The sequence below is a fragment of the Pinus tabuliformis genome, chromosome Q (assembly GCF_031772625.1).
Source record: "Pinus tabuliformis cultivar Carrire ecotype Pingquan chromosome Q, CPIR1, whole genome shotgun sequence".
In the NCBI taxonomy this organism is placed as follows: domain Eukaryota; kingdom Viridiplantae; phylum Streptophyta; class Pinopsida; order Pinales; family Pinaceae; genus Pinus; species Pinus tabuliformis.
In genome coordinates this window covers 1,266,330,329-1,266,402,417 of record NC_142296.1, presented here as the reverse complement: position 1 = coordinate 1,266,402,417, position 72,089 = coordinate 1,266,330,329, and the positions used below count along the sequence as shown (strand labels likewise).

The following is a 72,089-nucleotide window of genomic DNA, read 5'->3' as shown; positions in this document are numbered from 1 at the left end:
ATTCAGTCTAAAAAGATTAAAATAAATCATTACGATGATTGTGTTTTTGCATGGTAACCCATAAATTATAATAAATGGAAAGAAGAAGAGGATTCAAGGAAGGAAGAAAAGAAGGCATGAGAGGAAATGTAAGAAAATAGTAGCAAAACATGAGAGACTTGGAAGAAGAATCTAATTTGAAGATTGAAGGCTTTTTCTAATCCAAAATCATTTATAATTTTTCAATGACTAAAAATGCATTAAACACTAATTGAGTAATAAAATTATCTTTTTAACTATTTCTTAACCATAGTAAAACCCCCTAATGAATGCTAGTTATTCATTTAAGGTTCTAAGGTAAACATTGTTGTCCATGGTGTATTTACTTATATTTGATTATGTTTATTAGACTAGTAGCTACATGTATAGTGTTTTCAATCTTGTTAATTTACTTTGTGATTAAATTATAACATTAATCATGATCCTCATGACCATTGAATTCCTTACCAAAGTTGATGGTATAAATCATTGCTTATCCAACAACAATTTGAGTTATTTATTTTTGCATGTTGATTGGTTCCAAGAATCTTAACATTAGCTTTCTTGCTTGGTGGATTAAGTAATAGTTTTAACATATAGCTCAATTTCACCTTCAAATAAACTTTTGGTGTGAATTCTTGTTACATAGACCTATAAGACCAATGTCATCTGATAGATCATTGGTCATTTATTCATTCTCTTTGAACCTATGATGAAAATGCATATTTGTTAACTTGCAACCACCCCTATAAATCATTATATTTTTATATTGGGAAATAAATGTAACGTAGAGTTAAACCATTGGTTAGGTACTATGTAATTCCAAGGTAGAAACCTCAAGTTCTATTTCATCCTCTCTCTAGGAAGTTGGCATTGGGATCGGCATCTCATAATAGGTGAATCAATAGTGGACCAAAATAGGTTCAATTCATTGATTCATTCATTCCATTTAGAACATAACAATCTAAACTTTATTCATGATCTTGGTTGTATTGGAAAAAATCCCTTGTTTACTTTAAGTAGTAGTTTGTTCTAGATTGGCATATTGTCAAGAAATGTACTATATGATCTTAACATCAATAGAGTATTTTCAAATTACAATGTTGTTTTTGTAATGTATCTATGTTGATGAGATAGATGAGCCATAGGTATGCCATTTGCATATCACCAATGCTCTTTCTCCAATCAATTAAATTTGTTATACTAATTATTTGTAAACCACCTTGGATATTCCAATGGTCGACTTCCAAAAATAGAGTTGGTTATGACCCCAAAGAGGGTCTATATTTGATTAAATCAATATGGTATGACCACAAGAGGGGTTGCGGTATATAATGGGCTAAATGTACGTGTAACATGTAAATATATATAATAAGGTTGGCCTACTAAAGAAGGGGACACATGGTGATTTGGATGTATGATTGTTATGAGCTATAGGATATTAGCATTCTATATTTTTCTTTGTGTATTTTAGCCTATTTGTTCTTTGATTCAGGTTTTTTTTATGTGCTATTATCGGCGAGAAACTCTATTCTTGCTGTGGACCTACTCAATGCACTCTCCTCCATTGGAATAAAAAAAATGGATTATAATGTCTCTTTCTCTGTGTTTCTAGCTTAGAATTGCAGGGGCAATGGACTATGTACAACTTAGAGAAACTAGAAGCTCAAAATAGTGTGTTGAGGCTTTAGAAAGACATGGAAATTTATTTGAAGAATTGCAAGGAAAAATAGGGGAACAAGGCTCAATTTCAAGCTCTCATGTGGAGATTCATATGGGGATTATGCTAACGTAGACAAAGCATTTCTCAACCCTTGGATCTAAGCTCACTAGATTGCATCAAATAATAGTATATCTTTTCAAGCAGCATTATAATGGACCTAGTACTCCTACTCCTTCCTTAGCCATAAAGCATGGATCCCTTGGAGAAAAATTGTTATCTTATCAAGCCACTGTGAATATAGCTCCAACAAATGAAACTAACACCTCAAGATGAAGTTCGTTAGTGATTTTCTACCTTAGTTTTTTCAGTTATAATTTTAAAGCAGTTAAGCTATTAGGTATCTTTCATGGAGTATATGGTTATTAGTTTGAAAGGATTATGTTGTATTGTAGGAAATTATAGGCTTATGTTTTTTGTAAGAGAGCATCTCCTCTTTTGTTGTGTAAACAAAGGATTATAAATTTTTTTATTGTACTCTTCAATGAGAAATTTATTTAAGCATTTATCTAAACTAAAACCCCCATATATAATTTTATTCTTAAGAAAGGTATAGCAACGAGTGGCAAATTAATTGTATTCATGAATTTTTATTGTACTCTTCAATGAGAGATTTATTTAAGCATTTATCTAAACTAAAGCCCCCATATATAATTTTATTCTTAAGAAAGGTATAGCAATGAGTGGCAAATTAATTGTATTCATGAATTTCAAATATTCAAGTAATCAATAATGAATATTATTAATTAAATAAAAAACTATTCTTGGCATGCATTACATCAATATAGTAGATACCACACACTTTCCATTAATCTGGTAATGTTTGAGATGTATTAATATTGTATACCAAACTTTGGTCGTATAAATATATTAGATTTTGTTTAGTTCAATATTAATCTTGATTTATAAAAATGGTGTTAAACTAAAAAAACTAAACAAAATAATAGGTATAATCCATTTCATTTAAAATCTCTACAGGTTCGTTAATTTAGAGAATTATAATTTAAATGAACTAAATTTAACAAAATCCAGCTATAAAATACATTTTTTTTATATACTAATAAGTAAAAATACTAAACTACAAGAAAAATAAAAACACATATAAAGACATTTGTTTGTTTTGTTACCATGTATGAAGTGAAACATCCTCTAAATTACTTTTGTTTGTTTTGTTACCATGTATGAAGTGAAACATCCTCTAAATTACTTGGATATTAATGATAATAAAAACACATATGAAGAGATTTGTTTCGTTACCATGTATGAAGTGAAACATCCTCGAGATGACTTGGACATTAATATCATTAATGAATGTGGAGAGAATTTCACTTCAAAAAAGTTTACTTCGCTCTGAAACTTAATAAATTTGAAATTATGATGCATTGAAATTGATTGATTTTGATTCAATATGCTAATTTCATCGAATTTATATAAATTTATAATCTCATCTTCAATTTATATTTATATAAATTTATAACCTCACGATGATGACGATGACGACAAAACAACCCACGACACAAAGAGAAACTCACACTCAATCTTTTAAAGGAAGAAAGAGTGAGATTTACGAAAGGAAATCTCAAAACCCTACCGTCCACAACTAGGCATCTCACCGCGTTGCTTCGGTCATTCAATTCCATAATCACGACCATGGGCGATGGCCGCCCACCGCCTCTGCAAGCGTACCACCGCAGAATGTACACATAGAAACCACGTAGGCCCTTTCTTGGACTTTGCCCACTTCATCAGAAGCCGGTGACCGCCCACCGTTCAATCCTAAAATTCAGGCCCAGCCTCTGCAAGCGTACCACCGCAGAATGTACGCATAGAAACCACGTAGGCCCTTTCTTGGACTTTGCCCACTTCATCCGAAGCCGGTGACCGCCCACCGTTCAATCCTAAAATTCAGGCACAGCTGGTACAGACACCTTTCTGGTACCCTTTCGCCTATCCTCGTCATGAGCAGCGGATTAGGATTATCTTCCTCTGAGATCTCCTCGAAGGAGAACAACAAATAATAAATATATAGTGTGCTATTAGTAATTTAATAAAATTTATACATAAATAAAAAAATCCATTTAGTAAATATAGCCAGCCAAGTGTATACGTGAGAAACACGTTTTCACTATTATAGTGAATAGAGAAATGCTTTTAAGAAAAAACAGAGGAATCATCCTTGGATTAACATAGGGAATCATCATGGGATTATATAGTGTTGTATAACTTATATGCTTGAGATTGTTTAAGAACCATTTTAAAAATGGTATCAAAGAGTTTTAGATATTTATTTATATTACGGGTTCTTTGGTTGGAAATTTTAATATTTATTTATGTTAGGGATGTTTTAAATATTTATTTATATTATGGCTCATGTAGTATGTCAATATTTTTGGTTAAGAAATTTTATGTCAATATTTTTGGTTAGGGATGTTTTATGTTAATTTTTTACTTGAAATTTTTAAAATTATTTTAAATATTTATTAAAAATTATTGATTATTTATTTATTTATTTTATTATATTGAATAGTTAATTTGTAAAGGTAATATAGGTGAAGTTAAAAATCAAATTTAATATTCATATTATAACACTAAAAATATGTCTAATAAACCATAAATTAAATATACCACAACTCTAAAAAAGTGAGAGAATTGTCTTTTTTTAATTTTATCACATAAAAATAAGAAATAAATTTTATCACATATAAATATTAAATATTTTAAATATATTAACTCTTTCATTTAATGACTAAATCTATAAAGTATCTTATATTAAAATATATGAAAAACTCATCATAAATATTTAATAATAATATTTTAAAATTTAAAATTTTATTTTGGATAAAATGTTTTAAATATTTCATAATCAAAACAATTAAATTAATGTTTTATTAGAGTCTTTTCGGGTGTATATCTATGGCTTTGCGATGGTCTAGGTACTCGATTAATTCTTATGGTATAATCCTGGTTGTTTTCTTCAAACTTTTTTCAACTGTTATGTTAACGGACTCTGGGTTCTGGAGGTTGTTTCTCTCTTTGGGTTAGATGGTAAGGATGACATGCATTGGAAGAGAAGGAACGAAGCCCCTCGGATTTTGTATTGGAAATCACCATTTTGTGTTTCTCCCTTGGTAGGTTTGCGGGGAAATAGTCCCACCTGGAAGAGGGAAGCTTCTAGGCTCGGGCTACCACCTGTGCAAGCAATTCGCCCTACCCCTGTATCCACTACAAACTACAAGTACACGGAGATGGCCCGGACTGCGACTACAAATGGTCGTGGTAGGAAAACCAGGGGGACAACAAAAGTAGAGTGGCCCAACTCCTCTGGGGTCAAATTGAGGGGACACAAACCAGTTGCCAACATCATAAATGATGCGTCCACAGCATACCATGAAGGAACGAGTGAGGAAATCTGGCAGTTAATTGAGGAATGGGAAGCAGACTTGAATCAATAAGTTGGTTCGAAGGAAATTGAGGTGGAGGATTGATGGGCTACAGTGTCGGACCCAGGAAACACTCGTATTCGTGTTACTTAGTTCAAAATAGCCCCTATACCTGTACTAGTCCATGATAATATCTAGGGAAATTCCTTAGAGCATGTCTCCGTGAGTATGGAAACAATGTTGCAGGACTTTCCTAGCTATAAACAGGATTTTCAGAAGCTCCAGTTTAAGATGAAAAAATAAGATGGCCGCCTTCGTCAAATTGAAGATCACCTCCCTTACATTCTCTCGTGCAGACAGAGCTTCCCTACTCCAATGCTAAGGACCCAACTCTGGTGGAGTCTGCGTCTAGGGAGAAGAGTAGTCTGCTTTTGTTTTCTTTTGTATTGAGGAAGATTTTAATTTTCAGAATGTTTCTCCTTTTGTTTATAGGCCAGGCAAAGACATACAAACTTATCTAGCTTGGTTACAAAGACTAATTTTTTTTTGTTATTAGATAGCATATCACTAGCTTGGTTAGGAAGACTAATTATTTTTTCTTATTGGATAGCATATCACGTTGTTAGGTGGCTAACAGACTTGATTTCTCTCAAAGAAAATTAAGACCACCTAACTATTTATTATGTAAATGTAACTTTATTTTATATTAATGAAAATAACAACACCTACCAAACTTACAAAACAAAAAAACAAAAATAAAATTACGACATTATAATTTATACTTACTTTATAATAAGATGTTAAGATATTATATATTATAATTTAATTTAATATTATTATTTGAAATAATTGATGTCTGTTATTTTAATACGATGTTACGGATGGAAGTGCATTTTATCAATTTGGAATAATTGAAGTTTGTTATTTTAATAGGATGTTACCAATGGAAGAGTATTTTATCGTTAATGCAAAGTGATGCTAAAAAGTTTATCATTGTAATATGTGGTACAACTTAGGATTTAGCAGTTTGGGATAGAGTTTTTAATATATAGTTGTCAATTATATTAACATGATATCACAATGGAGGGAAAAGTAAAATTAGTATTTTTTTTAATTCAATTTTTTTCGATGGATAGTGTATGAGAGTAATTTTTTATTTTATTGTTAAGTTTTTATCCAAGAGTGAAATCATAATCTATTGTGTTTTTTTCACATCTGTTTTGTTTTTTTCATTGATTTCAACTTTCTAAATGTCAGTAAGTATCTCAAGTTTATTGTTTGTTAAGTTTAAATATATTTATTATTTTTTAACTATGAAATAGGTTAAATATATTTAAATATTATTTTTAGTAGCATCATAAAAATATTTTTAAAAGTTAAGAAATAATAATTTTTTTTTTATTATGACTTGGATTTAAAAATATATATATTACAAATTCTTTACTGAGTATTTAATTATTTTAGAAAATTTTGTTGAATAGTCTAAAACGTGTTTAGTCTAAAAAGATTAAAATAAATCATTATGATAATTGTCTTTCTATGGTAACCCATAAATTATAGTAAATGGAGAGAAGAAGAGGATTTGAGGAAGGAAGGAAAGAAGGCATGAAAGGAAATGTAAGAAAAAATAGTAGCAAAACATGGGAGACTTGGAAGAAGAATCTAATTTGAAGATTGTAAGTTCTCTTTAAGCCAAAACCATTTATAATTTTGTCAATGACTAAGAATGCATTAAACCCTAATTGAGAAAGAAAACCATATTTTTAACTATTTCTTAAGCATAGTAAAACCCCCTAATGAATGCTAGTTATTCGTTTAAGCTTCTAAGGTAAACATTGTTGTCCATGGTGCATTTACTTCTATTTGATTATGTTTATTAGACTAGTAGCTACATGTATAGTGTTTTCATTCTTGTTAATGTACTTTGTGATTAAAATATAACATTAATCATGACCATTGAATTCCTTACCCAAGTTGATGGTATAAATCATTGGTTTATCAAACAACAATTTGAATTATTTATTTTGCATGTTGATTGGTTCCAAGAATCTAAAGATTAGCTTGCTTTCTTGGTGGATTAAGTAATAGTTTGAACATATAGCTCAATTTCACCTTCAAATAAACTTTTGATGTGAATTCTTGTTGCATAGACCAATAAGACCATTTCCATTTGCTAGATCATTGGTCATTTCTCATTCTCTTTGAACCTATGATGACAATGCATATTTGTTAACTTACAACCACCCATGTAAATCAATATATCTTTATATTGGGAAATCAATGTAATGCAAAGCTAAACCATTGGTTAGGTACTATGTAATTCCAAGGTAGAAACCTCAAGTTGCATTTCACCCTCTCTCTAGGAAGTTGGCATTAGGATTGGCATCTCATAATAGGTGAATCAATAGTGGACCAAAATAGGTTCGAGTCATTGATTCATTCATTCCATTTAGAACATAACAATCTAAACTTTATTTGTGATCTTGGTTGTATTGGAAAAAATCGCTTGTTTACTTTAAGTAGTAGTTTGTTCTAGATTGGCATATTGTCAAGAAATGTACTATATGATCTTAGCATCAATAGAGTATTTGCAAATCACAATGTTGTTTTTGTAGTGTATCTATGTTGGATAGCCATATGTATTCCATTTACATATCACCAATCCTCTTTCTCCAATCTATTAATTTTTTTATATTAATGATTTATAAACCACCTTGGATATTCCAATGGTCAACTTCCAAAAATAGAGTTTGTTATAACCTCAAAGAGGGTCTATATTTGCTTAAATCTATATGGTATGACCACAAGAGGGGGTGGGGTATATATTGGGTTAAATGTATGTGTAACATGTAAATATATATTGATGACACCTAATCATCAGGATTGGGTGAATGTAATTAATGTAAATAAATAATAAAGAATATGAATAGTCATCGGGAGATGAAGTGAACAGTATCTCCCTCATGTATATAATAAAGACCAACCTGAAGGAATAAAATGAATTGAATTCGTGGAGTTACTACCTGGCTTGACATGGTATCGGAGGTCCCAGGTTCCTAAAATTAGTTGTAACTCCTTGTATTAGTTTTTCTGCCATATTTTCTCTTGGCTCGCTGCCATAACCATTTTTCTGCACCCTCTTCTCTGACCATTTTTATTCATATTCACCATACGCTGCACTGCTTACCTTCTGAAATATCCCAACATCTGGTAATACCTTCTAGACGTTGTCAGAGGCGTTGGAGGATTTGTCAATTGTAGGCATTGGAGGCAGGCAGAGAGAAGCGAGCGAGCGTTGATTCTGGTGGTTTCATGGAGATGAGGTGAGGTTAAGATTTCCCTCTGCTGTATCTATGAATCTTATTGTTATGCTCTGTAGTGTTCTCCAACCAGTCGACTTTTCTTTAAAGAGAAAGACACAGTAGTAGTTGTTGTTTGTGGGATTGAGAAGTTACAAGAGGAAAATATGATGATGAATTAAATTGTTGGATAATGAATAGCTTTGATCTGGGGGGGTGCTACCTCGCGGGTTTCCACGGGGCTGCTCCGACAGTTCTTATTGTTTAACGCTGCCAATATATTTGTTTACACTATGGTATTCGCTACCCATACATTACATACATTTATGCTGTGGTGTCCATTGCTGGTTCCGTTGTCGGTGCCTCACACAGGGCTCTCACTACGCTACCACGCCATATGTCGTCTCTCCCCACTGCGCAGCAGAACCACACTCCAGATTTTTATTCATATTCACTCTGGCCATAAATGCTTCTATCTCCCGCTATACTCTGCGACTGATCCCACTCCACCTCTAATATAATGCTCCACCTCTCGATTTATATATGCAATCCCACTCCCGGTTTATAATACTATGTGGCCCTGAATTATTATATGTGTTTTTAATACTCTGAGTATTAATTGGAATACTGACATAAAAGATATGCTTGCTGGTGAATTTTATGTGAGAATAGCTGAGAGGGAAGCTGTTGGTATTTGCGTTGTACATTGAATGTACACTCTCCCATGTAGCAATGGAGTGATCTTGTTTAATGCTGCCATATATGTGTTGTTTAAACACTGCTATATTCTATACTTTACTGATGTCCAAATGAATGCGAATTGACATTTGAATTTGTTGTCCCATCATATCAGATGTATATTTTTTCCCATTAGGAGTAAAATTTTGCAGCAGAAGTTTTTGTTACAAAATGCATTCAATCATATCCATTATGGGAATAGTTCTTGCTGGCAAGGAGAACTATCCTGAGTGGTCCCAGATGATAAAACACACCCTCATTTTCAATGAGTTGTGGAAAGGAGTGTGCATTAGAGACAGAGACAAATAGCCAGAACAACCTACCTCAGACAAAGAGCTCACCATTTGGGAAAATAAGAACAGCAAAGCCTATGCATTAATTGCAGCATCTATAAGTGAAGAGGTGAGTCGCCATATTACGCCATTTTCAACTGCTTTTGAAGCCTTACAAAAGCTGAAAGAACTCTATGACTCACATTCTGCACTTGAAGTTGTTCAACTCATGATTAAACTCTTCACTCTTGAATTGCAAAATAATGATCCTCTTGCTCTTGCATCCGAAGTAAAGTCTATAATGCATGATATCCAAGCCACTAAAATTGATTTGGATATTCCTCTTATTTCTTTTCTCAAGGCACTTTATCCTAATTACTCCAATTATCTTGAGTCATTGCAAGCAAATGGAAATCTTAAGGACATTACCTTTGACTCTCTTGTGAAAAAATTTGCTGAAAGAGAGAAAGCTTTTGGAAAGTAGACAACCCCTGAATCTTCTGAAGAGGTTGTGTGCCTTGCTTATAAAGAAAAGCATCCTGCTCAAGATTCTTCAAGAGGAAGAGGTGGTTGAAGAGGAAGAGGAAGATATTTCAGGGGCAAGGGGGGTAGACACTCTCAAGGAGAAAAGGCAGATTTTCACTGCATACGCTGCAAAAGAAATGGATCACATGATGCCTCTACATGCAAGTTACCTTGGGACAAAATTGAGCAGCAAAGAAACCAACCCAAAGGTAAAACTAATGATACAGACAAAGGTAAAGCAGCTGAATCCACTCACTATGTTGTGGCACAATGTAATATTGGAGTAAATGAAGATTTATTTAATGCTTCACTTGCTTCTGGAAAAATGATTGGTTGCTTGATTCAGGAGCAACTTGCCACATGACTCATAGAAAAGATTTTTTTGAATAATTTACTGACAATGTTGATGGAGCAGTATACTTTGCAGACCAATAAAAAATCAAGCCATCAGTGCTTGGCACAATCAGGCCTAAATTGTCTAGTCTTCCAGAGTTTCTTTTGCATCATGTTCTATATCTCCCACAGCTGAAGAGAAACTTGTTGTCCTTGGTCCACATCCACCAGCAAGGTCACTCCATTCATATGTTTGATGGCAAGCTTGAGGTGAGAAAAGCATCTGACCACTCACTTGTCATGAGGGGAATAGAAGAAGAAAGACTTCACAAGTTGCAAGGTACCTCTACTTGTGCACAACATTCTCATACAATTCTCATTATGAAGAAGGTACTCTTCCATCAAGTTTATTATGGCATGCTAGATTTGGACATTTGAAATATGACAGCCTCCACTTATTGAATAAAAATGGTGTTGCTGGTTTGCCTACAATTCCTAGGAAATTTAAGCAATGTGATGCTTTCATTCTAGGAAAGCATAGCAAACAGTCTTTTCATGATTCACATTCAAGAGCACATAGAAAACTTGAACTCATTCATTTAGATTTATGTGGTCCAATGCCTGTTCCTTCTGCAAATGGAAATAAATATATGATGACATTTATTGATGACTACACCAGAATGTGTTGGGTTTATTTATTGAAGAACAAATCTGATGCTTTTCAAACATTCAAGCACTTTCATAAATGGATTAAAAATGATGCACAATCTCATATTGGGTCTATTCACACTGATAATGGAAAAGAATACACATTAAATGAATTTGCAAACTTTCTTTGCCAACATGGGATCAAACATCAAACAATTGTACCTTATAGTCCCCAACAAAATGGTGTAGCTGAAAGAATGAATAGGACAATCTTAAATATGGTACGCTCCATGCTCTTCTTCAAAAATGTAAAAATAACGTTTTGGGTTGATGTTGTTCTATGTGCTGCATATATAAAGAATAGATTTCCATCTAATGCTATTAGAAACAAGACTCCATATGAAATGTGGTATGGGAACGTTCCTTCGGTAAAGCATCTCAGGGTCTTTGGTTCCACTTGTTATGCCTTGATACCAAAGGTACATAGAAACAAACTTGGTGCAAGAAGTCGTAAGTGTATCTTCCTGGGGTATTCAAACACCTCCAAAGCATATTGTCTCTATGATGAAGTCAATAAAAAGTTTGTTGTATCTAGAGATGTAATTTTTCTTGAATCATCCAAAACTGACAATGTTGTTGAGCGGCAACTTGATCGCTTGGATAGATTCGCAAATGCAAAATCATTTCAAGAATTTGATAATCAGATTCCACATCTTGAAGGGGGGATGGAATCTTCTTATGAGGAACTCTCTCCCCCACATGAAACTCCAACAACGGATGATGCTTTAAGCGATGTGATTGATAGAATTGGGAGACTCAATCTTGATTCAGTCCCAACTCAATCAATGGAGCAGCCTGGACCATCTGAGAAAGGTCCCCCAAAATGGCTGATAAAGACACTTGAAAGTGTTCATCCTGATGAAGTTTGAAAGACAGGAACTAGAAATTCAAACCGACAAAATGGAGGTGATGTAGATGACTCTAATTCACCTGTTGATATGGATGTTTCTTATGATTGTGAATTGAACTTGTCTACAAAATTTGAACCAACTTCCTTCAAAGAAGTTGCTTCTCATGATGAATGGAAAGAAGTGATGCAAAAGGAGTATGATGCCCTCATAAAGAATGGCACTTGGAAGCTGGTTGATCCTCCATTAGGAACCAAACTAATTGGCTGCAAGTGGGTCTACAAGAACAAGTATAAAGTTGATGGCTCATTTGACAAGCACAAATCCAGGCTTGTGGCAAAATGTTTTGCACAGAAGGAAGGGGTCGATTATGGGGAGACTTTTTCCCCCACAACAAAATGGTCTACCATCCGGACACTCTTTGCGTTAGCAGCTCAGAACAGTTGGAAAGTCCATCAAATGGAGGTAAAAACTGCTTTCTTGAATGGAGATCTAAAAGAGAATGTTTTTATGACCCAGCCTAAAGGATTTCCAGCGAAAGGACATGAACATAAAGTATGCAAACTTGTGAAATCCTTGTATGGCCTCAAACAAGCACCGCGAGCCTGGTATGAAAAACTAACTAAGCATCTTCTGAAACTCAATTTCAAACATTATGATCTTGATGATGCAACTTTATTTGTCAAGAAAGTTGGCAAAAAAGTTATATATATTGTGGTATATGTAAATGATCTTTTGATGACAAGGAACAATGAAAGCTACATTGCATACATAAAGAAGGAATTGGGGCAAAGTTTTGAAATGACTGATTTGGGCTATGTTCATTACTATCTTGGTATTGAAGTAACTCAACATCCAAAGTCCATATTTCTTTCTCAAAAGAAGTACATTGGAGATCTGTTAAAAAGGTTTGGCATGACAAAATGTAGTCCTCTTAGTACTCCAACAGAACAAAACTTAAAGCTCAAATCTATTGAAGGAAAATAATTTGAGGATGCAACAAAGTATAGACAGCTTGTAGGAAGTCTCAACTACCTAACTACTACCAGACCAGACATTTCGTTTATTGTTGGAATCCTCTCTAGGTTTATGCAAAAGCCTTGTGAGGGACATTGGTCTACTACAAAAAGAGTTCTAAGGTGCTTGAAGGGAACTCAAGACTTTGGAATCAAGTATACACGGGTGGACAACTTCAGCTTGATTGGATACTCTGATTCAGACTTCGATGGAGACAAAGAAACTGGGGTATCTACTTCAAGATATGCTATGAGTCTTGGATCAGGATTTGTCTCCTAGAGATCACGTAAACAATCAGTTCCAACAGATTCCACAACAGAAGTAGAATACATGGCAGCAGCTGAGGCAACAAAAGAAATTATGTGGCTCAGGAAAATTCTTGAAGATTTGCAGGTAAAAAAAGTACAATCAACTCCACTCATGATTGACAATACCTCTGCAATAAAGTTGGCCAAGAACCCTAAGTTCCATGATCGAATGAAGCACATCAATACTAAATATCATCTTATTTGACATCATGTTGAGGCCAAAACAATCCATCTCCGTCATTGTTCCACTAATGAGAAAATTGCAGACATCTTCACCAAAGCGCTTGGAAGAGAAAAGCTTGAACGATTCAGAATGATGCTTGGACTCACCAACATCCCTTCAGATTAAGGGGGGAATGTTGACACCTAATCATCAGGATTGGGTGAATGTAATTAATGTAAATAAATAATAAAGAATATGAATAGTCATAGGGAGATGAAGTGAACAGTCTCTCCTTCATGTATATAATAAAGACCAACCTGAAGGAATAAAATGAATTGAATTCGTGTAGTTACTACCTGGCCTGACATATATAATAAAGTTGGATTACTAAAGAAGGGGACACATGGTGATTTGGATGTATGATTGTAATTGGCTACAGTATATTAGCATTCTATATTTTTCTTTGTGTATTTTAGCCTATTTATTTTTTTATTAAGGTATTTTTTTATGTGCTCTTATTGGGGAGAAACTCTATTCTTGTTGTGGGCCTAGTCAATGTGCTCTCCTCCATTAGAATAAAAAAAAAAAAAAAAATTGATTATAGTGTCTCTTTCTTCGAGTTTCTAGCCCAGAATTCGAAGGGAAATGGACTATATACAACTTAGAGAAACTAGAAAGGCTCTGAATAGTATGTTGAGGCTTTAGAAATACATGGAAATTTAATTTAAGAATTGCAAGGGAAAATAGGGGAACAAGGCTCAATTTCAAGCTGTCATGTGGAGATTCATATGGGTATTATGCTAACTTAGACAAAGCCTGTCTCAACCCTTGGATCTAAGCTCACTTGATTGCAACAAATAATAGTATATCTTTTCAAGCAGCATTATAATGGACCTAGTACTCCTACTCCTTCCTTAGCCATAAAGCATGGATCCCTTGGAGAAAAATTGTTATCTTATCAAGCCACTGTGAATATAGCTCCAACAAATGAAGCTAACACCTCAAGGTGAAGTTCATTAGTGATTTTCTACCTTAGTTTTTTCAATTATAATTTTTAAAGCAGTTAAGTTATTAGGTATCTTTCATGGGGTATATGGTTATTAGTTTGAAACGATTATGTAGTATTGTAGGAAATTATAGGCTTATGTTTTTTGTAAGAGAGCATCTCCTTTTTTGTTGTGTAAACAAAGGATTAGAAATTTTTTTATTGTACTCTTCAAAGAGAGATTTATTGAAGCATTTATCTAAACTAAACCCCCCATATATAATTTTATTCTTTAAAAAGGTATAGCAACGAGTGACAAATTAATTGTATTCATGAATTTCAAATATTCGGCTAATCAATAATGAATATTATTAATTAAATAAAAAACTATTTTTGGCATGCATTACATCGGTCTAGTAGATACCATACACTTTCTATTAGTCTTGTAGTGTATGAGATATATTAACATTCTCTACTGAACTTTGGTCATGTATAAATATGTTAGATTTTGTTTGGTTCAATATTGATCTTGATTTATAAAAGTGGTGTTAAACTAAGAAAAAACTAAATAAAATATTAGGTATAATCCATTTCATCTAAAATCTCTACAATTTCATTAATTTAGAAAATTAAAATTTAAATGGACTAAATCTAACAAAATCTAACTATAAAATAATTTTTTTGATATACTAATAATTAAAAATGTTAACATAATTTTTTTTGATATACTGATAATTAAAAATGTTAACATAAAAATAAAAACACATATAAAGACATTTCTTTTGTTACCATGTATGAAGTGAAAGATCCTCTAAATTACTTGGATATTAATGATAATAAAAACACATATAAAGACATTTGTTTTGTTACATGTATCAAGTGAAACATCCTCGAGATAACTTAGACATTAATATCATTAATTAATGTGGAGAGAATTTCACTTCAAAAAAGTTTACTTCCCTCTGAAACTTAATAAATTTGAAATTATGATACATTGAAAATTATTTATTTTTATCCAATGTGCTAATTTCATCGAATTTATCTAAATTTATAATCTCATCTTCAATTTATATTTATATAAATTTATAACCTCACAATGATGACGACAAAACAATCCACGATACAAAGAGAAACTCACACTCAATCTTTTAAAGGAAGAAAGAGTGAGATTTACGAAAGGAAATCTCAAAACCCTACCGTCCACAACTAGGCATCTCAACGCCTTGCTTCGATCATTCAATTCCATAATCACGACCATGGGCGGTGGCCGCCCACCGCCTCTGCAAGCGTACCACCGCAGAATGTACGCATAGAAACCACGTAGGCCCTTTCTTGGACTTTGCCCACTTCATCCGAAGCCGGTGACCGCCCACCGTTCAATCCTAAAATGCAGGCACAGCTGATACAGACACCTTTCTTGTACCCTCTCGCCCATTCTCGTCATGAGCAGCGGATTAAGATTATCTTCCTCCGAGACCTCCTCGAAGGAGAACAACATCGCGTGTGATATTTATGAGCGTTTTTCCACGAAAGTTCGGGATTGCAGTTACCATATTCGCAGTTCGGGAAAATGTAATATCTGAAGTTTCTCATTAGTAAATACGAATTCGTTCAATATATAAACTGAAAAGTATGTGGATAAATCTATTTCATAGATTAAGGTTTCAGCAATCTCAATAATATATTTATTCTTCCTCTATACAATATTAACTATGCTATTCTTACATTTCTATATTTTCATATTTTCAAAGGAATTACTTTTAATCTCTATAAATGATTCCCACCCAACTTCTTTCTGCCACGAAAAAAACTAACATTAAAAGATCGGCTTTTCGAAATGGTGCCAACTTTTTGGGAGGGTCCAACTCACCACCAAAAGAACTTTTGAGGAAGGGTCAAAACCACCCCCAAAGGAACTTTTAAGTCAATTCCATCTTGTTCTTCGCTTCCTTGCAAAAGGAAAAAAACTTTATGGAGGTAGGTTGACCTCCTGCATGTGCATATTCCTCCCAATCTAATTTGTAAGCACCGCATTGAACCCCTGTAAACTTGCTAAATACTTCATTAATCTTCACAAATATATATATAGGTTTGAGAAGTCATTAATGAAAGAGGGACGAATAGGTCCAAGCACCGCATTGAACCCCTATAAAGTTACTAAATACTTCATTAATATTCGCAATATATATAGGTTTGAGAAGTCATTAATGAAAGAGAGACAATTAGGTCCACATGCATCTAAATGGACCAATTCTAAAATATCTTTCTATCTATACTCACTATATGGAAAAGTAGTTTTCGCATGATGTGCACTCTATTTTTAAGGATAAACTACTTTAATGACATTCACTGCACAAAAATCAAAGTGTTAAAAGACAAATAAGTTTTTTAATAAGAATTTTATAGAAGAATCGTTGGATTTGCAAAATTGGTATTTTATTATCAAAGGGATTCAATGCTCTTAGAAATTCCTATCTATCGGTCAGATTGGGCTGTAAAATGGGTCTTCCTAAAAAAAGATTGAATGCCCTCAAAATCTCTTATCACATCCAGAGTGGGTTGTGTAATTTCAACAATTGATATCTGTGATTACATAAATTTTTGATTTTTTATATGTGGGAAAAGACGTAACTCTACTAATTCATAAACTCATAACCTCTCAATAATAGAGATGCTTAATAATGAGACTCAATAAATTGAGCTAACCCTTAGAGACACATCCTATAATTTACATATTAAATCATAAACCTTATATATTTCAAATAAAAATAATTTGTGTAACATCTTTCTTATTTTATTCTTGAAAAAAAAATCAAATAACTTAAATCCCAACAAAGTTACCTCTCTTAGCTGAAAAAGGGAAAGTAAAACTTAATCTGAATAAATGAATGTTGAAAAATAAAACTAAACCTTTTTTTTTCAAAAATATATCAATAAATATTTTATAAAATTGACAGAATGACTAGAAAATAAGAATTAAACATTTTATTAAATTAAAATTTTTTACTAGAAAATAGAAGTTATCTCAAAAATCCCCAAAAAAATTATATTTAGGCCGATAGGCCTTTCTTTGAAAGAGACTTTCATCGTCCTTTTCATTCTAAGGTTGACACCTGGCATTTTTTTCAACAACAACCAAATTGACATTTTGGTATTTTGCATCTTACAGTTTCGCATTTGTTAATGCCACTGTGTGTGCTGTTAATACGTGTATGCCCAACCTGCGTGTGGTGCGGTGAACGTTTGCCCAAGCTGCGTGCATGCTCCTCTCTGGACGATCTCCAGGATTAGTACCTAAGGAATCAAACCCAACTCCAACGTGATTGAGACCGAAAATTTGTGGAAGGTGAGGGAGTTGTCGCGCGCCTGGCGCGATGAGACAAATCAACGATGAGCAGAACTATTCCACCTCATTGACATGTGTTTAACTGTATTCGTCATGGTCTTCAGTTACGACCGAACGAAATGATGGGCATTTTAGTTATGGGCAGAGAGTTTGAAAACAAAATCTACTAGGCTTTTCTTTGCGATTCTTCTTCTTCTGCTCGGGGTCTCTTTGGTGAAATTGTCAACGTAGGAGGAGAGCTGAGGGTAGGGCTCGGCTCGGTTTGGCAAGTGTTATCTCAGAGTTTTTCTTTTTCCTTTCTGCGTCTTCAGACTCGGGCTTGGAAAATGGCGTCACAGGACAACTCAAAAATGCAAGAGGAAGGGAGTGGGAGACAAGTGTTGGAAGGGCCCATTCACTACTAGAACAACTGCCTTCGTTCTCACAACCACCTGGTTTAGAAGAAGTTCAGTGAAACTTTCTCGACAATTTGATAAATTGACCGGATTCAATGCTTCCTGGTATTCACATCATGCATTTGTCATGATTTACCTGCTTCTCATTGTCATTCCATTCACCTTTTCTTCGTGCGAGATTGGAGGGAGAAAACCATAAGGACATTTCAACTTGTTTTCTGTTAATTCTAAACTACATGTCTAACTTCGAAGTAAAATGCCTCGAAATTTATTCCCTAAAAGATTGAAAGTAAGAAATGAATATCTAATTTCGTTCTAAAATGCTTGAGAATTTAGCTTAAATGAAAAGAAACATAGACAATTTGCTTCAGAATTTGATGATGTTTATCCTCTCAGAAAATTCAGGGCTTAATTTTTGACGTGATTTGAACGTGCAGATTTGGATGTATATTGTTGTTCAGGTGCTTTTATATTGCGGCGAGCGCACACTGAGAGCATTCAGAGCAGGGAATTATACTGTCAATATTGTCAAGGTCATGTAATTTCTACTTCAGATATGCAATTTTCTTGTATTATCTGTATCTTGAAATCCTTTGCAAGCGCAATCAACATATCTGCTTTATTTATTTTGCAGGTGGTAGTTTATCGCAGAAACGTCCTGGCTTTGCATATGTCAAAACCTACAGGCTTCGAGTACAAGAGTGGAATATATTTATTTCTCCAGTGCCCCAAGATCTCGCCTTTCGAATGGTAATTTTAGAACATACATTAGAATTTCAATTGATAAGATCTTTTAGTGTTTCTTCCACGATTCTTACATTTTTTTTTCTGAACTTTCTACATGCAAGAATCCATTCTCGATCACCTCTGCTCCTGATGATGAACACATTAGCGTGCATATTAGAATAGTTGGAGATTGGACACAGGAGATGAAAAGAGTTTTCTCGCAGGTGATTACTATTTTATTTCCTTTAGCTTTAAGATGAAGTTTCTTTGTCGGCCGTAAGTTCTAATCACAGATCTTTGCAGACAATAGAGGCCCCTACAGCTGGAAAAAACGGACTTCTAAGAGCGGAGCGTGAAGTTTCTTTGTTGGCTGTAAGTTCTAATCATAGATCTTTGAAAGAAAATGGAGGGAAAAAGCGAACTTCTGAGAGCGGAGCGTGAAGTTTCTTTGTCGGCTGTAAGTTCTAATCACATATCTTTGAAAGACAATGGAGGTTCCGACACAAAATTACAAGAAATATGATGTGCTTTTGTTGATAGGGCTCGAAATTGGCGCTACTCCCTTCATAAGCATTCTCAAAGACATGTTAAATCACATGAAAATCGCAAATTCTGCTTCCAAAAGGAAAAGGAAGGACCGGGGTCTCACGAACACTTATTTCTACTGGGTCACAAGGGAGCAAGGCTCCTTCGACTGGTTCAAGGGGGTCATGAACGAAATAGCAGAGATGGACGACAAGGTTATATAAACGAATACCAAACTTTGCCGAATTGAAAAATATAAACGAATGTTGGATGTTTGTGAATCGAGGCTGCTATTGAAATGCACAACTATCTCACGAGCGTTTATGAATAAGGCGATGTCAGGTTGGCTTTAATTAAAATGGTGTAAGCTCTGAATCATGCCAAGGCTGGAGTCGACATTCTCTCAGGAACCAGGGTACATATATATATATATATATATATATATATATATATATATATATATATATATATATATATATATATATATTTTATTTTTTTTTCCATTATCGCTGTAGTATTACATTACCTGGGGGCTATAGGAAGCCATTTTTTGAAACACCCGCTGGTCTGCAGGTCAAGACTCATTTTGCTAGTCCAAATTGGAAATAGGTTTTCTCAAAAGTTGCTTCTGCTAATAAAGACAAAGACGCCAGAATTGGTAAGTCAAGCTTTCAAAATTTCTGACAAACATAGGGAATTATGGCTCCTTTGAGAATCACCTACTTATATTAACGTTGGTTGAATGCAAGGGTTTTCTGTTGCGGGCCTCTAATTTTGGCCAAGGAGCTAAGAGCCATCACCAAAGATTACAACCACAAAATGAACACTAAATTCGAGTTCCATAAAGAAAATTTCTAACACATGCAAGCTGTTTACATTATTTCAACTTACAGGGCTATTATATTCTAATTTTTAGTAAAAGAAAGGTAAGATTTGATTTCATAGGCAACCATTTGATAGTTGGACGTGAAAGAAAGCACACAACACACACCTTCCTGTCTTTTTCATCAAGATAGCAAGACAAACTATGATATAAGTTTGACTGAGTAGACTCCAGAATTAGAGACCTATCCTTATTTCCACCATTAGCCATTGTCTGTAACAAGAAATAATAGATATGCATTGTAGATAGATGGAAATGGTATTGCAAAATATAATGCTCATACAATTTGCACTGTATAAGCAGGGGAAGATTCCATCTGATCTGAAATGTTTCTAGGTCCTCGTATTCGCAGTCAAAAGGTCTCGAAAATTATATAAAACTATAATTTAAATTATATTATTATTATTATTATTAGAGATAATTTAAATAGGAAATAATAAATATTAAAATTGATAATCATTTTAATATTTTATTATTATTATTACTTTATTTGTATTAATATGTTTTTAAAAGTGAGTTTCTGTCATTTATGATTTACAATTTTTTTTTTTTTGAGAAATTATATAGACATTTTTTAGGTTAATTGGTTTTGAACCACTAATTGTGGTTCATAGTCATTTATGTGATTTATTTAAAAGCTTTTATATGATATTTTTTAATTAAATATTATTTCAATTTTTAGTTTTTAAATTTGATTGATTTTAGCTTATAATTTACTTTATCTCTATTAATATTTATATTCAACTTTTAATCTTTCAACTCCATGCACACCTCAAGTAGTATTTAACTTTTAGTTTTTCAATCTTTTCATCATCTCATCAATCTTCAACTTAATTTTGATTCTTCATTTTTATGTACATGTTTGTTTGGCTTCCTCCTATGTTATATTTTTCATGCCAATTTGTGTATACAATATTTTTTTAGCATTAATCTACACACTTTCATTTTCTCATTATCTTTTTATGCACTCGATCTATAAATCACCTAATTTTTATACACATAATTTATTGACCTTATCCAAATATTTGTTGCATTTTTTCCTCTAAGCAAAATTGCATGCTATAACTATTTGCTTCTATGCATATAAATGTTATGGCACCCACACTATTCCTTCCTATCTTATCTTTGCACTTTGGTTCTCACCTTGTATAATCTCCTTATATAACATGATTTCTATGCTTATAACGAAACTTGTCATGGATTCTCCTATGCCAACTTCGTCTTATATGGAAAACTTGGTTTGTCCTTACACTAATTCTACATCCTCATTCCTACTCTTTCCTCTTCATTATTTCTACATCATCATTCCTACTCTTTCCTCTTCATTATTTCTTATACAACGTCTCAAGTACCTTTGTGTTGATGTCAATGGTTTTAGCCTTCCTTTTTATCAAACATTACTTACAATGAACAATCCATCTTTGAAATTTCCTTTCTTCACAATATTTTCTATATCTTCTAGCTTCTTTCTTGGCATTCACTTCATTCAATCGATCTAAACACTCTCTTATATTTCATTTGTGTTATTTTCACTTCCTTCTATAAATGCAAGTTCACATCATAAAAAATAAGTGAAATATCAAACTCTTGGTTACTCCACCTCATGTGCATTTTCACCAAACATCCTTCAGATCCTACATGATCTTATCTTCTCCAGGTTGAACTTAATGCATGTACATTATATGCGATAATGCTCTTTCCTCAATTGTAGAATCACTTGATTGACAACGCCAAAGGACTTAATTTGGTGCACATGTGTTTTGTCCTTGTACCTCATGCTATTTCCCTGTTTGTAGCTCTTCTTGAACCTGTACAAATATCTACCATACCAATTCTATACAAGATCTATCATCATTTCTCCTCTTCAAATCTATAATAAAATCTACTAAGTTTGCTACTCCGGGGTTTGGCTTCATTTCACACCTATCTAATTGAATGGAGTAGATAATTTTTTCATTGACCTATTATTCAACCAATTTCCTTATGCTTGTATTGACAACTCTAATTCAAGTCATCTTTAACTAAACATATTATCATATTTCCCAAACTTTTTGCAGCAAGAAAATGATGCCTATTCGTATCTAAGGCCTCTTAGTGTTCTATTTCCTTGAGCTTTGGTTAATTCTTGTGAATCTTAAAAACAATCAAAATTTGAAAAGCTACACATATTTCTTTTGAATAATCTGTACACTATAAAAAAAAATAAAAAAATGAAAGATCAATTCAGGCTTGTAAATCTCAAAAAACAACCAAGATTTGAAAATTTATACACACATTTATTTTGAATAATATGTACATTGTAAAAAACAAATTGAAAGATCAATTATATACATATGATCAGTGCAACAAATTATCAATGCTCTCTCTCCTGGACCAAAAATGACGTGGAAATCTAAAATTATCCGTAACAATTCTTCAATTGTGTTAATATTCAATTTCCCATGGTAAGGCTCTCTCTCCCGGACCAAAAATGACGTGGAAATCTAAAATTATCTGTAACAATTCTTCAATTGTGTTAATATTCAATTTCCCATGGTAAGGCGGAAAATTAAACCAACAACTTAACACTTAGGAGTGTCTTAACAATACAAATCATGTCTACAAATGCATTCCACTTAAACAAATGAGTATTTATATTTTTATTAATTTTTCATCAAGATTTCTTAATTTTTAATGTTTATTTCTTTACATAAAGCCATTTTTCATTACATGAGACAAGAAACGTGAGATTTAGTTCTTCATTATTGAAATACATTTCAGTTTCTTTGCCTTTACATATAAACCACTCTTCATTATTTTCACTTTGAACGAGCATACAAAGTGGATCCATTTAACAAATTTGTGTGGACAACTTTCTTTCTTCTTGGTAGAGTATTTGGGTTTTGCTCTATGTATGTGCATAATTCTTTCCAAAGGCAATTTATTTGTGTAATTGGCTTGCTTCTCCCTCCCTAAGTATTCAATCTGGTTGGGTAGAGAAACATTGTCAAATGGTAGGGGATAGTCATGGTGGTTATTGCCTTGGTCACTAGAAAGCTTTGAAGATGCTTGACCATCTATAGAGGTTTCTTAATTTTGGGTAATTATTTCTTAATTTTGGGTAATTAACTTACTTTAAAATGAAATAAGACATTCAATGTGTTTAGTGTAATATAGATATAAACAAAACATCTAAAGAAAAGTAATTGCACAATAATCCAGTCCAAGAAAATGAGGTTTTCCACAAACCAATTAAGTCTTTCAACCTTTTTGGCTTATTTGCTTATATCAAACATTTGTGCAGGGTTTCAACCAATTAACATTTCATTGAGTATATATCTACAAATTAGTGATTTTAAGATCAAATCCCACAAAGCAATTCTATACATGCTCTTCAAATTCCTGTGAAGCTATTGAAAGCAAAACCAATAAATTATCAATATAATTTTACCATAATAAAAAAACAATTAGAAGGTGTTTAGCCAGCTCAAATTGCTCATCCGTTAGACTTGAACCAACATCTCTTCTAGAGAAATTCAACAATTCTAATTTAATAATCCTATTGGCCTCTCTTTGTACCTTTTGGGACAATTGCTAGTTCCTTCTATTTTAAAGTTCACAGCTTCTCATAGTAAACTATTTATAATATGTTTTTAAATATGATTTAAGATGGTAAATGATAAACTAAAACTTAAGCAGATATTATAAAAATCATGATAATAAATAGAAATAATTGTAATTATTAATCTCTAAAAAAAATTGTTGTAAATGATTATAATATTATAATTAAATATATATAAAAATAAAAGTTATAAAATTAATATAATTATTTTAATTATGTGTGGGGGTAACAAATGAAAAGTAAATTTTAAAAATGGTATAGATTGATGTTATAACCATTGTAATAATAAATAAATATAAATAAAATTAATATTAATTATAAAAATTTAACTTATAACTGATTATATATAAACAAGTAATTGAAAATTTATTATATAATTATTATTAGTTATTTTAATTAATATTATTTATACACAACGTACTTGAAAATTTATTATATAATTATTATTAGTTATTTTAATTAATATTATTTATACACAACGTAAATATCTATATTTGATAATTAATTTACGATATTGAAATCTTAAAATTTAAAATATTTTAAAAATAAATACTAAATAAAAACTGAAATTGTTAAGAAATCATGTTATAGAAATCAAAATCTTGAAAATATTAATTTGATTTTAAATATGAATAAAATATTTAAATTTTATAAATCAAAAACTTGAAAATAATAATTTGATTTTGATGATGATGATGATGGTGGTTAATATCTGCTGAGACCAAATATTGGTCTATCGGACCTAAAGAAACAAATTATTTATTTTGATTTAAAATTTTATTCCTATGATTTTAAATATGAATACTATATATATATATATATATAGCTGTGGTTTTTACCCATAGATCTAGCAAGAGTCGAGAAAGTCTCTTAAAGTGCAAACCCTTTTTATAGTGCAAAATTTTTAAAAATTGTGTAAAATCCTTAAAAATCTCTTGAATACATGGAATACATTCCAACAAATATTTGCTCCATTCAAAATTAACCCTTAATAATAGGATCAAAAAAGAATTTAATTTTTCAATTACTAGACATTTTTATTATTATTATTATTATAAATCATATATAATATATAAATTTATTTGCTCCATTCAAAATTAATCCTTAATAATAGGATCAAAATGTAATAATAAGAATTTAATTTTTCAATTACTTTATATAATATATAGACATTTTTATTATTATTATTATTATAAATCATATATAATATATAAATTTTTGACGTTAAAATCATTTGAAATCATTTAGTTAACATGAGCATTGAGATATTTTATTTAAGAATTACATTGTTCACATTAACATTTTTTTATATTAATATGTTTTGAAAGGCAATTCAATACTTTCATTCTTTTTACTTTCAATTACTTCTTCCATGTGCATATTGAAATATTTTATTGTTATATACATATATGTTTATGTTTTTTCTAAAGTTGATATTAAAATAATTTAATGAACATGGATATAAAATGGTTTATAAAATTACCTTATTTCATATGGACATGGAAATATTTTGTTTATAACTGAGAGAGTGAGAGTGAAATATTTTTACCATATCTCCTTTGTATTGGGTTGTAATATCAATAATCAATAAAGCAAGCATAATTAGAGTGGGACTAGTTTTATAATCTTTTTATGTAAAAATAACTAAATATGTAATTTCTGGCATTATTTTTTTAATTTAAAGAATATTGTATTTTTATTTTAAAAAGAACAACTGTCAACTCCACATTGAGCATAGATGTACTCTTGGCTCAATAATAATTTGAAAGGACAAATCTTCCAAATAAATTTTCACTCATCAAAAAATAAACCTGTTTATTCATAAAATTAAAATTAATATAATGCATTTCCCGATGGGGGTGATGAACTGGGATGATGAATTTACGCGTGGGTATTCATGACTACCACCTCGCCATTGGTGTGAGGATCAACCTCCCCTTCCTCTCACGACATCTTGTGCATGGGAGTCGTTCTTATTGTTTGTGTGAAACCTCCATCAACCTCTAAGCGAGCGGGAGGAGGCAACCATCGAAGGTTTATGGAGGGTGGTGTGGTCTTCTGCTAGACAGTCTAGGCATGGTATCGTTTTGGAGAGACCATATTGAGGTCTGGGCTTGAGAATAGACAGTATAGAGGGTACCTTATCTAGGAAAGGTGGCATCTCGCCGCCAACGTCCCCTCCCCAGGGTCCGAGCAAGTAACTTGGGTAATTTCCTTGTTGGTGTGTGGTCTTTGGTTTTTTCAAGCAGGAGAGGATTTGGGCCTCTAGTTCTAAAACTCATTCGAAGGTCCTGTTATGGGTGGGTGGGTTCTCCTCTGTGTCAGGGCAGAATTTGGCTCGTCGTCCTCAGTAGTTATTTCTTGGGGTTTTGCAAGGTTAAGCGACTTCTGTGGCATGAGTGTGTTGGAGTTCGGGTGGTCTGGTCAATGGTCGTCTTACAAAGGGTTGAGGATGACGAATTGCAGGTCCAACTCCCTATTGCTAGTTGGAAATTGTGGTTCCCTTCTCTTCTCCTAGGTTGGCTGTCTATGGTCCTTCTGATGTGGGTGGGGCAATTCTCTGTAGTTGAAGTTGTAGTTGGTGTAGTATTTTGATGGTTAGCTCCATCCCTTCTCAGTGGTGTTGGTTCTGCCATAATGCATCTGATACCTCACATTGTTCGTTCTTCTTCCTAGTCGTTGTACAACTGAGATGGTAAGGGGGGATGAGAGTCTCCCTTGTAGGTGTTAGTGGTGACCACTGGCTCCGGCTGGGGAAGTAGAAATGTTGGTCATTCAGATCGGGCAGTTTCTGTGGTCGCGGTGGTCGTGGTAGTGGTGGCTCAGTGGCACACCATGGGGTTCGCACCTCACGGACTCAATAATGGAGTGGAGCGATGTGTCGCGAAGGCACAGGTAGATGAGGTAAGCCAAGTCGTTCGTGGTGCAAACATAGACAAGAAAGTCAATTTTGTTTGGAAAACTACTGGGATTTGATTCAGTTAGTATCGGAATTCTTGGAAACCTCGGAGCGGGTGCAGAAAGAGGAGCATGCAAAGCTTATTACTACATTGAAAAAAATGCATTACTTTTAGTGCCATGTCCAAGAGTATGTTGTGGTCGCCTGGCGAGGCCAGAATCTATTATCCGAGAAGGTGGAGAAGTTGGAGTAATGGATGGGCCACTTCGAAAAGCACATCTAGTGTTCCTTCCATCCTCCTCCTCCTCTAGGGATATCTCCAGACAACCCATCTTCCATTACTTCAGATTACTAGCATGGTTACAGGTGTGTTACTTGTTTTATGTGTCTACTCATGCGTTTGGCCTTCGAAGTTTTGGAGTGTGTCTCTAGTTTTATTTATGTTTCTTTGCCATATGCTGATCAAAGTAGTCAACAAACCTAGTCAAGGTGAGACTACCTGCATTTTTCTACTGATATATCTCTTTTTTATGAATGAATATAATCTTTATCTACAAAAAAATTAAAAAAATATAAGTCATTAATTCCTTTTTAATGAGTTAAATGATAAGAACTTTAACTACATCTTAAGGAGTTAAATGATAAGAACTTTAACTGCATCTTTTTAACATGCCTAACTCTATCTAAAACAACATAGTCAGACTAGTTGAAGATAATTCATTAATACATACCAGGGTGGAAATGCTCTGAAGGATTTTATATTTTTGGTACCATCGTTCAAATGTTTCCATACAATGATTATAGATGAGGGTTATAAATTTCATTTTAATGTGATTTTTTGAATAGCAATATAGTTTGAGTAGGCTTAATGGTTCAAAATATGCATTTCCTAGTAAGAAGTTATAGGTTTAAATCTAGAGTGGGATAGATTATGTATGCGTTTGTCAATAGTCAAATCTAGTAAAATTCTTGCACGTAGGTGGGTGCCTAATCCCACAAACAAGGAAGTCCCATACACCAATTTGGTTTATGGCTTATTATTAATATTATTTATTATGTAGATTGTTAACAAACCTTAAATTGATTCATCATTTTAATTGTGAAAACTCATATTAATCTCAATCTAAAGTTTATGTTTACATTTTAAAATACCTTTAACAAAGGTATATTCTCTGATTGAAACCGATGTCATTTCATATTTATACATGGAAAATGAGTTAAACATTAATGAAAGACATCTTAAGATGCAAAAATCATGAGCATATTCTTAGATACTCCCCTCTAGTTATTTGGAGACCATCCAAGTTCCACATTCTAGTTTTATTCCATCCCTAGAGAGTTCAACAACAATATTGTTTTTTTCCTTCTAGATATGTGAAAATGAGATGTGTGAGAACATTTGCATAATGGATTAATTGTCATTGCAAAGAGGTTGCAATATGAAGTTTCTCACAACAATTTCCTTATTAATCCATTAAATAACTAGTAGAGAATCTCCAAAGATTTGAATTTTTGAGACCCCGACCTCGTGATCCAATCTCTTGAAAAAATTGAGAGTCATTAGTTCATAGAAGTTGTTGGTTTTTATGGTTAATTCCCACTTTAAATGAAATGTTGTGTTGGAGCTATGTATAGTATTCCTCTTGTAGAGTTTCTTATGAATCTTCATCAAAGAAAGCCTAAGGAGTGGACTTGTAAGTTTCCAATTCCATCAATCTATGCAAAGTAAGTTTATGCTAATGCATTAAGGATATTTAATGCCTAGATAAAAAATTTGAAAGATAAAAACTCTACCTTAAACCAATTTTATATTTTTGACCCAAACTTCCACTATAATGTTTAAGGGGGGAGCTCTAATTCGTTTGAAGTCCTTTTATCACACTAATTCCCACTTCAATACTTTCACCTACCCATAAATTTTGGTGCTCTATCATCCTTTCCACTTACTTTCAAGCTTCTAATGTAAAAGGGTGGGTCATGAATAGATAAGCATTTGTCTCTTATTCTTGATGGCATAAGTTGCATCATCCAAGCCCGACAAGATATTTTTTACATAGTATCCTAGGTAGAAGTCATATTGTCCAAAATGAACCATATAAAGTCCTTTCATTTAGTAGGGCTCTTAATTTTCCATAAGTTTCCACCACTAAGCATGCATATCCTCTCCCCCCTTCCTAGAAAGGGCCTTATAACCTAATTTTGGTACATGTACCTAATGGGTTTATAACAATTTGTCTTCATCCTCTCTAATTTTAACATTATTATATTTCAAAATATCTATGTATATATGCCATTCTCCATTTTCTCCTCAATTCCTAAGTACCTCCAAAACAACCAAGCTTGGTACCATATGTTTTTCCTAACCCAATTTGCAACCTGTTGTAACATATAATATCCTTTGTTTCATATCTCATGTATCATGTGGTGTGATTCCAACTACTCACCTTTCCTTCCAACCTATCAATCCAAATCAATTTGACATTGTATCACCTTTTTCCCACTTGCTATGTCAACCAATTTCCTACGATTGAAAATGTGAAAGTACTAATTCTAACATATTTGAGGAATAGTGTAACTTCTTAACTATATTTTTGATCCATCCTCTACACTATCAACAAAAATATAACTTTATTTTACGACCTATCTAATAGCCGAAATCCTTGAGTCAACCTCCAGATGTTTTTTGTTCTGGGGATTTTGAGAAGAAAAAAAGGTTGTTTAATCCCTAACCAACCTTTACCTTTCGAAGAGCTAGCTTCTCCTATAATGCAAGGACAAACCCATTTGTCTCCTGTTTCCTATACAAAAGGAACATGTATCATAACCTTCTAATATTTTTCATTTTTCATTTTTGTTCCTATGCTAGGGACATATAATATATTATATTTTATTTGAGTACCACTTTAATTAGAATTGGCCTCCCTCCATGGGATATCCATATATTGCACCACGAATTAGTATTTCTTTCCACTTTGGCCCTCAACTATTTCTAGTCTTATTTTAATATATATTTGGTTTTAAGTAAAAATATAAGTATTTTATGCCTTTCTATATGTCTACTTATTAATAAGGGAACATTTGTCAAAGAAGGGTTTTCTCCTGCTAAAAAAACTCCACATGAAGATTGTTGATTTTGAAGATCTATTTTCATACCTATCACTTTATAAAATACTACATTGATATATATAATTTTTTCAATCACCTTTTTAGATCATCCATTCATCTACAAAATGGAAAACAAGATATTGCTTGAAGTGCCAATGTGCACCCCTATGAAACTACCATTTTGTACAACCTCCTTTAGCATCTTATCCTTTAGCATCCTATTCATTCTTTTGACAACTAGAAGAAAAATAACACGCAATAGGAAGAACCTTTTTCTAACGTCTCTTCTATTTTTTAATATAGGGTATGCTGCCCCATTTATAAAAACATCAAAAGATGCAGAATTGGTTTAATTCATGGCCTAACTTACAATTTGATGATATAAATTCATATGAATGAAGACAAGTCTAAGTCTAAGATATAATCAACATGTCTTGTACAAATCATTATTCGATTTTATTGGTATTATAACTAATCTCTGTAAAAAGATTTGATTCCTCTTGGCGCTTTATAGATCTAGATCTAGGTTGCTTTTATTTTTAAAATGAAAATATTTATTAATATAAATTTATATATTAATTTATTAATTTTAATCAAATTATTTTAAATGAAAATATATTTATAAATTTAAATAAAATTAAATTGAAAAAAAATAGCTTTTCGTATTTGAGTTTGAATTTCATAAAGTTTAAATTTCAAAATTTTATAAAATCAAAATTTAATTGGAACTAAATCCAATGTTACAAATAAATTTAAACAATAGGAAAAATTTACTTATTATTTTTATTTGCATAATTTTATATAAATTTACTTATAAATATTATTATTTTTTTTTATCGGTAAAAGACTATCTAGACTATTATATTATATTTACATGTAAACTTTACAATCAGTGAGACAGGCTTTCCAGGGCCAGCAGTTGCACCTTGGATAGCTTAGCTTTGAAACAAAAAGCTCCCACGCAGGGGCAGCACCTACAGAACTTCCAAAATCACCTACAAGACTAACAGAGTCCCTCCAAAATCTAATCGCTGCTGGAGGCCCAAAAGACATGAGTAACATTGTGCTAGGGGGCCACATTGCGCTAAACAGACACATGACTGCCCACGCAGGGGCTTTCAACTGAAACTGACTGTGTGCCATGGACCGGCAAGAACCAAACAGTGTTGAAAATTGACAATAAACCAGACAAACATAAACAAGACAGACATAAGTATAAACTGCCAGCAAACAGACATAGTGATATACGGAACCGAAATACCCGCAGAAGCTTTAATCCTGGATTCGGGCTGAGAGAGGAGGGCGTGTGTTGAGTCGTGCTTCAGAGGCTTGGTCCTCGCAAAGACTTTTGTCTTCCACAATGTAGCACCACCCCTGCCCCTCAGGGATTCCTTCCCACATCGCCTTCCATTTATCCTTAGCAATGCCCTGAGGTTCCGGCCCCATTGGATTTGAGGGGGCTTGCATAATCTCCTTCCCCGAGGTGCCTGCCTCAATCGGGGGCAGCACAGCATGGCTATCCTCACCAGAGCCTCCTGGAGGCTTCTCCAACGTGCCCAGAGGATTTTCAGCTTCATTTCCTTCAGGGATTTTGGTGAAAAGAACTGAAATGTGGGCGTTGACTCCTGCATTGTCTGCTGAGCTGCCCAGAGTGAACACCACGGAGCCGAATGCCGGAAGCACTGGCTCTCCCTCGCTAGAGCTACCGACCTCCAAGAATTGCCCGGCTGGGAGTTGTGTGGCCCTTGCCCTCCTATGACAGTAGCAGCAACAACAATGGTGGTGTTCATCTGCTGCAGGGGGTCTAGAGGAAGATCCTCTCCATGGTCCCCGTCTGCTAGGCTGCCGCTCCCGTATTTTAGCCATGGCTTCCTCGCTGCCACCCTCGAATACCTGAGAGAATAGGTGAAAATAGGCACAGTGCAGATTTCGCTCCAATCCACACACTGGTAAGACAAATTCTGAGCGACTTCCTCCTGCGAGAGAGTTAACACTTCTCGCTTCCAGTTGTTCCTGAAATCTCTCGAATTGCCCCCCCTTCCTACAGCAGCAGCTTGTATTGCAGCAGCAAAAGGCCTCAACTGTGCTTTGAGGTGGTGAGACATCCACCGACCCGAAATTTCTCTGCTCTCGCACCCTCCGAACCTCGACATGCCAATGAACCTGCGTCGTCGCACCGGTCCATTGATATTGTGCTCCATTCCTTCGTTGCAGGCGCGCATTAACTGCCTTCTGCGCCACCATCGAAATCCCCTGTCTAACATTGAATGCCCATCGCCTCGATGCTGAGCCATTAAACAATGACGGCGTTCTACCATGGAGTCGTGAGGTTAACACGGGGCGGCACATGCTGGGCATGTGGCTCGCCCCCCCTTGACGTACCATCACCCGCATCCGGGGATTCAGCGTCTCTGTGGAGGAGACTCTCACAATCCTGTTTCTGTTGATTGCTTGGGATGATGTCCAGGCTGCCTTCTAGGAAGGGCTGGTCACAATCTACCCCAATATTTGCCAGGAGATCAGCAATCTTATTACCCTCTCTTTTAGTGTGATGGAAGGAAAGGGCACTGTGATTGCGCAGTTCGCAAGCAATGTTGCTTAGCCTGGCTTCTAGTCTCCAGCTGTCAGCTACCTTCCTGGCTTGAGAGCCATTCTGAATGCGTGTTGCCATGTTTATGAGGATTTGAGAATCGCCTTCCACAATCAGCGGTTGAAGATTGAGGCGTCTTGCTACAAGGATCCCTTGCCACAGCCCTTCCAACTCCGCTGAATTGTTGGTATCCCATCCTATATTGCCGAAGTAGATCTGCTGGAGGGAGCCTTTGTGATTCCTTATAATGCCACCAAATCCTGCTGGCCCAGGGTTGCCTTTAGAGGCTCCATCAAAATTGAGCTTGTATGAGTTGATGGGTGGGGCGGCCCATCCACTGACCTCCTTGCCTTTGCGGTTCGCTGTCTGATGCATGGTGGGCTCTTGTAGCAGCTGCAGCTTCCAGTTGTCTAGGATGTTTTTCTCGTTGTCTGCAGTGGGGAGATCCTCTTTAGTCCAAGCTCTCAGAAGCATGGTTTCTTGGAGGTTGCCGTGCATTCTGTTCCAAATATCCTCAATAGTCGAACTTTGATTTTTGAATATGCGCCTATTCCTTTCCTTCCAGATGTTCCATAGTAGAGTGCCTGGGATAATATTCCACAAGTGATTGAGAATCTCACAGTTATAAGGTCTTTTCGGCCATTGACGGATGGTGTCTATGATGCCGCCAGCTTCTCTGCATCGCCTTTGACATCTGAATCCTACCTTCTCCCATAACTGATTGGCGATTGAGCAAGTATCCAGAAGATGCTGCAAGGTTTCCTCGTTTTGAAAGCAGTTGTGGCATATTGAAGGTCCTTGGAAATTGCGTTTCCTTAGCTTATCCCAGGTGAGAATCTTCTTGTGCCCAACCATCCAGAGGAAATGAGATATTTTGGGCCAGGCTTTGAAGCTCCATATTCTTTCCCATAGAGGATCCGGCCTGGTGGGGAAGTCGCCTAACAGATTATAGGCTTCGGAGGTGGAGTATGAGCCTTTAGGTAGGTAGCCCCATCTAAGTATGTCCTCGTTGTTCTCATACCTGATGCTTCTCTTCTTTAACTCGTTTTCCAGTGCTGCTACCTCCTGGATGCTAGTGATATTGGTTATTTGATTGCTCGGTTGCCATTTTCTAAATCCATTCACCATTTCCTGTGCCCAGAATTGATGCACAGTGGCCTGCTGCTGCTCCTGTCTGCTTGGAATGATCATTGCAGGAAGAACACTTGAGAGTTTAGGCATCTGGTTCCAAGCATCATTCCAAAATCTAGCACTGTGACCATTTCGTATTTCCCAAAAGCTGTGTTTCTGAACGAGCTGATGATGCTGTTTGGCAGCGTTCCAAATAAGTGACCCATTGGTAGTGGGTTTGAATCTTATGAGCTCTGCTTGAGGCATGTTGTTGGTGTATTTGGCGGTCCATATTTTGGCCCATAACTTGTCTGGACTAGTCACCCATTGCCACCATATTTTGGCAGTCATGATGGTGTTGCTGTACTCAGGATCTCGAAGACCAATGCCGCCTTTGTTTTTGGGCTTACAGACAGTGTCCCATTTTACCAGTGCCCATTTGCGGTTGGTAGCAGAACTTCCCCAGAGAAAGTCGCGTTGCAGATTTCTCAATCTTTTTAAGACCCACTTTGGTGCAGCAAGGATGGAGAAAAGATAGAGAGGCATGGCTTGAAGGATGGACTTGATAAGCACAACCCGGCTGGCAAGATTGAGGGAGCGATTGGTCCATAAGTTGAGCTTGGATTCGAGCTTCTCAAGGAGGGCTCGCCATGCAGGCTGCTTTATGGCCGAGTCAGTGAGGGGAGCACCCAGGTACGTGGATGGGAGAGAGGCGGATTGGAAACCAAGGATACGGGAGACGGCGAGTTTAACAGATGGAGGGGTATGGAAGAAGAAGATTTGAGATTTGGAGCTATTGACATGGGTACCTGAGGCTTTTGAGAAATCGTTGAGCAGGGATTTCAAACAAGAGGCTTCCTGATCTGAGGGATAGCCATAGAGCATGGTGTCATCAACAAATTGTTGATGAGAGGAAGCCGGGGTGTTGTGAATAGAGATTCCTCTAAGCTGATTAGAGTGGAGGGCTTGCTTGATGTGCCTGCCTAGTCCCTCCGCCATAATCACAAATAAGAATGGGGATAGGGGGTCCCCTTGTCTGATTCCCCTGGAGGGTTTGAAAGGACGGGAGGGCAAACCGTTGACGAGGATGGAGAAATGGGAGGAGGAAATAAGGCTCATGATCCATCTTACCCAAGTAGCACAAAATCCAAAAGCTTTCAACATATGTTGAATGTAAGACCAGCTGAGCTTGTCGAAAGCCTTGGAGAGGTCGATTTTAAGTAACATACCAGCTTGGTTGGATTGCTTTAGCGAATGAATAATTTCATGAGTGAGGATAATACCGTCCATAATCTGTCTGCCCTCAACATATCCTGACTGCTCCGGAGAGATGAGCATAGGTAGAAGAGGTTTAAGTCTGTTAGCTATGACTTTGGAGATGACTTTGTAAAGGACATTGCAGAGAGCAATGGGCCTGAATTTATCAGGGGTGATGGAGTTTTCCTCTTTGGGGATGAGAGTAATAAAAGTGGAGTTAAGGGAGGGGAGCAGCCAGCGAAGGGCTCTAGATTCCTCAACTATTTGCCAAACCTCCACTTTAATCAGGTCCCAGAAAGCATGAAAGAACGTAGTTGTGAAACCATCAGGGCCAGGGGCTTTACCTTCTTTGAGCTGCGCCATTGCTTCGTCTACCTCTTGGATGAGAATTGGGCTCATGAGCAACTCGTTGTGTTCCTCTGTAACCAGCCTAGGAATGTTGCTGGTAATTTTCTCAATCGCCCGCTTCCGATCCACCGTCTGCTCTTGGTGTACCTGCTGGAAGTGATTGAGGAGGATTTCCTCTATCTTCTCATGCTCTTCTTCTTTGGTCCCCTCTTGGTTTTGGATGAAAGGAATTTTATTGTGCATTCTTCTTTGCACTGTAGTATTGTGAAAGAACTTAGTGTTGCGTTCCCCTTCTTTTAGCCACCTGATCCTTGATTTTTGCCTCCAGTAAATTTCTTCCTGCTTCCTTCTTTCTTCGAGCTGATTGTATATGTGCTTTTCTTTGTCCAAGGTTGCCTCCGTATGCCCTGTGTTAATTACTGTCTGGTGGAGATCCCTGAGCTCCTGATTAAGCTCCTGTTGTGCTTCAAAAATATTCCCAAAGGTCTCCCGATTCCAGCGTTTGAGGTGGCTTTTTAGGAATCGCAGTTTCTGTTGTAGTTGGTACATCTTTGTGCCTTCTGGTGGGACAAAGGAAGCCCATATGGTTCTGACGAAGTCCTTGAATGCTGGATGCGTTAACCAAAAACCCTCAAATCGAAATGGTTTTTTGGTTCTGTCCCCTGGTCGCTGCCAATGCAGAGCTATCGGCCAGTGATCCGAACCAGAGTGGGCCAAAATCTCCGCAGTGAAATCGCCACCTAGATGTACCGCATTATCCGAGATCAGAAAGCGATCGAGTTTGGAGGCGATCTGATGCTTGCCCCCTCTGTGATTGCTCCATGTGAAGGTTCCATTGCAGAATGGCATGTCTATGAGTGAGGCGTTTTGGATGAAGTCCTTGAAGTGTTCTACTTCAGGTTCCAGTCTGGATCTTCCTCCGATTTTGTCCTCGATTTTGGTTATCATATTGAAATCCCCTGCGACTATCCAAAGCGGATGCTGCCTGTTAGTGCTAAGCGCTTCAATGGTGTCGAGGAGCGCTTTTTTACTGCCACCGTCCTGCGGAAAGTAGACGTTGGATAAGTTCCCATGAACATTGGTGCCCAGAATGTGAAAGGCAGCTTGAATGAGGTGATGGGAGGCGTGGAAATCAGTGAGCGATATTGCCTGGGTGTTCCAGGCGATGGCAAGCCCTCCCGAGGCTCCCGTGGCATCCACGGCCACTGAACGGCAACCTGGCCAGGCCTTTGAAAGTATTCGACCCAGCGTAAGACTATTGCATTTGGTTTCTTGGAAGAAACACATTTGCGGTTTTTCCAACTTGATCATGTTTTTTAGCATCCTATATTTTGCGGGGCTGTTGAGCCCTCTTAGATTCCAGGAGATAAGCTTCATGGATAACTGGTTTGGGTAGGGCTGAAGTACTTCGTGAGCTTCGCGTATCTACCTGAGTCCACTAGGAGTTTGCCTATCTCCATTGTTCGTTGAAGATCTGTCTTTCTCCCTCTTTTTTTGGAATCCTTTGGACGCAGGCTGCCGTCCCAAGTGCTGCCAGGTTGAATGCCTAGTTGATGTTGGTGGAAGGCTCTGGATATGACCACTTCCAGCTTTTCTAAATCTGTCTCAGAGATGGAATCATACGCCTCTTTCCTACAAGCTAGCTCCAGTTCAATGATGTCCAGACCGTGGAGATCTATGCTTTCAGGTTCTTCCTCCATTATTTGAGCTTGACTGGTGTCTTCTTGAGCGATCTCTGAGTTCTTCAGGGGAGTCGACGTCTCATCCACCTCCATTTCCTTGGGGATCTCCTCTGGATCTTTCTGGTGCCTGCTTAGGATGGTCGGGATTAGAATGGGGGTTTTTGATTTGGGAGGGGGGCTGGATGGGGGGGGTGGGTGGAAGAGGAAGGGCGAGCAGGGATGTTATTATTGTCCAAGGGTTGATCTTCTGGGAAATCGCTAAGAGACTCAAAGCTGTTCTTGGAAGCAGGGTTATGGGTATTGGAAGGCTGAGGTTTGGAAGCATTCGGAGGCTTTTTATGCGCGCGCTTTCTGTTTGAGACCTTGGTGAAGCCATCCTGAGATGGGGAATCAGAAGATTCAGGAGGGCTAGCTTTTGCATTGAGTGGACAGTCCCGAAACAGATGCCCTAGTGCATGGCATCTTCTGCACCTGAACGACACATGTTCATAGTCCAGAGGCTGGGTCCACTCCTCGTCGCGATGGGAGAGGGTTATTGAATCAGGAAGAGCTTCATTTAGTCGAATAAAAACACAAATCCTTGCGTAGGAAATATACTTACGGGTTTTTGTTTCCTCAGATGCCCTGATATATTGTCCCACCCCATCACCTATGCGCTTTAGACTGTCTTCTTCCCAGTATTCATCGGGGAGAGAGTATAATCTGATCCAGACCGGTGCCCAAGTGAGATCTTCCTTGTCAGGGTTAAATCTGGGCTTCCAGTTTGTGATATAGAGGCCTGCCGAGTTGAAGAAATACGGACCCCCTCCTAGGATCCTGTATTTATCTTCTAGGCAAAAAAAGATGGCGGTGAAGAAGCCCTTCGGCCCCAGCTGGAGAGTGACGTCTCCCTTAGGCTTCCACTTTGCTGCAATCCATCCATTTAGGGCTCGTTCGGTTGGCCAAAACCCTATAAATTTACCAATGATCGCATGATCTGTCATGAACTCAATCCTGCGATCAATCTTATCTCCAGGCAGTTCTATTCGCGGCCTAACCTTGGCTACCGGTTGGCAGGTAGAGGAGGTGACCTGCGGTTCATTCGCCTGAGTCTCTTGTGCTTCTGGCTGATCATTGTCGTTTTCCTGTTGCTTCTTCCCTTTGCTAAGTATAGCCGGATCCACTGATCCAAATATGACTTCAGGTCCCGTGCTGTGCCGTGAGGGGGAGGGCTTTGACGCCCCCCCCTGGGGTTGAACCATTGTCGTTCGCTGTTCCCCTGCAGCTCTGTCACGCTGCAACGAATTTTGATCAGAGCCTGAGCCCGATCCGCCGTGCAGAATGCGCCGTCGAGGGTTTCGTCCTTCGAACCCTAGCTCAGTCGCTCACTCCTATTCAATTTCGACTTCCCTCCTTCTTATAAATATTATTATTATTTTAACCAAAATATTTTAAATTAAATATATTTATAAATTTTTCCATATGGTCTTGGATAGATGGTGATCTGGCACTATGTCAAGGCACTCCTCTTTGATGTGAAGTCACAAGTTTAATTCCGTGCTATTGGACATGATGAAGATGTAGTCCACCTAAGTTACAAGAAAAATATATATATTTATAAATTTAAATAAAAGTTATTTTGAAAAAATATAAAAGAATTTAATTTATTTTAACTTCTCTTTGCAATTTTAATTTCATAAAATTTAAATTTGAAATTTAAATTTTATTGGAACTAAATCTCATATTACAAATAAATTTAGACATTGAAAAGAGTTATAAAAAATAAATTCAGTTCAAGAAAATGAAAATGTTACTAGAGATGATTTCGGAACATATATTCGTCATTATTCCAATTTTTAACTCTAAAAATAACTAGTTTTCAAAAAAAAAATCAAACAAATATCTATCAAATACCATACTAGACTAATGAGAACACATTGAAGTAAAGTTCATGTTTCATCTTACACACCCAGTTAAATTATATGAAATTTTATGTCTATAAATCGGCTACATTAGAGAAGAATACCTTGATAAAAAACATGGGTTAAGAAAACCATGAAAAAAACAATAAATTATCATTTATCTTAATTTTCTTTTAATAGTTTATTTTATTTTGTTTTAATTTTATATTATTTGACTTGGCCAAAATATTTAACAAAACAGTAAATTACAAAATCTCTTCCTAAACCCAATAACTTTGGGCAAATTGTTTATCACAACTATTGTTTTTTTTTCCTTTTTACTCCGTAAGAGGCACTGATCTTAACAATCACCCTTCACTGGTCACAATCACAATCTTGAAGGAATTTCACCCCTTTTATGTGGATCGCTGCCTGGATTTGAAATAGGGTTCTCAGATATTTCACCACCTTCCCGTTGAATTGGATTACGATATTGCGGCAGAGACAGTATACCTTCAAAGGGGAATTCTAAAATTTAAATGGCGAAAGGGCTGACTTTGTTCATTGGCCTGCTAATCAGCTCTCGATGAATTTTGATGAATTGGCCGAAGGCCAGGTTTCAAATAAGTTTATATTTGATGCGGTTAAAGGCTAACATCATGAAAAACCAATTCCTTTTGGATATTCAAAAAGCTTGCCATAACATTAAACCGGATTTAACAGTTCAAAAATATTAATAAGAAAGAAAGCTTGAATAGCATTCATCGAAAAACAACTACACGAATATTCATGTAGTCATCCTAGCCATGCTTAGGACCAAAATTTTCAGACGAATAAATACCTGGTTATAGCTTGACATTTATGGATTTCTTGGCCTGTGTCACTCTGTTTTCGACGAGAGATCGGAAGGTGAATTCCGCAATGGCGACAATGGGTCTGGCGATTTCATGTAGCCGTTAAAGGTCTATCATATGAATAACGATGGGTTCATCTCCTTCACAGAGCTTCAACTGGTCTGAGGTGGCCATTTGCGAGAAGACGATATGCACATATGATTCAGATTCGAACGGCTCTTAGTTTTTAAATATAAGAGTAGGTTGAATATTACTCGATGATTATTGTTATTTTAAATAATCTACAATCATATTAATATTATTAATGTGTGAATAAGGGTATATCAGTATTTTATAATAATAATTTATAAGTTTATGAAAGTGTACCTATCATATTATTTAAATTATATTTAATTATATATATATATATATATAATTAAATAATCAAAATAATATAATATAATTTTATTATTTTATTATGAAATAGTGGTTTCTTCCCTATTATTAAGTCATGAAGATGTTTATGCTGGCCGGTTCATGGACTAATGCAAGTTTATGCTTGTATTTGTTTCTTCTCCATTCAAATTCAAGCTCATTCTTGTATTTGTTTCCTCTCTATTCAATTTTTTTTCCCTCCATTCAAGGCATCTGTGCACAACAGTGAGGCGATGGCAAAGGAGAAGGGAGAAGGTAGGATTTCAAAGATGGCATGAGTTGAGAATCCATGGGGTTGAGTTGAAGTCAAAGGATTAAATTTGAGTGCAAATGTTTTTTTGTTATTGTATATGTGTTGTTTGCGATGTTTTTGAGCCTTGTCACTTTTTATTTTTTCAAATATTTCGAAAATAACATGATTTCATATTTAATTATGATATAAAATGATTTTATAATTAAATATAATATCAGACTTGTATGATAGAAAAGCCATGGATAAGGGGGAGATCTGCTGCGGCGACCCGAGTTCGAACCTGCGAAGGCAATGGCTCCCAGATCTACCCGCGCCTGTCAAACATCCGGAGATTCCACAAGTGAGAAGTCTGAATCCGCTCGACGGGTACTGATCAACTTTACACGGCCGAGAGCAAGGGTATCACGTCATTTGCTGCAGTCAGAGTTTAAAAGAAGTGCGGAGGTGCGAATCCGGACGAACCTGATGCAAAATGAGGCGAATACTGCTGATAAACCCCCGATAGGCCCAACAGGGCCGGCTATGCCTCCGAAATGCAGAAGGATCGAGCCTTTGAAAGTCTGCTCTGTGGCAGCAACTGCATCGGAGGGTGTTGTCTCGAGTAACAATGGAGCTCTCAGGACGGTAGACCGCCGACAAAGCAAAAGGTATGAAGAAATTATTAAGCTCTTTTCAGGTCAAAACTCCGATTTGAACTATTATGCAGATCTTGTTTTCCATATGTCCGAACAATCGCCTTTGAGCCCAGATTGGGCATCATATTCATCGATCAGCAGCATTGTGCACAGATCGGGTCTTGGGCTCTCCGATCTAGACCTCTGTAGAGCAGATCTACCCCTATTCTGGTCAGATCTGGAAACACACTCACGGGAAAAGCTGTTTCGAAGTAAGCAAAAGATGCAGAGCAAAAGCACAGGGTTAGATCTACAGAAAACAAAATCTGAAACCCTGGTAAGACCATACAGTTTTCAAGTCTTTGTAAAAACCCCCGAAGGTAAATCGAAAATAATTTGGGTAAAAGAGACAGATTCAGTAGAGCAAGTGCAGAAAATCATAATGCAACAGCTGGGATACCCCATCAGAACTCAAAACCTGATACATGGGGGCAGAGTGCTACAAGACACAAAATACCTGTGGGAATACAAAATTACATCACTGTCAACAATCATCCTCAATCTGAGGATAAGAGGGGGAGCAACTGACAATAACAGGATTCCTGACAGGGCTGAAGGAAGTGGTACTGGTTCAATAGGGAAAAAACGAGGCAGCATTTCCTTCAAAAATGCCCTACAAGGGAAAAACACAGAAGGAGCAGCACCGAAACAAACAGGTATGGACGCCAGACCATACATTGTGGAACAACTAGATCATACCCCGGAATACAATATAGATACACCAGAATTAGATGAGCATTGCACAATATATGAAAGGCAAGCAATAATCTGTAGATTTAACTGTTTTTGGCCCAAACCAGCTGATCTATTTTATTGGATCTTCACGAACTGGACCACACAATGCGAAATACATCTCTGCTCCAAGGGTTTTTTCATAGTGAAATTTCAATCAGAAATAGACAGAGACATAGTAATACAGGAAGGACCTTGGTTCTGGGGATCCACTGGACTCTTCATCACACCATGGTTCCCAGATTTTGATGCAAATACAATGGTCATCTCCAAAATGCCAGTTTGGGTGCGGCTTCACAATCTCCCAATACATCTCTGGAATAATCAAGTACTAGCTGGAATCGGCAACACTATTGGACGCTACATCAAAATGGACACCCAACGAATAGAGGAAAGAATATATACTTTTGCACGAATATGTGTGGAAGTAGACCTCAGCAAAGGCCTGCCAGATCAAATTCAGCTAAAGCATAGACAGAGGAGCTGGACACAGGTCCTAGATTATGAAAATACGGCATTCAGATGCCGAATTTGCCGACAAACAGGACATCTACAAAGCTCATGTCCAGCAAACAAAAAAGATAATCGCAGAAAGAAGAAAACGGAAAAGCAAGCTAAGGGATGGCAATTTTCTCCACCCCCCGGATGACGAGGAGGAAGAAGAAATGGAATTTGCCAACCCCACTGAAACCAGCCAGATGAACAAAGAACCAGAAGCAGAAAAAACAAACCCACAGGAACAAATAGACACAACACTGGAAAGTATATCAGAAACTATGGATATGGGCAGAAACAAATGCCAACACATATCAGACACATCAGACTCCGATAAAGACAATCCACAACCTGTGGCTGAAACAGCGTTAGCACTTATAACTCCAACAGAGTCACAGGGGGTTTGGAGAAAGGTTGAGAAGAAAAAAGGGAGAAAAGTCTGACTTTTTTCCCCACCTGTACATTAATTTTTATTTTTGCTTTACATGACTATTTTCCTGAATCCGTACACCCTGCGTGGTGATGAAGGATCTTTGCATCTTTTTTGCACAACATTTTTGAATCTGTTTTTACTGCATATGCCAGAAGGCATCTACAACATATAATTTTTCAATCATAATGAAAGATTACGATTTTTCAAGGGGAAAAAAATATAATATCATATTATTAAATATAATATTATATTATTTTTAATAATGTTATATAATATTATTATATTATTTTAAAAACAATATATTATATTTACTTATATTTTATATAATAATTTTGTTGTGTAATTTAATTTTATTGATAATTCACAAAACTATATATTTATACTTTTACCATTAAGTTCTAATATGCTACTCAAGACAATACAATAAACATTTTTCCATGGGAGACAAAGTATTTCATCTAAAATATGTAATTACTAAATAGAGTAATATAAAAAGACTTAGTTTAAAATATCTCTAAAAACCAATGTTCTACCAAGTTCCGAGGAAGGGGGACACAAGAATGGGAAACAAACATGGAACTTAGGCTAGTACCTAAAAATTTAAGGGGGTTCAAGCTTAAAAATATAATACATTATTTCATACATTATAAATGATTCAATGAAAATAGAAATAGTAAATTATTGTATACATTGATTTCAATTATCATTATTATAGAATTTTATTAGTACTAAGTAAAATAGTAGATAGTGCTTTTAACAGTGAATTGAAATTATTCCAACTCAAAAATAGTAAAAACTAACAATTCAAAGACTTTGTTTAAAGTCATCAATATTAAGAGAGACTCAAAATTTAAAATTAAAATGAACAATGGACAATGAACCAATTTTATCAAAATGAGACCGGTCCAACCCCAAAACTAGGAATTGTAAAAAATCCAAACCAAGATATAGATCAACCAAAAAATACATAGATATTCAAATTTTGAAAATAATACATAAGTATTCATGTGCATCCATATGAATCCAAAACATCCATATTCGCATTTCATCTTCCTAAGTTTCCCTAAAATGAGTATGTGGGCAACATTTCCCCAGGAACCCCCAATCCTAAGTGCATGGGAAACATGGGGAGCATGCCCCACACCTTAGGGGATGTGTCCTTATAGAACACTCGTAGAAAATCAAAAATTGAGGGAGCCAAAGACTTGAAAATGATCCTAAAAACTATGAGTTTTCCACACCAATAAGAGTTGCAGTAGATTTACTATTTATTCATAGACTAGATCTTGGGGCTAAACGAGCTTTTATGCACTCCATTCTATTTTCCAAAGCTTTCATTTGAAACACGAATAGGATTTCATATTTAACACCATATATTTCCATGAGTATATTGTTGTGAAGTGTGTTCATTTTCCATTGATGGTCAATTGTATGAAGATACTTATTCTAGCATCCGCCAATATGCCATGTTTCTAGAACCAATGCACTGACATCCATCTGAGTCTAAGTGGAAATATCTTTCTTGGATGGCCTTCATCTATACTTCCAAAGATCCTATGGATTTCCTAAGAAAATTGGTTGTATAACTACCTAGCCAATATCTATGCTCTATAGAAGGCATGAAAACCTCCATGAATACCATGTACTTTGCTTTCGTGGTGATTTTGCACATGATGGTTTTCCATTATAGTGACAAGAAGTAGATCTTGGGACAAGGATGGATATGAAATCCCAGTCAAGAACAATAAGGGCCACACATGTAGAAGAGTGATTGGTGTTGAGCTAGAGAAGGTAGAATAAACATCCTCATTGAAAACCAACAACAATAAGGGTCAAACATGGAGAAGAGTGATTGGTGTTGAGCTAGAGAAGGTAGAATAAACATCCTCATTGAAAACTAACAATGAAACTACCTAAACAAATTAGAGATGGGAACGAAACAACCAATGCCAGCAATAGAGAAATCGGTGACAAAATGCAGAGAGGGATAAATATCTCTATTGCAAGGAGATGGAAAATAAATGTATAATACTTCCATCATAATGAGAAGAATGAACAAAGCCACATCAAGAAACAAAATGGAACATGATCTTTATATCAGGCTTGCATGAGTGAGTTATCACTAGAAGTAATGGAAACCATTAATAAAAAAGACTTTGGGGCATGGGATTGTATTTTTACTTAGAATAATTTTTAGGATTAGGTTGTTGGTTGTCAGAATTTTGTTGAGTGACCTTCTCAACAATATTTTCCTTGTTTGGAATTTGTTGGATCTCATGATTACTATTTATGTGGTTTGTCATTTGGCTTTGTGAGTAATATAGGAATTGTTTTGAGTAAATTTGTCCACAATATTTTCTCTTCCAATTTCTTTATTGGTATCAAAGCCTATGTGGACTTGAATCCCTCTAGGGAGAGCCCAAAGAAATAGAAAATATGTGAAGTTTTGTTTTTTTGTACATAGCTCCGTGTAAATATGTTGCTATGTGAGTAACAACACTGCTAGTTTGTTATTGTGTTTGTGTATCATCCTTGTACAACTAAGTACTTTATAGTGAAAAAGGTCATTGTAATATCATGGATTGGTTGATACAAAGTCTTTATATGTGAGATTCATAGTATGACAGATGGAGGACCTGCAGATCTGTGTTTGTAATATAGTACTTTATAGTGAAAAAAGGTCATTGTAATATCATGGATTGGTTGATATAAAGTCTTTATATGTGAGATTCATAGTATGACAGATGGAGGACCTGCAGATCTGTGTTTGTAATATATGATCTCAGGCAAATACAGTGATCAGTGTATGAGGAAGCACAAACAACCGACTTATGGAGCATAGTTACTAAATTCGAATTCGAGTTCCATTTGATACTAAAAAAAAAAAAAATCGACCATAGAAAATTCAATACCTAAAATTTCGAGAGTATGCATCGTAGAGATACTTATTTTTTAAAAAATTTAAAAAATTAAAGGAGCCATAATTATATTCCAATCCTTAAATAAAAGTTATTAAAATCTTTTCTCACAAGAATAGTCATGTTTACTTATCTCTAACAATGACCTCTCTTGTCTAAAATGTTACAACCCCTCCTATTTAAGATGATAAAAAACAAATGAGGGATAAACTAAAACATGTAAAGTAAAATCTAGGAATGAAAAATCAAAACTAAATCTTATATAAAAAATGGAACACTAAATATTAAAAATAAGCTTAAGTGATCTCCACATACTAATAAATTTATGTCTCTATCCTTCAACAAATCCATATAAACTTTGAAAATGTAAAAAACATCCTCATTTCTGGAAAGAGAATGCATGCATTAGTTCAAAATTTCAAATGGCCCTAAGTTTAATAGATGAAAGCTAAATTATCACCTAATAAATCAAGTTCTAAATACAATGAAATATCATAATATTAAATTCAAAGTTTAGATAATTATATAAAAATCTGATAGTAAAGTTATCCCATTTTTTAAACAAATTTAAAACTTCAACTTCATTTAACTAATTTCTATCGAAACTAAATTTATTCAACAATAATGAAAAATAATATTAACAAAATAATTTTTTATTATAAATTGTAGAAAAAAACTTTTATTTGAATTCCATTACAGTAATTGTTCAGTTAAATTTTATAAATATAAAATTTACCTTATTTCAAATTTGGTAATATAAAAATTTCTATTTTTTCTATATGTTTTGGATATTTTTAAATATAAAATTTACATTCGTTATTGTAATATAGAAATTTCTATTTTTTCAATGTATTTAGATATTTTTAAATATAAAACTTACTTGGATTACTGTAATATAGAAATTTCTGTTTTTTACCAGATAGATGGCTTTCTTTTTGGGTGGGACATCCACAAAAGAAAAGAGAGGAGCAATACTGTTCATAGGGAAAGATACCTCCTTCCCACCCGATCCTTAACCCCTGGTTGGTAGTCGGTTTGGAAGAATTGCAAAAAGCAGTAAATCCAATCTTTCAAGGTTCTCTTGATCCAATCCTTAATTGGTGGACCAAGAGGAATATTTGGCCACTTAATCATTCTTTCCAAGATTGACAAAACTGGGTTCAGAGCGATAGCAAGAGAAAGCTAAACCCGTACCGTATTGAATTTCACGAATTAGCAGACGAATCGAACCGAACCCACGAATATTTGGATTTTTTGGGCCAATTCGCCCATGTTAAACTCACATGGACAGCAAAGACTAGGAAAGATAAATCAGTGAGTACATTTTTTATTAACATCAGATATACATTTATAGTACAACATATGACTCTTGGGTTTCAGATCCCAAGGTCTCTTGGACTGCTTTTGTCCATTCGACTTCCACACTAACCCATTTAGGATTAGGTGTCCAACATTCCCCCCTTAATCCGAAGGGTTATGTATGAGTCCAAGAAAAGAGCTGTAATACAAAATGTGCAAAGAATGCATGGCAGCACTAGGCTGAATGTGCTCTATGAAATGTTGGTATAAAGGGCGGTGGTTTAAGGATGACCACCAACACTGGAACGCTTAGTGCAGTTCCCGGAACTCTTCCAAAACTGGCAAGAAACTGAAGTTTTCTGCTAGAGGAAGTGTTCTCAATCTGTGATGGTTTAAGGATGACCAACAACTCTAGAATGCTTAATGCAATTCCTAGAACTCTTCCAAAACTGGCAAGAAGCTGGTGTCTTCTGCTAGAGGAAGTGTTCTCAATTTTGTTCACGGGCATCTTTGTCTCTGGCTGCAACTCTGAAACTGGTGTGGCAGGTTGTGGCTCAGGCTCGCTTGATGTGACTTTGAAGCTTGTAGATGACCATCATTTCCCCCCCTGTCAGATACAAGGTGAGAAGATGGAGAAAACTCAACTGCAAGACTGTTCAATACTCTGGAACAAGTTCTGACATGTGTTTGGAATATCTTCTTGGCTGTTGATGCCCATTGCCAAGAAGCGATCCATCCAAGATGAATCTTTGTTCTTGTAGGACGTTTGTTTCTGAAGCATCTGTGTGAAGAATGGCTGGTTTTATGACAGTGCTCACATGGATGAAGATCAAAACAGTGATCTTTCAGATGGCCAACTCGATCACAGTGTTGGCATTTCACGATCTGTTGTTTTTGTTGTTGTTGTTGTTGCTGTAGAAGAGGGGCAGAGTCTGGAACAGCTGAAGCTGAACTGTCATGAGGAGCAGCTGAACTGTCATGAATGAATCCAGCACTCTGAAACTGAATGGGCTTGGCATAGTCTGGAATATGAAAGGACAAGTCCTTGTCATATCCAAGACCAGTTCTGTGCTTGTTGTGGACAAGCTGTTTCCAAGGTCTGATGATGGGCTTGGGAAGTGCAGACTGAGTTTCTGCATCTGCATATACAACTGCTGCTTTATTTGAATGAACTGTACCATTATTAGCATGCTGCTGATGGGTGGTTGTCTCAATGTTCTGAACAAAAACAGGTTCAGAATGGTGTCTATTTTGATGTAGCTCTTCTTGCTGTAGCTGTGATTCAAGCTGCAAAAAATCGATCTTTTCCTGTGCATTTTTTAAACATGTCTGAATTTTTGAGAGAGATCTTTTGCTGATTTGGAATGTTTCATGATTAGAGGAATATATCAGAGTTTTTAAGAACTCTAATATTTCAGTAATTCGAGGCATATTCTTCATTATCAAAATTACACCCCTTTAAAACACTGATTACAACTATGACCCAATGAGTAAAAATGACGCCCACTCACAGTACAAAGACACAGAAAAATGTGCAGCAAATGAATCAAGGAACATAAACTATAATGAGTTTTAAATACAGTTCCACAACTGGGGCAGCAGTAACTGCAACATTGGCCACTGAGAGTCTTCTTGCCTGAGCAAGAGGCTAGAGATGCACATCAACCACTGGCAGAAATTGGTAGCACTGCTTTTCTGCTCTATCAGCTCTAGGTTGATATTTATGTGTTTCTGCTGAAAGTTGACCCAAAGTTTTGATTCCAGTTCCAGAAGAGGTGTCAACACATGCTTTTGATAATGATTTATCTGAATGCCCAGTGTATATTCGTCTGTCGCCAATATTGATGAATGGAGATGGACACTTAGCTATCTAACACGACTAGACAAATCCCAGCGTGTTGAATATTCCAAATATAAAAAAACATCACTTGTAATGTAGAAACCAAACCGATATAGGGCACATATAATTATCTGCTGGAATAATCTATGATGTTTTATAAGTCCAGCATACAGCGCACAATACACCACATGAATTCTTAAATAATGCCAAATTGCTGCAACTTTAAAGAATATAAACAGTCCCCATGACTGATCAAATAAAGATACAAGCAAGGCCAACAATGAATATTTACTGCATCAAAATTAGCTTTATCAAAAGCATCACTCTTTCAAGTCTTCTAGTATGGATCTTATTTCAGGTTCATAACATCTACAAGTGTCGTTAACTGATGCCAATAATAGATGATGTCAAAGCCCATATGATCAAGATCCAAAGTTTCAGATATGTTTCTTTATTTCTGCAATGGTGTGTTGACAAATTGAGATGTGCCGCAGAGGGTAGACAATACGAATGCCTCAAGTATATGCTGGACTAAATTCTTGGATTGCACAGATCATTTAAGGTCGGCTCTCTTTTCTAGGCCGCAATTACACAAGATCTCCACCTTATATCAATCCGGAAATAGACTAATGATCTACCCTTACATATATAGTGATAATGCCCTTCATGTAGGTTCTTTCTTATACCTTAAAAATTCGCAGAAATAAAGACCGTGAGGATGTAAGACAAACTTTGGTTCTTTGATGCTTGAGCCCAAACTTTAGGCCGCAAAAAGTTTCAACGTGGATTCTGTCACTGAAGTATGATGACACAAGTCTAAAATAGGTTCGAATTATTCACACGACCGCAGAGATTAAAGGGCTGCAAGACTCGGTGATATATGCTTAGAGGGGCCGCAAGCAATTTCAAATAGATGCTCCACAGAGATAACCCTTTTTGGTCTTGTTGGCACTACACAGAAATATCATAAAGAAATTTCCGAGATCCAAATCTAGAAGAACTAAATTACAATGTGATTTATAAACAGTCATCGCACAAAATGGCTTTCAACCTCATATACTTTCATAATTATCCTATGCATGAAAACTGCGCAATATGCCATGAAGATAACTACCAGTCATGATCAAAGAGACAAGGGATACAACACCAGCACGGAAAACCTTTCCAAATTTCTTGAAACGAGACCCCAGAAGGCTACCTCCTTCACGGCAAGCCCGGTCTCCTCCACGAGTCACGTACAACAGTCAAGACGGGCACCACAAGCTGCATTATATGATTTGCAAGCCGAATAGCAAACACGAAGCCGATTATCACCATCGCATCTTTGAATGGAAATTCAACAAGCTAGCCGCTTTGCCGCTGCTGCACAATAACCATTATCCAGAATAGCAAACAGTGTCCGACTAGTTGGAAACAACCTGTTGTAGTTTGGTATTACAACAGCTGCTTCTAATTGCTGCAGAATGCTTGCTTCACTTGGAGCACAATGTTGACCTTCTGAATCACATACAAGAACATCTCCACACATTGACAAACTTGAAAGAGAACACTGTTGTTTTGGCATGTGTATCCTGCATAATCTGAGCACCGGAACTCACAAACACCATTATCACAAACCCCACCATGTAGGCTACACTGCTCATCACAACTAGCAGTCGAGCAGTCTACCCCAGTATAACCTGGTTCACATTCACATGCAAAGGAAGTGAAATTTTATTTAAAAGGTTAAAGCGCGTCCTTCAGAGTTGTCCGGTGACACCAGGGATTTCAAAAATATCAGAAACAGAAAACCCGTGAAACCTTTGACGGCTTCCGCTCTGAAAATAGAACGAAAAGAAATTGAGTGGTGGTAGACCAAAGCTTCAAGATGGGGAAGAGAGGCTAGGGCTTTGGAGCGCTGAGCATTATAATGCCTAAAGAATATAAACGACCCCTGCCAAAACAATCAAGTACCCAAAAATCACATCTGACAGACAAAGGGGCGTTTCTGAGTGGAGATGGAGAGCATTAACTCAATGACCGGGGAGTGTTGGTATAAAACGCATAAGAAACTACCTCGCTTAGGCATCAAAAGAGACTTCAACATATATTCGTTGCAACTTTTCCATGTTAGGCCAACTGCTTCATTCACCTAAAACGCATAGCTGACACGGTATCTCTGTATTAGAGCAGGCCGGACTGTATTAGAGCAGAAATGCAGAAATGCACAGTCCCTAGTTTATCGCAGGAGAATCTAAACGTCTATGAGGCCAGCAGCGTGAGAGAGGGCATCTTTTAATAGGTAGCGACTGTGGAGGGGCAGTGGACTGACTCCTCAGGGATAGAATGCAGACAGCGCACAGTCTCACATTTATTACAATGCAGCCAACGTATGGAGAATTCAACCGTTTATGAAATAGCGTGGTGAGTCTGAGATAGCGTTACCAGCAAAAACGTACACAGTGACAGAGATAATGAAGACCACATCAGCGCTATTCAAGGCAGCTCAGACACAGAATTATGGGCAGAGGTGGAGGACTGACATGCACATAACAGGCCACAGAAAAACAAGTGGCTCCGATACCATGTTAAACTCACATGGACAACAAAGACTAGGAAAGATAAATCAGTGAGTACATTTTTTATTAACATCAGATATACATTTATAGTACAACATATGACTCTTGGGTTTCAGATCCCAAGGTCTCTTGGACTGCTTTTGTCCATTCGACTTCCACACTAACCCATTTAGGATTAAGTGTCCAACAGCCCGAATTTGGTAACTATGGTATGGAGTGTTCAACATATTTTCCATCTACCCAGATTACTGGCATGGCCGCTGCAATACGTTGTGGTGTAAACATACATAGATGCATAAAGAGACCCGTGTGGTTGTGCGTGGAGCAATGACAATCGACCTATGTGTGGGGTCAGCTTCTCGTTAAACTGGATTCCATTTAGATCTGCTTGACAATCGACCTATGTGTGGGGTCAGCTTCTCGTTAAGCTGGATTCCATTCAGATTTGCTTGATCTATTATGGAGGATCGGGTAGTTGCTGAAACCCACAAGTGTTCGGAAATTTGTGGAAAATGTTGTTCCAAGCTGTTTGCAAGAACGATATTTGCAATATTGTTCCGATCCCAAAATTTGGAAAACGTTGTGTTGAGTTGTTTGCAAGAGCGAGATTTAAAATCTTGCTCCGATCCCAAAATTTGGAAAACATTGTGCTAAGTCGTTTCCAAAAAGAACTATGTCAAGGAATTTATAATTTTTGCTTATGAGATGCATCCATGCTTAGTGGTTTCATTGAGAAGTTAGAATATTTTATCGTGTTAATCGTGTCTGTAATTCCCACATTAAAGGATCGCCTGATAAACATGTTCTCCAAGAATTAGAACTGGAACCTTTGGATTCATAATGTGGCTGTTGGCAGTATTGATTCCTCTAAGTTGACGGAATCCAGTATAAAGGCATGATGTTGCCGCATTGGACATGGTGGAGTCTATATTATTCAAGAACCATTCAGCTCCTCATAAGGAATGGGCAACTTTATTTGCTCAGGGTTATGCAGTGATCTTCCCACAACAGAACTTGTTTCCTATTGAGTTTGTATTTATATATTTTTGGTTTATAAATTAAAAGTGCAGAACCAATTGATGAATAAAGAAATATAATTAAATTAGTGGTTCTCAAATTTCTTCTGTGTCGAAACGTATTTCTAATTTAATTGTGTAAATTTTGTATATTTTTATATGTTTTTTGTGCTTAGGGTTTCTAATTTAATTGTGTAAATTTTGTATATTTTTATATGTTTTTTGTGCTTAGGGTTTCAAGAGCACGTTATGTTATGAGATCTTTCTATGTAGAAAATTCAGTTGTATAATTGACTATTGAATTATCTATACAACTATCAAAAATGGTAGTTCATTACATTTTGATAGATGAGATTTTGTCTATAATGTGGTCCAGTGTTGAGATTTTTTTTCCCGAAGATCAAGAAGTGTCAATTATACAAAGTTCATCAAAGATGGTCAGAGGCGATTATGTCTTAGACTAGTTGAATGGGAAGCTTGAAGATTGTGGTGGTGAAAAGAGCGTTGTCTAGGAGACTTCAGAGTGGAGATAAGTGTGGAAGACCAGTGAGACAAATGTTACTATATGTGAACTATAATTTGTGTTTTTTTATTAATCTTTGTAATGATGTAATGTAAGCATTAAAGGAGGGACTTGGAATAATGCTTACATTAGTATATAGGTAAGATTGGATCGTTGGTTGTTAGAGTTTTGTTGAGAGATTTTCTCAACAGTGTTCTCTTTGTTTGGAATCTATTAAATCTCATGAGCACTATGTATGTGACTTGTATTTTGGCTTTGTGAGTAATATACAGATTATTTTGAGTGAATCCACAATATTTTCTCTTTCAATTTCTTTATTTTTCAAATAAATAAAAAAACCTTTACCATTCATTACATGAAGTAATATTTACCTATCCCCTTCTCCACATCTCATCTCATCGTTCCATTTAAATTATTATAATATATGTAATAATATTATTATAAAATTATAATATAATTTGATTATATAATATAATATAATATTTAATTTATTTTTTAACTTAAAAAAATACATTTAAATCCCATGCTAAGAAAATATTTGTTTCCATCCTCTAAATGCTCTCAAATAAAAAGGGTCTAAACCATTACAAAGATATATGAGCCTAGCGTGAACTATTGAAAATATTATATTTAACTATATTATAATATAATTTCTATTATATTTAATTATGATACATTATAAGGAAATATATTTATATTATAACTACCATATCATATTATAATATATTATTTAAATATAACAGTTTAGTAAATGTTTTATGTTGGGAATGTTTTATGGCATTTTCCTGTTTAATTTTCTTATAATCCGGTAAGATTGGGCTCAAAAAATATTTCTCAAATTTCTATGAGGAAAACACCAAAACGTAACATGTTTAAACAACGATATTATATTTAATTATAACATAAATATATTATATATGAGATTATTTTACTTACACTTATTATATTGTATTTAATAATTGTACTATATTGTTATCACACTGGTATATTATAATAATATTATTCTTAAATATAATTTAATAACATGATATAATATAATGGTATATAATATTTAATATTATTTTAATTAATATTAATTTACTTACGTAAGTATATAATACAATATATTATATTTAATATTATTTTAATTAATTTTAATTTACTTATATAAGTATAGAATACAATACAAGACAGTAAGAAATATAATATAGCATATTATAATAATATATATGAGCTATATTGAATATGGAAGGAATTACATTTCTTTATTTTAAACAATACACCAATAAAATGTTTTAATTATAAATAAATAAAATTATTTATGTTTTAACTATAAGAATTTTTTTGTTTTCAATTTCTTTATATAATATATACATAATTAACATAAATATTTTTTCAACTGGTACATGTCTCTATTATAGAATAAGAACTATTTATATCAATATAATGTTACATATCAATTCTATATTAAGAATTGAATGAATGAAGCATTTCCCTTAAATTAGGAAGTAGGAAGTAATTTAAAATTCTTGCTTTCAATTAATTTTTCTTTCAATTACATTTTTCTCTCTTTACATATATATCAAGTTGAAAATTGTTGTACTTAAAATGTGCATTGAAATATTTTATTTATGGTTGACATTAAAATATTTCTTTTATATCTAAATATATTAGTTAACATGGATATTCAAATATTTTATTTAGGGCCCAGATATCTATATATATATATATATATATATATATATATATGAAATTGATATTGAGAATTTTAAATACCACGGACATTCAAATATTTTATTTTACATATGCATTGAAATATTTCTAAATAGTGAAGAAATTTCACATTTCCCTCCAATTTGAAAGTGCTTAAAAAATAAAATAAATAAATAAATAAATTACTTGCTATGGACATTGAAATACTCTATGGATGTCTATATACTACAATATTTCAATGTCCTTCATCTTGGGTTGTAATATCAAACATTATTTTAAATGTCATGTGTCAACTCTATATAGGGCACTCAAGAAATTATACATTTTCCTCATACTAAAAAGAAGGAATTATAGAAGAAATTGGAAGTTTTATACTTTCAATTAATTTATTTGTATATATAAATTTGGTGTAAATTATGTTATTTAGGGTGAACATTGAAGTATTATTATGCCTACATTGAGAGACTCTTTTGCTATTAATGTTTTTAATTTTTTTAATGTGGGTATTAGTTTACTACTTTTTAACGTAACATTATGGGACATCTCCCCCATACTAGACTATAGAGTGCCTCTCAACACAATAATAAAATAGTTATATTAGTATGCTCAACATGCCCTCTTTTTGTTCCACTGCAAAACTACTATACAACAAGTGATGAAAGTTCTTAGTTTGATAATAGTTCAATGGAATTTTGTGTCACAGCTCTCGAATCATCTATAATGCATCAATTGGATAAAGATGGTAGTACAATTTTTAATTGTGGGAATAAATCTCCTAATTCATTTAAGGAACTTTAAATATCAAAAGGTTCTTTATTTAAGTTTATAGCATTAATAGAATAATCAAACAAGACCATTTGTAAGACCAATCTCATGGTGATCAAGTCCTTTTATAGTAGATGTGAAATTGCATTTTTCACATGTGACTCCCCTTTACTGACTCATAGGGCTTCTAAGGTGGATTCCCCTCCCTCTCCTTCTCCTTTGTTGTGGTAGTTGACTCAGAAATTTAACCAAGGCCATGGAAGAAGACCTAGTCGATTACTTAGAAGACCCACTCATTGGTATCTACACCTAGGCACCATAATTTCTCTTTGATGATGCCCCATAATCACCCACTATTGACAATGAATCATTTCATTATTCAAGACTAAAGGGATATGCAAGGTACACTTTTTAACCCATATAGTCCATCGGGATCCATGCCTTTGAAAGTAAAAAAGAATATGATATTTTACTCCATTGGATCCTCTCATTATATGATTGATTCAAACATTATAGCCATTGCTTCTCCATCCAATCACACAGAATAAGGTATTAACCCAATTCTTCTAGACGTGCTACTTATAATCTTTATCCTTGGTATCCCCTCATATTCTCTACCAAATTTGTCCTTGCATAAGACTCTATTATCTTGCATTAGATGTATCCTCAACTAAGAGATGTTCAATGGTGCTGAGCTAGCTCAAAAATCCATCCAAAAAAATGCTCCCATGGATCCACCTATCAAGGAGTCTCCCAAAAATCGTCAGAAATGTGTTAAGCACAAGGATGAGGAGCCTATATTGGTTCTAGGGGAAGCTATCAATTTGAATGGCATTTAAAAGATGGAGAAAGCCAAACTTGTGATTTGTTTCACAATCAAAGGTATGATTATGGAATTTCTAAAAAAATGGATGGACAAGAATTTTCCTAGAATTTTGGGATACTCTCCTTAGTACATGATTCTAGCTAGAGCAATAATGGCGTGTATAATTGCATTTTGTGAGGACGCTTAAAAACTTCTTTTATCATGCTAGCATTACGGCTCACAAGTACTCTACCTCAAAAATTGGAAGTTAAATTTCAATGTTAAGTTGGAAAAAATGGGATTGATTCTAGTTTGGGTCCATATTCCTAGCCTTCCACTCCTTTCTAGTTAGAAAATGGGTTTGATGAAATTGGGAACATTTTGGGTTTCTACTATGAAACCAACTTTTCCTACTTTGAGATGTGGTAGATGGGCATCAACCATATTTTATTTGGCCTCAATACTTCAAACAAGATCATAGATGTCATCACTCTCACGAAAGCAAACTATGGGTTAGACAACCTATTAGGTACAAGGGAATTCCATTTAAGTATGTTAGATGCCACAACTATAGCCATCTCAGAGTATAATTCCCATGGTTTGGAAAGCATCAAAATGGGTATGAAAGAATCCTTAGAGGTTGCATATTTTGGTATTTAGGATTCCCATTCTAGTTTAAATTACGCTATTATTTGGCCTTCTATTAGCATGCACTAGATGCAGTGAACTCATCCTCCCAAGAAACTCTAACATCCAACACTACCTCGTGGATAACCACACCATTTCTTCATCTTCAATTCTTCCTTCCATATCCTTTGATCATAATTTAGTTTGCTCACAACTCTTGGCCTTGGGATACAAACTCACACAAGAGGGTTCAAAGGTTTTTCTATTGAGTCACAATGTTCCAAAGGAAGGCTTAAAGGAATTTTTGACCAAATTCATAGAACTCTCTAGTCCTCAAACCTACCTATTGATCCATATTACACCCTTTATCTTCATATTTGACCCTTTCATCCCCTGGTTGTGCACACTTCACTAAATCCAGTCTATTCTTCAAAAGACACCTCCTGTCCACTCTCTCCCATCCCAAAATACAACCATTGGTCCGAAACTAAAGGTTACCTCCCTCCTAGGCATGACATTGTAGGTAACTTGAGTTATTATAATGAATTTGAGTTGAAATACTTGGTCAAAGTTCAAAAAATCATTCATTTATCTTGCTTAGAAGAAATCCAATGCTGAAATTTGATCCAACAAACAAAAAAACATTCTAGGGACCTTTAAAGCACTAGCCCCAATGCAGGCTTCCAAATAAATATTATCTCCCTCAACTGTAAGGGAATGACCAACTCCTAAAAAAAATAGATATCAAATGTTTGGTGGAATTTCATAATCCCCAAATCATTTTTTTCAATAAATCATGCTAGAAGGTGACAAAATGTCTCATGTGTTACCTTCTTCTATGTCAGGTTGTATGTTCCTTTCCATTGATGTATTTCCATTGATGTGGTTGGTAGATTAGGGAATTGGTCTCTAGTCAAAGGATCAATGCTCTAAATATCACTAGCTCATGGTCAATTAAATCAAGCCTTGCAATAGATTTCAACTCTAGGGAACTCGACATGAAATTTCGTTGTCTTAATTTATATGGGCCTTATTCATAAAGAAAGGATTTATGGGATTCCACCCTCTAGGATCCCCTGCTTCAAGAAGGTAGGGTGATTATTAGAAGTGACCTCAACTTCACCTTGAGAGCCAATGAGATTTGGGGCCTATAATACATCTTAATACCCTCTCATATTGCCTTCTTGATCACATTTAAGGGCTTGTTAGATCTTATTGACATATAACCTCTAAAACTTTTGTTTATTTATAGGAAATAAAGAGTTAGGAATGCCCTAATTATGAAAAGGTTAGATAAATTCCTAACATAAACACTTATTAAATCTTAATATACAAACTTTATTGATTTTACATCTTAGGATATAGTTTTTATCTTAGATATGTTTTTAAATATATTTTCTAGAGCCTAGATCCTATTTTCTTGTTTATTTCTTCTACAATCCTAGTTATTTTCATGTTTATTTCTTCTACGATCCTAGTTTCTCTCTTTCTTGTGTATTTCTTTTGTAAGGTATCAAGGTGATAACATTTCTGGTGGTTTATTCATTATATTATAAATATTTATATTCATTATGGGTGATAACATATCTGGTGCTTTATTCATTATACTATAAATATTTTTATCATTAAACATTGCAATAATGAATACGATCAGATTGCCTTTTCGGTCAGTTTCAAGTTTCATGGTCTATATTATTGTTTTGTGTATTTGTCATATTTCTTCAATTGGTATAAGCGCAACCATAGTCCTTTGGGGTCCGATCTTTCCAGAGAATCCTTCCATGGGAAGGTACTGAATACTGTATGAAGCAGTCAATTGCATGCGAAAATTGTAGGCATTGAATGGAAGGTCGTTGAAGGTCTGGGCATGAAGTCCTGCGTGACACTCTGCAAGGCGTTGAGTTTGTGTATCTCAGCGTGGAAGCAGCAGATCAACTGCATGAGGAAGCAGCGTGTAGTCACCTGCGTGAAGCCTAGTCAAACCTGCATCATTGTCAAAGGTAGAAGCCTAGTCAAACCTGCATCATTGTCGATCTGCAAATTTACGTGGAATCCGAGTATAGAAATCCTGTCAACAATTCATCTTTTCGTTGCAAGCCTGAGGAGGAGCCAGTGCTTGCGTGAGGATCATAGAGAGCGTAGTTTCTGTGGCTATCTTGGGTACTCTAGTTACTGCTTTATATAGCCCCTTGCGAGTAATCTCCTTCCATAGTTAGGGTCATTGAAACCCTTCCTACTAAGATCATTCGATTCAAGCGCCTCGCTACTGAGTTCTAGATCGAGGCTAATAGTGCTAGAATTGAAGAATTGTTGAATGCGCGAGGCTAATAGTGCTAGAATTGAAGAATTGTTGTGTGACAACGCAAGATGAAAAGCTGCCAGTATTGGAACGTGCAACACTAAGGTCAAAGGGTCGATCCGTGGCATTGGAGCTCACGTTTTTCTGGTGTGCAATTAGCATTTCCTGAGCCAGCGCTGTAAAGAGTCGTAAAGATATGTGAGCTACTATGCGTGGGTTTAGATGAAAGATATGTGAGCTACTATGCGTGGGTTTAGATGAGACCTGAAAATGCGGGAAAGCTAGAGAGAGCGTAGAATTTGCAGTGGCGAATTGAATAATAGAAATTGCATGTGACGGGATCCACCGTAGAGGAGTATTGTGAATTCGCATTTTAGGAGCTTGTCCTGTTCAAGTTAGATCGATCAAACTCATGTTTTCCGATTTGAGGTTTCAGAGAACCCAATATGTTATTGCAGGAAAAGATACAGCATGATAAGTAGATCCAGGATACGACGTATCAAGACCAGTTCAGTATGTTGCAACATAATATGTAAGTAAAAACCTCCTAGAACCAATCGCTATATTGAGTGCTCCCATGTTCATTATTGAGATGATTGCAAAATCACATTATATGGTTGCTCACCAAACTGCCTTTGTATAGTTGGTGTCTGTTGGGTATTAATATTGTTGATATACATGACTTAACACTTATTTGTTAATCCAGAGCTCGTAATATTCATGGTGTAGCATGGGTAATGCCAAAAGACTTCACAATCCTTACAAAAAAACACTCTTATTTCCGACCCAACATAACCATCTTCAAAGTTCTGAAATTAAAAGATAAAACTCTATCCTTATAAAAAAAACACTCTGATCAATTTGGATACTAGCTACTTCACTAGTTGGCACATCAAGCAAATTGAGATTGAAAATTATATAAAATTAGAGATCACACACAGTTAAACACATGAATAGAAATTGTCTTCATTCGATGGCTAAACCAGCATTTATACATAGCAGAGAATTTTCTGGAGTCGGTGGGGCGGTGGCTTCTCCAGGAAGCTATCCAGCTCTTGAGCCTTCTGCCGACTTCTCCAGAAGATGCTAGGTTCTGCATTTAATGTTGGTGGTTGGATTTATCAATGTTTTCCAACACTCCCCCTTAAATCCAACCATATGACAACTATACAATATATAAGACACTGTAAACATACTCTTAATTGTCATGCCTACTGGTCTAAGTCTCAACTAGGCTTACAATATAATCTTGATTTTCTACAACACATAACTTACTTCTACAAAACTCAAATTTTGCCTTCCCAAGAGGCTTAGTGAATATGTCAGCTACATTCTCATTTGTATTACAGTACATTAGAGAAATTTCTTTTGATTGGACCTTTTCTCTTACAAAATGATATTGTGTGTATATATGTTTTGACCTTGCATGAAATACAGGATTGTTTCCCAGTTTGATGGTGCTTTAATTGCCACATTTGATCACTGTAGGTTCTTGTTGACCTTCACCAACGTATTCAAGTATTTTTCTGAGCCATATAGCTTCACAGGTGCCATTACATAATGCTTCATATTCTGCTTCAGTTGATGACAAGGAAACTGTTGACTGTTTCTTACTACTCCATGATATAGCTCCCGATCCTATGTTGAAGACGTATCCAGTGGTGGATTTCCTGTCATTTGGATTTCCAGCCCAGTCAGAATCGAAATGACCTGTCAATTCAACATTACAAGCACTAGTATATTCAATACCAAAATTGATAGTTCCCTTTAAATATCGAAGGACCCTTTTTGCAACTATCCAATGGCTTTCATGAGGCTTAGCCATGAATTGACTAAGTATGCTTACTGCATAAGCAATGTCTAGTCTGGTGGTAGTGAGATAATTCAGACTTCCCACTAATTGTCAATACAATGTTCCATTCACCTCTTTTGTTCCATCATCACTTCTTAATTTGATATTTTGGTCCATTGGAGTACTCACTGCTTTACATTCATTCATATGAAATCTTTTTAGTACTTCATTTGTATATTTTCTTTGTGTGATTAAGGTTCTTCCATCATTTCTCCATACTTCAAGACCTAGACAATAGTGCATCTCACCAAGATCCTTCATCTCAAATTCCTGTGATAACTTCATTTTTATATCTGTGATTAATTTATCAGCACTCCTTGTTATTATTAGATCATCAACATATATAGAAAGTAATACTATATCCCCATTTCTATCTGTCTTGACATACAAATTAGGATCATTTTTACTCTTTTTAAATCCTTGCTGAAAGAAGAATTTGTCGATTTTCTCATACCAATATCTGGGGGCCTGTTTTAGTCCATATAAGACCTTCTTTAACTTGCATACAAGATGTTCTTGACCCTTTTTTACAAATCAATCTGGTTGAACAAGATAAATCTCTTCTTTTAAGTCACCATTTAGAAAAGCTGACTTTACATCTAATTGATGTAGCTTCCAATCATATTTAGTTGCCAATGCTATCATTATTCTAATTGTATTCACTTTGCAACCGGAGCAAAGGTATCTGCATAATCTATACCTTCTTTTTGTGAATAACCTTTTGCAACCAATCTTGCCTTATACTTGTCTATGCTACCATCTGCATTAAATTTTGTCTTGTACAACCATTTCGATCCTATAGGGACTTTATTTTTAGGTAATTATGTTAATTTCCAAGTTTCATTTTTCATTATAGAGTCATATTCTTATTTCATAGCTTCCATCCATTCTTTATGATTTCTGGCTTGTTCATAATTTAAGGGCTCAAAAATAGTCATTACTTGAGACATTAAGGCATAATCTTTATACCTGATGGGGGCTTGAATCTGTCGTGTTGACCTTCTCAGAGGTTCATTACTTTGTGGAGTACCTTCTCTTTTCTTCTCTATGGAGTGCCTTCATCACTTCTTTGTGGACTTTGATTCCTTGATGTGTCTTTTGGAATGTCCATGTGTTCTTGTTCTTGAGTTGATTCCACAACTTCTTCTTCCTTAAAGCTTTCATAAGAACACTGCCATGTATTATGTTCATCTTCTTTTATTTGTTTATTTACATGCTCATGAAATATAACATCTCTACTTGCAAAGACCTTGTGAGTACTTGGATCATACATTTTATATGCTTTTTGATTAGTGCAATATCCAATAAAAAATCCATTTAATGGCTTTGGCATCTAACTTTCTCCTATCTTCTTTAGGAATATGAGCAAAGGCCTTGCATCCAAATATCCTTAAATGACTAACTTTAGGTTTAAAACCATACAATGCTTCAAATGGTATTTTGTGCTCAAGATACTTAGTAGGGCTTTTGTTTTTAAGATATACAGCTGTATTAATGGCTTCAACCCAAAAACTATTAGAAAGTCCTTTACTTTTTATCATACTTTGAGCACATTCAACTAATGTTCTATTCTTTCTTTCAGCTACTCCATTTTGTTGAGGTGTATGTGGCACTGTAAATTGTTGCATAATTCCATTTTGTTTGCAATATTTGATAAAATCTCCTGAAGTGTATTCACCACCTTTATCTGATCAAAGAATTTTAATGCTCTTTCCTATTTGCTTTTCAACCATACTCTTGAATTCTTTAAAGTATTCAAACACGTCACTTTTTTTTCTTATAAAGTATACCCAGGTGTATCTAGTGCTATCATCAATAAATATAAGGAAGTAATATGCTCCACCAAGTGACTTAGTTTGCATTGGACCACATACATCAGTATGCACTAGTTCAAGTATTTCACGTTTTCTTCTATTTTCATGCACAGGAAATTCTTCCCTATGTTGTTTTCCTAGTGCACAACCTTCACATTCAAAGTGTTCACCCTTAATAATTGGAAGACCTTTTATCATCAATTTTTTTTGTAGTAACATTAGGTCATTATGATTTAAGTGTCCATACCTTTGATGCCAAATTTCTATAGTTGACATGTCTGTTGATGCCAAAGCTTGATGTCCATTCTTTATTACATCCAACTTGTATAAGCCTCCAACTCTCATTCCTTTTGCAATCACCTTGTAGTTGTCCTGCACATCCTTTACCAAACAACATGTTTTCACAAATTCAACTTTTAAATGTTGATCTGTGATAATAGAGACTGAAATTAAGTTCTTCTTTAATCCTGGAACATACACCACATTTTGAATTTGTTTTTCTTGTCCATTACGCATCATAACACTTATATTACCATATCCTTTAATTTCATGTGATCTATTATCTCCTAAACAAATGTGTCCACCCTTATTGATTTCATGATAAGTATCAAACCAATCTCTTTTGCATGACATATGGATTGATGCACCACAATCTATAAACCAAGCATTATCATCATCAGTTTCTGCTGATAAAGCAACATTGGACACAAACAATTTAAGATTGCTAACATCTTGACTAATTGCTTCATCTCTATCAACATAATTTCTTGAATGCCTTCTTTGTTTAAATTGACCATACCTCCTTTTCATGCAATTCTTAGCAAAATGACCAGGTTTTCCACAGTAATAACACCCATCATCTCTACTTGATTTGGCATTTGTCCTTGGTAAAGGGGTACCTTGAAATGCTTTTACCTGTGGCTTTTTGCCTTTATTTTTCTCCCACTATTTGCCTTTGAAGGATTGCTTCCCTTTGGCCATCAATCCCAAATTTGAATTAGGAGATTTCTGTTTAATGCTTCTTCTCCGCTCTTCTTCCTGCATAAGTATACCTGCCAACTCATCAAAAGTAGGAGCCTTCTCTCTAGCTAAAAGACCAATTATAAACATTTGATATTCATCAAGCATTCCACTTAATGTCACAGTAACCAAGTCTGTACTAGATACTAATTCACCAATGTCACCTAATTTATCCTTTAGATCTTTAATTCTAGAAATAAAATCACTAACACTTTCATTTTCTTCCATCTTAATTGAAAGAAGCTTACTCTTTAAATACAATATTCGATTTGTAGTCTTCGTCTCATACAAATTTTTGAGAGTGTCCCATGTCTCCTTGGATGTTTTGCACTCTCTAATGTGTGGAATAATGTTGTCCTTAACCGTCATCCGCAGAAGCACCTTTGCTTTGTTTTCCCGTCGCTCCCAATCTTGAATTGCAGCATCTATGGCTTGAGGGGACACTGGCTTAACTTCAGCTCCAGACACAATTGCCCATGTATTGTTGCCTTCCATCAAAGTTTGCAACTTAAACTTCCAATTTGCATAATTTTCACCATCTAACTTGTTAGAGTCAGATAAATAAGATTCTGCCAATACATTAGCCATTTTTAATAAGCTTATAAATTCTTTAGTATCAACCACCAAGACAATTTTTTTATTTTTTTACAAATATAAATCCTCAAGCAAAAAATTTTATCCAATATTATTGGATAATATGGCTGCCTCCTCCTTTTTTTTTCTTTTTTAATTTTACTTTAAAATTACAAACTTCGAGTTAAATAATATCACAGCCACAAAAATAAAATGTGCCCTTTTGCATTTACCAACGTCCGATCCTTGACCCTACGATGTGCTTGCAAATGGATAATTTCTGCTAAAAAATTAAATACATAAAACTTGCTTTCCTGAAATATTCCGTGAGAATCAGGATTTGTGAAGTAGGGATTCTCCAATCCATGGATAGGTTAAAGGCACAATAAAATGCAATTTCTCATGAGCGTTGGTAACAGCAATTGTCCCAAACTACCAGAGCTAATGAGATTGAAATGGGCAGACTACTCAATCAGCAGACAATGCCCAAATATGAGTGTTTACAACATTAAAGATTAAATAAACACTTGGCAAATAAATTGCCTCTCCTTACAAAACGAGCATGTGAAAACACTCACTAGATTTAAAGAACTTTACAAAAAACATAAACCATGGTCCGATACCTCACTCCAAATACTTTGTGGCTGGAGGCTTGTCTACAGGCTCCTCTCGGGTGAGCAGCCACCGTCATACGCGTCTCTGGTCACCGCACGACCCTCACCCCACCACGGATTTCCCAGCAGCAACAAAACACTCGGCTACAAGCACAAAACAGCCAGCAAGCACAAAACAAAACGGATTTCCCAACAGCCAGCAAACAAAACGGACCAATCTTACGGCCAGCAACCACAAAACAGCGTCACCAATATTCACACATAGCAGACACTTCAGGAAGTCTGACTATACTTCCACAGCCTCAGTTACTGCGCACAACTCTCTTGAGCTCTGATACCAAATCAGAGATCACACACAGTTAAACACATGAATAGAACTTGTCTTCATTCGATGGCTGAACAGGTATTTATACATAGCAGAGAATTTTCTGGAGTCAGTGGGGAAGTGGCTTCTCCAAGAAGCTATCCAGCTCTTGAGCCTTCCGCCGACTTCTCCAGAAGACGCTAGGTTCTGCATTTAATGTTGGTGGTTGGATTTATCAATGTTTTCCAACATATAAATAATCAAAAATCTCGAAAATACACAGGCCTCAATCCAACAATTCCAAAAGAGTGTTTAAAGAAAACACATAAGTCATCAAAACATTCCTGCACTATTTCAACTCTCACTCCCTTGTCATTTCAATTCCTACACTTCTCACTCAATATGCACATTCAAAATGTGGAAATCCAGGTGTGTTAATGATATGTATAGCTTGCATAACCAAAATAAAACCGATAGGTATCAATTGGTTTTTGGTGGGAGCTCCAGAACCCTAATCATGGCAGAACCCTGGGTTTCTGACCAACTGAACCGAGGTTTTCTACCAGCGAGTAAGTTTGGATATTGCAGGATGGTTATCTACGTGGATCTGACCGCGGGTTAGGAATTTTTTTAATGGTTTTTGTTCTCTAACAACAGGCCTGTCAGTGGATATCTCATTGTTTGTTGTGTGGAATCGCCCGTTTGTTTTATCAGCAACACCATCTGTAGCTTGCTTGTTGGCATTACGAGATAAGTGTTGTCCTTGATGGCAAACCACACTGATGACAAATCATAGTACAGAAGGTCAGCAGCAAGGAATTGATGATCAGACTATAAGAAGAAGAGAAAGTTCATACACGCAGGTTCATTAAGCCCAAGTCGCGTATACAAGCAGGTTCACTATATACCAAGTCACGTATACGCAGGTTCGCTATATACCAAGTCGTGTGTACACACAGGTTGGCTTCAGTAAAAGCGCGTGTATGTGGAAAACTTATCTTTGGTCCATGGCGGTTACTCCTTGGAAGTTGTCCCTATGGTTTTGGACCTTGGTGTCTCGACGAACGTGTTGATCCCTAGTTTTGAGGATGATGGTATTGGATTCCTATGGTTTTTGCTCTTGGTATTGAACAAGGCCTAAGGCTATATAAGGAGAAGGAAATCATTAGGCAAGTGTATCCGAAATGTCTTGAATATCTGAAGAAGTATGAGATCCAGTATGCAGGTTATGGGTTGATGATGCATTGCTTGATTTGAGCTAAGGAGGGATCTCACCGGCTGATTGAGAACAAGATCTAAGGAGAGATCGGGATCAAATGGTTTGAAATGAACTATATTTATGATGCTTATTCTAGATCTACATACTGACGCATGTATCGTTCTATAAGTGTTATGAGTATGACTGATGTCTGGTACAGCTGCAAGTTATGAGAAATTATTTTTAGATCTGTACGCGGGTTGTCTTTGGAAAAAGCGCGTATACACGCGGGTTTGATTCATCGAAGTAGCGTATACATTGTAAAGCTTGATATTTGAAGTTGTAGATGGGTCTGATGGTTATTACAGAGTTCTGTGTCTGCTCTGTGTTCTGGTGACGGTGTTGTTAACAGGGTTTCAGTGATTCAGAGTTTGATGATTGTTTTGAGCTTCAATGATAGTTATGGGTCCAGTATGAAAATTGGATGAAAAGTGGCCTTTCAGATTATATGTTGTGCTTCAGTGTATCCAGTCTGAAAATTGATGAAACGTGGTACCTGCAGGAGAGAAGATTGTAGGCAAGCACATACGTACTAGTATCTAAGCTAGTACAAAAGCTAAGGGAGATCTTTGGAGCATTGTAGCAGGTAGCAGCCTGTGTACTAGTAAATGGATCGGCTAGTACAAGAGCAAAGGGGGTTGTAGCTCCCGTACTGGTATAAGATTGCACCAGTACAAATATTGTAAAAGGATTTTCTTATTAAGAAGAAGATTGAGATGACTTGCAGCAGGTGGTTTTCACCCACATTGGGTTTCCACCTTATATCTTTGTGTTCATGTGTGTGGCTTTTGTGTGATGATCTGTTCTGTTATACTGCACCTGTTTACTATTAATATGGTTAATAATGTTCTGATGCATTTACTGAAGATAAGCTAACTGAATCATAAGATTTCTGGATATACGCTAGTTTCTTTAGACACAGAAGCGTGTACACGCGGGTTCACTTAACTGAAGTAGCGTATATGTTTTTGAGCATTGAAAAAGTTTTAATGATCTGATAATACTGATTCACCCCCCCTCTCAGTATTATTTCCAACAATTGGTATCAGAGCAGGTCCTTTGGTAGAAGCTTGATCGCTTGAAGGAGATCCGTGGAACAATGGGAAAGAAGCTTAAGAAGAAAGCTCATAAGAAGAAGAAGACATCTCAGAAGAACTATGACAGTGGGAGAATCGATTGGGGATTAGGTATAAGAAGCTCTTCAGATTCAGAATCAGATTCAGAATCATTATCAGGTATGAATGTGTTATCCTCTGATGTTCCAGCTATATTTCCTTGTGAAAGAGATGAAAGTGATAGTGAGACTACTGAACTTGCTCTTATGGGTGAGCAAGAAAGATGTCAAATAGAGGCAGAATTTAACAGGCTGACAAACAAAATTATTGAACAAGAAAAACGTTTTGACGTAAAGAGTGGTGCCCTCAAGTTATGCAAGGAAAGGTATCAAAAGTTGCAGGATGAAGCAACATCTCTAAGAAATGAATTCATTGAAAAGAACACAACAATCAAGGAGCTCAGAGATCGATCCAGTTATTATGAAAGTCTTGAAGCCACAATCCTCTCACTAAAGGAAGAACTTGAAGAATCAAAGAAGCAGAATATAGATCTACTCCAAGCTATTGCAATACAAGAAAACGAAGCCACCAGCTTAAAATCTCAACTAGAATGTGCTTTCCAAGTTCGACAAATGCAGCAGGATCTGAATGAAGAACAAGAAAAGGAGATTCTCAAACTAAGGGAGAAAATGGAAGAAGGAAGAAAATTGGAAAAAGTAATCTCTTGAAAAGGAAGAACAACTTCAGGTTGAGGTAAATATCTTGAAAGGTAAAATAGAAGAAAAGGATAAGCTGTTACGATTTCAAGATAGCTCTAAAGTCTTGGATGATATTCTTAGTAGTCAAAGGTCTCCTGCTATCAAGACTGGTCTTGGTTTTCATGAATCTGTTGAAGGTGAATCTAGTTCACAAGGTGAGGCAAGGAACTCTAAAGAGAAATCTAAAATGATCAACAAGGAGATGAAAGGTCAACCCCATCAACAATCAAGGAAAGAGACTCCTCAAAGAAGATCTTTTACTCCTCCTATGAATAATGTTGAATGTTATGTATGTCATAATCTTGGACATGTTGCAGCTAGATGTAGAAGAAGAAGGGTTCAAGACCATCATGCAGAAAGATCATCACACTCAAGGTACTTTAATGGATATTGCATTGCTTGCAATATGTTTGGTCACAAAGCTGCTGATTGCTACAGGAGGAATATGAAACATGTAAAATGTTATGCATGTAACAAGCTTGGACATATAGCAAAGGAATGCAGGAACAAAGGATGGACATCACACCAAAAGGAGAAAACCTCATCAAACTTGAAGATATGGAGGAAGAAGGAAGTACAGTCAGCACAATGTACTGAGACACAGCACAGCACAGACATATCAGACTCAGGGGGAGCTGAAAGTGTAAAACTTTAGCGTTCTGAAACTCATACGCAAGTTGCTTAAAGGGAAGTCGCGTACATATGCGAGTTAGACACTGCAAAGTCGCGTATATGTCAGTCTCAGGAAAAGCAGTGGGGACAGGATCAGAAAAAGGATCTGATATGATTCAGTCTATTATTTGCTCTATTGGATACAGTCTGCTGAGGATGTGTGGAAATGTTTTGTTATTTGTCTAGAAGTGTTTTGATCCTAACTTGAGGATGATGATGTTTTGATGCTTATTGCTGATATATGCATGATCAGATCTAACAGATGGCACTGGTTGAGGGGGAGCATATGCCTTTAGTTTTTGATTGTTGGCATTATGATTAATAATCCTTGGTGATGATTCTTATATGGCTAAATGATATATCTTGCTATGATATGATGTTGTGAGTTGTCTATGATAAACTCTCATCTGATTCTTGAAGTTACATAGTAGATGTTCAGATCAGATTTATGGTTGATCCTTTGATGATGCTTACATGGTGATCTTCATAAGGACAAGGAGGAGTACAAAGCTTGAATACACATCTTCCTCACTTGATGATGAGTCACTCATATACTACTGCTGTCATATGCATAAAGATCATACAGTTATGATACAGGCACTCTTGTGGATAAGGATTGTTGTTATTGATGATATCAAGAAGTTTTGTCAAATGAGCTTGAGCTCAAGATACATAGTGCTGATACATGGATGACTACTCAAAGTTGTTTTGTTGGAGACATGGTGATGAGTTCTTATCTATATGATGATAGGTTGATACTTACATATGCTGATTGATGTAGATGTTCCCAAGTAATGATACTTGGATCATGTAGATCTTGACGTTGATGTAATAGCTATGGTGGTTTCACATGTAATGTGAATGATTTCATGATGATGTCTAAAAGGAGGAGTTGACATCTATGTTCAGACATACCTTGCTGCAGGACATTTACAGGTTGCTGATATGAAAATGGTTGTACGCGAGTTTCATAAGGCCTATCCGCGTATATACGCTTGTTTATGTGGATGCAGACGCGTATATGGAGATTTGAAGGAAATCAGCAGGGACAGATGTTGGTTTGCAGAAAGTCTGATATGGGTCTGACAGAGATCATCTGGCATAGGCTCAGGGGAGCAGATAATCTTCCAATGATGCATTGTTGGCATTATCTTAAAGCTTTTGGTTCTAGTCCACATTTGGATGGAACAAAGGCGAAAGGAGAACAGAAGGATCTCTTGGTTGCTGATCTGAATGGTGATTATCAGATGCTGCTGATGACTTTCATAAGTCTTGGTCTAGTTCTTTCGTCTCTATGTCATATATCTCTTTTGTGGTATCTCTTTCATGGTGTCAAGGTCATGTAACGGCCTATTTTGGTTTCCCCACTATGCCTGGGATGATTGATGCAATATGATTGGCTGTCATATGTAAACGTTTGATATATCCCCACTTGGTTGGGTGGATGAGACAATTTTTGTATATCCTCACTTAGTTGAGAGATGGATGTATGTATGAGTCTTTGGTGATAGGAAGGTCTTTCATGATGTATAGAGTCATGTTCTTCTTGAAGAACATCTTTTGCAGATCTTGCCTACAGTCAGGAAGAGCATGAACATCACACTTCAGCAGTACAGAGACTTGGCATATACTCAGGGGGAGCATTGACAGATTGGTACACTTTGGCATATACAAAGGGGGAGATCATTCAGAGATTTTAACAGATACTCAGGGGGAGTATGGACAGCGAAATGTTCAGCAAAGGAAGAGAACATCTTGGTCCACCCTTTGCCCTTGATGTCAAAGGGGGAGAGTGATTTGGTGTTGTTGCCATCAAGTCCAAAGGGGGAGATTGTTGGCATTATGATGCATGTGTTGTACTTGATGGCAACCCTCTCATAGAAGAATATCTCACTTATGTATAACTGGATGAATCTTCAGAAGAAATATAAGATGTGACTGATGGAGGACAGCTCAAAGGAATCAGATGATAGTTCGAAGTGTAACAAGTCAGCTTTGCCATCAAGTCCAAAGGGGGAGATTGTTGGCATTATGAGATAAGTGTTGTCCTTGATGGCAAACCACACTGATGACAAATCATAGTACAGAAGGTCAGCAGCAAGGAATTGATGATCAGACTATAAGAAGAAGAGAAAGTTCATACACGCAGGTTCATTAAGCCCAAGTCGCGTATACAAGCAGGTTCACTATATACCAAGTCGCGTATACGCAGGTTCGCTATATACCAAGTCGCGTGTACACGCAGGTTGGCTTCAGTAAAAGCGCATGTATGTGGAAAACTTATCTTTGGTCCATGGCGGTTACTCCTTGGAAGTTGTGCCTATGGTTTTGGACCTTGGTGTCTCGACGAACGTGTTGATCCCTAGTTTTGAGGACGATGGTATTGGATTCCTATGGTTTTGGCTCTTGGTATTGAACAAGGCCTAAGGCTATATAAGGAGAAGGAAATCATTAGGCAAGTGTATCTGAAATGTCTTGAATATCTGAAGAAGTATGAGATCCAGTATGCAAGTTATGGGTTGATGATGCATTGCTTGATTTGAGCAAAGGAGGGATCTCACCGGCTGATTGAGAACAAGATCTAAGGAGAGATCGGGATCAAATGGTTTGAAATGAACTATCTTTATGATGCTTATTCTAGATCTACATACTGACGCATGTATTGTTCTATAAGTGTTATGAGTATGACTGATGTCTGGTACAGCTGCAAGTTATGAGAAATTATTTTTAGATTTGTACGCGGGTTGTCTTTGGAAAAAGCGCGTATACACGCGGGTTTGATTCATCGAAGTAGCGTATACATTGTAAAGCTTGATATTTGAAGTTGTAGATGGGTCTGATGGTTATTACAGAGTTCTGTGTCTGCTCTGTGTTCTGGGGACGGTGTTGTTAACAGGGTTTCAGTGATTCAGAGTTTGATGATTGTTTTGAGCTTCAATGATAGTTATGGGTCCAGTATGAAAATTGGATGAAAAGTGGCCTTTCAGATTATATGTTGTGCTTCAGTGTATCCAGTCTGAAAATTGATGAAACGTGGTACCTGCAGGAGAGAAGATTGTAGGCAAGCACCTACGTACTAGTATCTAAGCTAGTACAAAAGCTAAGGGAGATCTTTGGAGCATTGTAGCAGGTAGCAACCTGTGTACTAGTAAATGGATCGGCTAGTACAAGAGCAAAGGGGGTTGTAGCTCCCGTACTGGTATAAGACTGCACCAGTACAAATATTGTAAAAGGATTTTCTTATTAAGAAGAAGATTGAGATGACTTGCAGCAGGTGGTTTTCACCCACATTGGGTTTCCACCTTATATCT

General features: G+C 35.8%; 1 protein-coding gene and 1 pseudogene across 1 annotated transcript; one reads left to right on the top strand and one right to left on the bottom strand.

Moving 5' to 3' along the window:
• The first annotated feature begins 15,570 nt into the window (after positions 1 to 15,570).
• Positions 15,571 to 20,164, top strand: LOC149224451 (respiratory burst oxidase homolog protein F-like; annotated as a pseudogene).
• An 11,941-nt stretch (positions 20,165 to 32,105) lies between these two features.
• On the bottom strand, positions 32,106 to 36,386 carry LOC149224450 (uncharacterized). The gene is made up of 2 exons (XM_089388184.1): positions 35,520 to 36,386; positions 32,106 to 35,246 (listed from the first exon to the last, which is right to left on the bottom strand). The coding sequence occupies exons 1-2, from the start codon at positions 36,384 to 36,386 to the stop codon at positions 32,106 to 32,108; spliced, it is 4,008 nt and encodes a 1,335-aa protein (XP_089244310.1).
• Positions 36,387 to 72,089: the final 35,703 nt, after the last annotated feature.

What these genes read in the sequence shown, in the direction of transcription:
- LOC149224450 (XM_089388184.1), bottom strand. Translation starts at nt 36,386, where the DNA reads ATGTGTTTCTTCCAAGAAACCAAATGCAATAGTCTTACGCTGGGTCGA. An exon ending in TCAGGGATCTCCACCAGACA is followed by an intron (nt 35,247 to 35,519) that starts GTAATTAACACA and finishes CACTTCCAGCAG; the next exon opens with GTACACCAAGAGCAGACGGT.